The sequence below is a fragment of the Dysidea avara genome, chromosome 3 (assembly GCF_963678975.1).
Source record: "Dysidea avara chromosome 3, odDysAvar1.4, whole genome shotgun sequence".
Lineage (NCBI taxonomy): Eukaryota > Metazoa > Porifera > Demospongiae > Dictyoceratida > Dysideidae > Dysidea > Dysidea avara.
Genome location: NC_089274.1, coordinates 25,607,005 through 25,679,093, shown reverse-complemented (window position 1 = coordinate 25,679,093; position 72,089 = coordinate 25,607,005). Strand labels below are relative to the sequence as shown.

At 39.5% G+C, this 72,089-nt stretch overlaps 2 protein-coding genes and 1 long non-coding RNA gene across 4 annotated transcripts; all 3 read left to right on the top strand.

Moving 5' to 3' along the window:
• The first annotated feature begins 18,037 nt into the window (after positions 1-18,037).
• LOC136250470 (cell death-inducing p53-target protein 1 homolog) lies at positions 18,038-45,540 on the top strand. 2 transcript variants are annotated; one of them, XM_066042677.1, is made up of 4 exons: positions 18,038-18,170; positions 26,914-27,167; positions 27,497-27,667; positions 45,281-45,540. In XM_066042677.1, exons 1-4 carry the CDS (start codon positions 18,164-18,166, stop codon positions 45,416-45,418), a joined length of 570 nt encoding a protein of 189 aa, XP_065898749.1. In that variant the 5' UTR covers positions 18,038-18,163; the 3' UTR covers positions 45,419-45,540. The 2 variants fall into 2 exon arrangements, with proteins under 2 accessions (XP_065898749.1, XP_065898748.1); XM_066042676.1 differs by lacking the exon at positions 45,281-45,540 and adding an exon at positions 28,336-28,599.
• On the top strand, positions 40,749-42,708 carry LOC136250468 (uncharacterized). The gene is made up of 2 exons (XR_010698557.1): positions 40,749-41,982; positions 42,476-42,708. It is a non-coding gene; the product is annotated as an uncharacterized lncRNA (long non-coding RNA).
• A 7,930-nt stretch (positions 45,541-53,470) lies between the features above and the next one.
• LOC136250467 (cell death-inducing p53-target protein 1 homolog) lies at positions 53,471-64,727 on the top strand. The gene is made up of 4 exons (XM_066042674.1): positions 53,471-53,614; positions 63,048-63,301; positions 63,631-63,801; positions 64,460-64,727. The coding sequence occupies exons 1-4, from the start codon at positions 53,608-53,610 to the stop codon at positions 64,595-64,597; spliced, it is 570 nt and encodes a 189-aa protein (XP_065898746.1). The 5' UTR covers positions 53,471-53,607; the 3' UTR covers positions 64,598-64,727.
• Positions 64,728-72,089: the final 7,362 nt, after the last annotated feature.

Here is a 72,089-nt window from a genome sequence, read left to right as displayed (position 1 = left end):
CTTCGCATGCTGGGAAGTGTGCTTCGCTACCTCTACCCAAGAGATTAGTACCTTGAGTTAGCCCCCCCCTTTTATAAATCCTAGATCCGCTCCTGAACCTATACGTACGCACATAGGCAGCAGAAAGGGGGGGGGGGCTAGGGGGCTTAGCCCCCCCTCAGAATGATATCACACCAAAATTATCTTTCTTGGAGTGGGGCTGAAAACCGTGATAAAGATCGAGATACTCTAATAGAGCAGTCACTCTAATAAAGTAGTCAGTGTGTAGCGAGCTATGTAAGGATTTTTATGTAGTTTATCAGCTAGAAAAAATGGTAGCTGGTGAAGTGGAAAACTCTTGTCAGTTGGTTGTGATCTTTTTTTTTTTTTTGGTCTCACCTTACCAAACTACAGAAATAAGTCTGGGTCAGCCCAGCAGAGCTCCCCCTCATATCAACTACTTCCTCCGCCGCTGCGTACGCATCCTCCATTTTGGTGCACATACGTAATGCAAGCATGAGCAAATCAATAGAATCAGCACATTTGAAAGATGTGTAGAAGCATGATATCTAAGTATGCTGAAGGCTTAAAGAAGGAAGCAAAGAATCTATAGAGAGAATCTAACTGATAAACTGATGAAATTTACCTGTTTTTTCAGCCTACACTGCTTGAAGGTTCTTAATTTACTAATTTGTTAAGCTGCTTTACTGTAGTTGTACCCACACAGTAAAAACAAACTAGTGAATGTCACTACTATATGTAGTGAATGCCACTACTAATGTCTGCCACAATACTCACTATTGTTGTGTAGTGATGTTCACTACTAAATTTGTAGTGAACGTCACTACATTGACCACCAAGTAGTGACGTTCACTGCAAAAAGTAGTGACGTTCACTACAAAAAGTAGTGAACGTCACTACTTAAAAGTAGTGAGTATTGTGGCAGAGCAATTTTACAGTGCAGTTATACAGATAGTAAAATGTCAGTAACTTTAAGTATATGGAACATAATTGTTTTACTAAGTTTTAAACTCTCAGTAAAACATCAGTGAATGTGGGTTTACTGAAAAACTACAAAAATAACAAACAATTAACTGTTCCATATACTGCACAGTAAAAATGAACTGGTGAAGGTCACTACTAATTTCTGCCACAATACTCACTATTTTTGTGTAGTGACGTTCACTACTTTTGTAGTGACTTTCACTACTCTTTTGTAGCGACCCTCACTACAAAATTAGTGGTGAACGTCACTACACAATAATAGTGAGTATTGTGGAAGAAATTAGTAGTGACGTTCACTACATTTAGTAGTGACCTTCACTAGTTTGTTTTTACTGTGTGGGGATATACCACTCTAGTAAACTAAGAAACTTCAAGCAATGCTAGCACAAAGGGGAGTCTTTTAACTCGGAGTTCTGCCAGTGAAAGCAGGTGAAAGACTGTGTTTTTGTGTCATAAATTTGTTCTTAAGACTAGTTTTATTATTATGGCACAGCTTAAAGTTAGGAAGGCATACAGCCAATTAGTGTGGTTGGATATATCAAAGATGTAAATGGTACAAGAATGACTTATGTAACTATAATGATGCAATTGCTTCATAAGTTCATCATTCCCAGTGATGAAATAAGCAACCATTGGCTTTGCAAGCAGGCTAGGGTGAACTGGTGTCCATATTGAACTATATACAGTGTGATAGCATATGCTACTGCAAACTATATGTAACTATATAGATCCATATCAAATGCTTGAACTTTAAGATCTATTCCAAAGGAAAGTATAAGTGGTACTGTCCAAACTGCATAAAAGTTGGTATTATTATAGCAGAAGTTTTTAGTAGAAGGAAAAAGAAGTGAGGCTATATTATTCAGTGAATATTTCTTTATTTTTTAATTGTAATTGCATTATCATTGTAAATTTTAATTATTCATTCAATCAACCACATTACAATACAACAAATTATATGTACACTTCATTCAAATGGTACAACAGAGTCACAGATATTTGAAAGAGCATGACAAATAATGGAACATCTTCACTGGCTGTGCAATGGATATGGTGCTCTGAAGTACATATGGGATATTTTTGATGTACCAGTCCTATAACATGTTCAATGTGAATTCTTACTTCTATTTGGTGTTTCTTCCACTTCTATGGTGATAGCCGAGTTTCATTTCATTTTATTAATTAGCAAAGCCCCTAAAGGGGTAAAACGCTAATACAAAAGTTAAGTTAGTTATTAGTTTAAAATCTGCAAGGGATATAGGTTATTAATGTTATTGATTTGGAGACTGTTCCATTCAAGTATCGTTCTGGGGAAGAAAGAGAATTTGTAAGTATCACAAGAGGGTTGAACCATAGATTTTCGAGAACATGGTAAAATTTACACAAAGTTGCTAAACTGCCTGCAGAATTTTACTATAAAGTGTATTATGTAGTAGAGTTTCACAAGTTCTAGGGTTCTAGAGGTTCCAGGGTTCCAGAGGTTCCAGGGTTCCAGAGGTTCCAGGGTTCCAGAGGTTCCAGGGTTCCAGAGGTTCCAGGGTTCTACAGGTTCCAGGGTTCCAGAGGTTCCAGGGTTCCAGAGGTTCCAGAGGTTCCAGAGGTTCCAGGGCTCCAGAGGTTCCAGAGGTTCCAGGGTTCCACAGGTTCCAGGGCTAACCAGGTTACACGGTTCCAGAGGTTCCAGGGTTCCAGAGGTTCCAGGGTTCCAGAGGTTCCAGAGGTTCCAGGGTTCCAGAGGTTCCAGGGTTCCAGAGGTTCCAGGGTTCCAGAGGTTCCAGGGTTCTACAGGTTCCAGGGTTCCAGAGGTTCCAGGGTTCCAGAGGTTCCAGAGGTTCCAGAGGTTCCAGGGCTCCAGAGGTTCCAGAGGTTCCAGGGTTCCACAGGTTCCAGGGCTCTACAGGTTACACGGTTCCAGAGGTTCCAGGGTTCCAGAGGTTCCAGAGGTTCCAGGGTTCCAGAGGTTCCAGGATTCTACAGGTTCCAGGGTTCCAGAGGTTCCAGAGGTTCCAGGGTTTCAGAGGTTCCAGGGTTCCAGAGGTTCCAGAGGTTCCAGAGGTTCCAGGGCTCCAGAGGTTCCAGGGTTCCAGAGGTTCCAGGGTTCCAGAGGTTCCAGGGTTCCAGAGGTTCCAGGGTTCCAGAGGTTCCAGAGGTTCCAGAGGTTCCAGGGTTCCAGAGGTTCCAGAGGTTCCAGGGTTCCAGAGGTTCCAGGGTTCCAGAGGTTCCAGGATTCCAGAGGTTCCAGGGTTCCAGAGGTTCCAGAGGTTCCAGGGTTCCAGAGGTTCCAGGGTTCCAGAGCTTCCAGGGTTCCAGAGGTTCCGGGGTTCCAGAGGTTCCAGGGTTCCACAGGTTCCACAGGTTCAAGGGTTCCAGCGGTTCCACAGATTCCAGGGTTCCAGATGTTCCAGGGTTCCAGAGGTTCCAGAGGTTCCAGGGTTCCAGAGGTTCCAGGGTTCCAGAGGTTCCAGGATTCCAGAGGTTCCAGATTGAATTACTTTAATAGAGCAGTCATTCACGTAAATCATATGAAAATAACGAAACTTTTTATCATAAAAATTTTTGCACGAAAATAAAGCAAATTATAGTACACTTTGTATCATCTCAAAATATATTAAATTGTCAATCCAAGCAGACTGTGTTTATTAAGTAGGTAACCACAATACAGTTTGGTTGCTTGTGAGCAATCTAGATGAGTGTGTACATATAGGCTTGACTCAAGCCTATGTATGCACTCATGTAGATTGCTCAGCTGTAGTGACTTAGTTTTTGAATAACTAAGAAACTTTAAATTACTGGCATATTATATATCACTGAATCAATAAGCAGCTAGAGTATAATGCTTACCAAAGATGTTCACTTATGGATAGCATAAGCATACAGTGAATTAAGGAATCCAAGCGACAAAAACTTGTAAAACAAGTAGCTTTAAAAATATTTAAAAAAATTATTTATTGGAATTTTTGCTGAACAACTCAATAACTGTGTGGCTGATGCATTCAGACCAACGTAACTCAATAATGTATATCAAGACACACGGTAGTGTGTCGTGCGGCCCAAGAAGCCGGCGCGTAACACCCGTGAGTATATTGACAGGGAGAAAGAAAACGCAATTTTCGCACCTCCGTAGCTCTGTGCTTCCTTGATGAAACAAGACGATGTTTGCTGTGGACATGCCCTCCAACTGCAGCACTCCACATTCCAAATTTGAGCGAAATCGCGTTGCGCGTTCCCGAGATATGCGACTTCAAAAATTGGCTCAGTTTCTTCATTTTTTTTCTTCTTATTTTTCTTTTTCTTGTCGCACACTTACAAAAACTGCTATAGAACGCGAACGCCATATCCGATTGCCTTGAAATTTGGCACACAGAAGGGGGGTATAAATGCGCATCTCGGTACCAACTTTGGCTGGAATACGATAAACAGGCAAAGAGTTATGAGCGATTATTCACGAAAAATAACACCAATATGTTGTCACGCCTACAGGGTAAACCGCGTATGGGAAGAAGCTGAAAATCGGTGGGTGAATAGGTTAACTATTGAACCTCAAACCTTTTGTGGTTTGAAAGAAATTGAGGTAAAAAACAGGAAGATACAATGAAAAAACCAACAGTGTGTAACAATTACACAATCGAGATTAGCTAATAAAAAAAAATGACTGCTTGCCACACCTACCAGATAAACCACTTGGGGGAATGCTTTGAAAATCGTTGTACAGATGGAGTAATCATCTTAGAAAGGCTCATCAATGGTGTAGAAGAATCAGACTTAAAGCCACAGAGTTATAACATGAAATCCAACTTGGTGCAACAAGTGCGAGATACTTTAATAGAGCAGTCATCCTAATAGAGCAGTCACCCTGAAGAGAATTCAAGAGATCAGCTAGAAACAAGAAACCTGTATGGAGATCAGCTACACACAAGTCACCCTGTAGAGAGATCAGCTAGAAGAATTTACCTTGTAGGGAGTTCATGCAACTATGGAAAGAGATTGTTCAGCTAGAGGAAATCACCTTGTAGAGTTCAGCTACAAAGAAACCACCATGTAGAGAGTTCAGCTACAAACAAATCACCTATACAGAATTCAGCTACAAACAAATCACCCTGTAGAGAGATCAGCTAGAAGAAGTTATCTTGTAGATAGTTCAGCTACAAACAAATCACCCTGTAGAGAGATCAGCTAGAAGAAGTTAACTTGTAGAGAGTTCAGCTACAAAGAAACCATCATTTAGAGAGTTCAGCTTCAAACAAATCACCTGTAGAGAGTTCAGCTACAAACAAATCTCCCTGTTGAGAGATCAGCTAGAAAAAGTTACCTTGTAGAGAGTTCAGCTACAAACAAATCACCCTGTAGAAAGATCAGCTAGAAGAAGTCACCTATACAGAATTCAGCTACAAACAAATCACCCTGTAGAGAGATCAGCTAGAAGAAGTTATCTTGTAGATAGTTCAGCTACAAACAAATCACCCTGTAGAGAGATCAGCTAGAAGAAGTTAACTTGTAGAGAGTTCAGCTACAAAGAAACCATCATTTAGAGAGTTCAGCTTCAAACAAATCACCTGTAGAGAGTTCAGCTACAAACAAATCTCCCTGTTGAGAGATCAGCTAGAAGTAGTTACCTTGTAGAGAGTTCAGCTACAAACAAATCACCCTGTAGAAAGATCAGCTAGAAGAAGTCACCTTGTAGAAAGTTCAGTTACAAAGAAACCACCATGTAGAGAGTTCAGCTACAAACTAGTGACCTTGTAGAGACATCAGCTAGAAAAGTTACCTTGTAGAGAGTTCAGCTACAAAGAAACCATTCTGTAAAGAGCTCAGCTGCAAACAAATCACCTGTACAGAATTCAGCTACAAACAAATCACCCTGTAGAGAGATCAGCTAGAAGAAATTACCTTGTAGATAGTTCAGCTACAAACAAATCACCCTGTAGAAAGATCAGTTAGAAGAAGTTACCTTGTAGAGAGTTCAGCTACAAAGAAACCATTTTGTAAAGAGCTCAGCTGCAAACAAATCACTTGTACAGAATTCAGCTACGAACAAATCACCCTGTAGAGAGATCAGCTAGAAGAAGTTACCTTGTAGATAGTTCAGCTACAAACAAATCTCCCTGTAGAGAGATCAGCTAGAAGAAATTACCTTGTAGAGAGTTCAGCTACAAAGAGACCACCATGTAGAGAGTTCAGCTGCAAAGAAATCACCCTGTAGAAAATTCAGCCACAAACAAATTGCCCTGTAGAAAGATCAGTTAGAAGAAGTTACCTTGTAGAGAGTTCAGCTACAAAGAAACCATTCTGTAAAGAGCTCAGCTGCAAACAAATCACCTGTACAGAATTCAGCTACAAACAAATCACCCTGTAGAGAGATCAGCTAGAAGAAGTTACCTTGTAGAGAATTCAGCTACAAAGAAACCACCATGTAGAGAGTTCAGCTGCAAAGAAATCACCTTGTATAAAATTCTGCCACAAACAAATTGCCCTGTAGAAAGATCAGTTAAAAGAAGTTACCTTGTAGAGAGTTCAGCTACAAAGAAACCATTCTGTAAAGAGCTCAGCTGCAAACAAATCACCTGTACAGAATTCAGCTACAAACAAATCACCCTGTATAGAGATCAGCTAGAAGAAGTTACCTTGTAGATCGTTCAGCTACAAACAATTCACCCTGTAGAGAGAGCATCTAGAAGAAGTCACCTTGTAGAGTGTTCAGTTACAAAGAAACCACCATGGAGATTTCTGTAATAAATATATGTATTATATATATAATTTGTACATTTACTGATAAAATATTTAAAGTACATCTACTTCATCTTTTCTTCTTCCTGTGGTAAAGAAAAAAACATAGGTTAAAAAAGTCCCAAAGCCGGCCATAGGGTATACAAATACAAAAAGAAATGAAATCTAATCCAAAACAGCCAAGCTGTAAAAAAAGTGTGTGGCCCTCAAAAAGGCTATGGTGAAAAAAGATGTGAAATCCAAGGTGGCGGCCAAGAAATGGCTGTGATGGTAGGTTAATGGTAAAAATTTTAATAACGACAATTCAGATGAATTTTCTGCCAATTGACCAAGTGGCACCAAAATTCACCTGAATTGTCGTTGTTAAAATTTTTACCATTAACCTACCATCACAGCCATTTCTTGGCCGCCACCTTGGATTTCACATCTTTTTTCACCATAGCCTTTTTGAGGGCTGCACACTTTTTTTACAGCTTGGCTGTTTTGGATTAGATATATATATATAAGATCATGGGATCGATTTTTTTCACTGCTAGACGGTATACAAAACAAAATGCCCAATTCGCTGTTTATTATTTGATATTTGGGACATACGTGTTACAGTCCACTTTCTTTTGATGCTGTATGCTTAGATTCATCAGTTATAACAATGTTACTAAGCAAACAATTACAACAACAACAAAAAAAACATTATGAATCATATGTATGTACAAATATAAAGTAAGGAAGTGCCTACACCTGCAGATGTACTTGCAGATATTCAGTCCTTAAGGTTATGGGATACTGAGCAACTGTCAAACAAAAATTTTATTACGTAATTAAGGTGGGCTTGGTGTTGTGTTGTGTATCAGCTGGTAACAGGCTTAAATTGTTGGGAGAATCTTAGCTTGCTGACTGGACAGGTACAAGGTACAAGAAAACACATGTAACAGTACAAGATAACAAAAGTACAACACACTTAGCAACGGGCGTCTGGATTCAGTGGAATGGAATGGTGGACTGGAATGGTGGAATGGACTGGAATGGAATGGTGGACTGGAATGGAATGGTGGAATGGAATGGAACGGTACTTAGGTAATTTCAATTAGTGGTCACCTCTTTTAAAAGACCACCTTCTAACAAAGACCACCTCTTTACAAAGACCACTTTACTTTAATATCTGAATTGTTGTTTTAGAGCCCTATAAGACAGTCTTATTGATGAATTGTGTGCCACATGTTATGTCCCCTAGAAAAGCCAGTGATATCTGATTTATGATACAATACAGTAATAGCTATATACCCCATACAAAAAAACAGCTTGGCTATACAAAAAAATATGTGTCCACGAAACTAAAAGCAACTGGCAACTAAAGGAGCTAACATCTAGAAATGAATGTCAATATATACTGGCAACTAAGTATAATTTACAATAATCTTGGTCCTTTATCATTGACTTGTGCAGTCTGACTGTATTAATTCCCTGTAAATCTAATAGGCTAGTAAATTGGTACCTTTCTCAATAGTCCGGTGTTGTAGAGGAGAAAAAAGGTAGCTAGTTCTAAGTCCTTGAATTAGGTTAGGTAATCCTAAGGCTGCAGCACATGTTGCTGTCAGACCTTCAGTGCTGGTCACTGTAAAGTGCTGATAATAATAAATTACTAGCCAATTAGAGTTACAGGGAATTAATTAGGAATGCAGCTAGACTGTATGAGTGAATGATGATGGACCAAATTTTTATAAATTATAGCAAGTTATTTGTCAGTATTTCTTGGCTTCACCCAAATAATAGCTCCTTTAGTTGTCAGTTACTTTTAGTTTGATGGGGACGTCACTTCATACAGCCAAACTGTTTTTGCATGGGGTATATTGCTACATTACAAATCAGATATCACTCTAGGCATGTGGTGCACAACTGATCAATAAGACCATTCTATGGGGATACACTCTAAAACAACAAGATAGCAGCACTTAAACCGTTAAAGTAAAACGGTCTTTATAAAGAGGTGGTCTTTGTTAGAAGGTGGTCTTTATGAAGAGGTGACCACCAATTGAAATTACCAAAGTACTATTCCATTCCACCATTCCATTCCAGTCCACCATTCCAGTCCATTCCACCATTCCATTCCAGTCCATTCCACCATTCCAGTCCACCATTCCATTCCACTGAATCCAGACGCCCCTTAGCAACTGGCACACTTGTAAGTGCATGCATAGTTTTGCTGACTAATGGCGATATTTTCCTGAACCAAAAATCAGGACTGTCAAACTAGTTGTTAACATTTTGTATAAACAGACTGCTAGTTTGGCTTCTTGTCTAGGTCCTGACGGAGCCATTTGTTAGAAATAATGTTTCTAGTGCTTAACCACTGCATGTATTGAATGTACTTCATGAAGTGCTCGTCATTTAACTTCACCAAGCTTGTTAAACTGCTTCTAACTCCTGTTGTTTGTCATTTACAGCACGTTGAATGCAAGAGTGCTGCTAGAATTTTTGTGTAAACCACATGGTGAAAACCTATTAAAACAGTCATCTTATGCATGACTTTATAATTATGTTTACTCACCATCTAAACACCAGAGTTGTATAGCTCAGTTTTTACAATTATGGTGAGGTGATGAGTTTGAGCCCTGCCTGGATTGCATTACTTTACTTCGGGAATCTTTGGTTATAACATATTTTGGCATTTTTTGCATTCCTTGTTTCTCTTATTCTAAACCTTTTTGGTACAACATTATCATGTCACTACATATGTAACCTTTAATCTCACACTGTATATAGCTATGTTAACATTTTCACTAAGTGCATGTTTACATTTCCACTCAAAAGATACACTAATTTACAATAGAACAAATGGATAGTGCTATAGAAAGTTGTATGGTAGCACTTGGATTTAGTGCTACAGCCTGACATCGTTTCAATACTGTTGCTATAGATATGCTTTAATAAAAGCGTTAAAGCTTACAAGTATACTGAAATAAAAATCTAACTATAGGAAATGCAGGGCATGCACAGGTACCAATGACTTTCTATCACCTAGCTAACTTCAGTACGTAGTGTGCAAAACAAAAAAATATTGCAGGTACAAAAACAATAAAATGTGGTTGTGTTTGGTGCTTGCCCTACATTTCAGAACTGAGCAAGTTACTGGTTGTTTTTCTGCTTTGTGTTCTTTCACTGAGTGTGTCATCTTTTCCTCTCATTTTACATGCACCTTTTTCAACATCACATTTTATATTTGTGCTTTCACTACACCTAAATGTCACTGGCAACACCAATGTCCACCATGTAGCATGTGCACGCATGCAATATCTTACCAAACTTTTCAGTATGTGCATGCTTAACTTTAAGTGTATTATACTGAAAGGGTGTGGCTAACTAGGGTTAAAGCCATACACATAATTGGACAATGTTAAGCTTCTTTAATGTCAAAGTTCTCTCCACTGGGTGAATAATAGCTGTACCATATTCAAACATTACGTAATAATTACAGTGCACACTTGCAATGAGTATGCAATTGTGGCATAGAATAATGTAGCTTACCCATACCAATTTAGGTAATTACTAAATCTTTATACCATGATTTATTATAAAATACAACTAAATGCTTAGTGTTTTCTGTTATGTTACTAACTAAAATTGTTGGTTGGTAACAGGTAGTACTCAATGGTATGTAAAATACTATGTGCACATGCAATTCCCTTAGCTTTATACATGGATTTATGTGTTCACATACATGATTTTCAACAGGTATGAACAGCATTGCATTAAAATTTCCATTACATTAGTTGGTTTTTAATTTTTGCAGATATGATAAGTTAGCTAGGTACCTGTATCAATGCTAGTATAAATAATTTCAATAAAGTACATCTAATCTTATGTACAATAATAACAATTTTATGTAAGAGAGTTTTAGCATCTATAAAGGTATATAGTTATTATAGAGAACACCTACATTGGGAAGTCAGCATAGTGGCCAGTTATAAGATGGTAATTGCTAGAGTACACCTGAACCACATACACTCTCACAACCAGTCTTGTTCCTATATTATAGTAATTTGTCTGAAATGGTAACTTTACTACTCTACTCCAGCCATATGCTGACAAGGTTGCAGCACATGCAACAAGACAGAATATAAAGGTTTTGATTGGTAGGAAAAGGACACCAACGTGCCAAGTAACATTTCTTTTGTAATTGGGATAGTGCTCATCAAACCTGAAGAAATTATAATAGAAACCAGTGGGCTAAAGAATAATAATTATAATATGAGCCTCATCAGGGGCAAATAAATTTTAAATAGGTGAGGCAGATCTAGACCTTGCAGTGCTTATGTTTGACCATGAGATGATGCACGTATACTAGTGTATGAAACACATTCAGCATGAATAGCATGCTCCAGCTAGGGGATCTTGGGGAATGAAACTTGTGAAGATTAGGTGTTACAAGTTTGAATCTTAAGGAAATTTTAAGTCATACTTTTTAGCAATTGCAAAAAATGCACATAGTATCATAATTATGCTGTGTTTCAGGCCTATATATTTCAGGCCTATATATTTCAGGTTACGCTATTCAAGTTATCATTAAGGATTTATTACAGTGAAACCTCAGTTATGTAAACTTCACTTATCCAGACTAATCCAGATTATTGCTCTATTAGAGTGGTGACTATTTTATTAGGGTAAATGATAGTAATGGTATTTTTAGGTTATTAATTTTATACACAGTTTCAGAGATACAGACTTTTCATACTTATGGACTACCCCTGGCTTCAAGGTGTTCAGTTCCACTGTAATATACTCTCCTATCAATATAGAATAGTCATTTGGAATTTCCTTCTTGGATGTAGTGACTCAACATCAAATATAGAATAGTCATTTGGAATTTCCTTCTTGGATGTAGTGACTCAACATCAACAATGTCATCATAGCTAACACATGTATACACACACAAAATATTATCTCAATACCGGTTCAAAAACTTTACAATGTGCCAACTGCAACAGTATTTACTGCATGTTGTTACAAAATAGTGACCTTCCATGGATGGTATGGGCAACTACAGAAATTTTATAATTGGTAGGGTTTTCTTTTGTGATGGTAGGCCCTAACTTAAATTATGCATAGAAAGACATATCAGTGTAATCACACTTATATTATTAATTTATTATTGATATATTATAGTACATAAAACATGTAAATTTAGAGTGTATGGGGTATGTATCCTGGGTAAAAGTTTTGTAAGTTGAGGTAAAATTCTCGAGTGATCTCAGCAGTTTACAAACAAAATACATATTTTATTTATAAAGTACCTCTATAAAGAACTCTGTAACCTCTACACTATTACAAATGAAGAGTAACCACCACTCTAAAGACTTCCCAGGGTAGAAAGGATTTAATAACTCTGGAGAGTAAATAAACTCTGAAGAGAATAACCATTACTCTGAAGAATAAGTCACACCACCTTCTGAACATGTGTTACTCCTTTAGAGTAATGGTTACTTTACCTGGAGCCTCTGGAACCACTGGAACCTCTGCAACCCTGGAACCTCTGGAACTTCTGGAACCCTGGAACCTCTGAAACCTGTGGAACCCTGGAACCTCTGGAACCCTGGAACCGGTGGAACCCTGGAACCTGTGGAACCCTGGAACCTCTGGAATCCTGGAACCTCTGGAATCCTGGAACCTCTGGAACCCTGGAACCTCTGGAACCCTGGAACCCTGGAACCTCTGGAACCTCTGGAACCCTGGAACCTCTGGAATCCTGGAACCTCTGGAACCCTGGAGCCTCTGGAACCTTTGGAACCCTGGAACCCTGGAACCTCTGGAATCCTGGAACCTCTGGAATCCTGGAACCTCTGGAATCCTGGAACCTCTGGAACCTCTGGAACCTCTGGAACCCTGGAACCTGGAACCTCTGGAACCCTGGAACCTCTGGAACCCTGGAACCTCTGGAACCCTGGAACCTCTGGAACCCTGGAACCTTTGGAACCCTGGAGCCTCTGGAACCTTTGGAACCCTGGAACCCTGGAACCTCTGGGACCCTGGAACCTCTGGAACCCTGGAACCTCTGGAACCCTGGAACCTCTGGAACCCTGGAACCTCTGGAACCCTGGAACCTCTGGAATCCTGGAACCTCTGGAATCCTGGAACCTCTGGAACCCTGGAACCTCTGGAACCTCTGAAACCTCTGGAACCCTGGAACCTCTGGAACCTGTGGAACCCTGGAACCTCTGGAATCCTGGAACCTCTGGAATCCTGGAACCCTGGAACCTCTGGAACCCTGGAACCTCTGGAACCCTGGAACCTCTGGAACCTGTGGAACTCTGGAACCTCTGGAACCCTGGAACCTCTGAAACCTCTGGAACCCTGGAACCTCTGGAACCCTGGAACCTCTGGAACCCTGGAACCTTTGGAACCCTGGAGCCTCTGGAACCTTTGGAACCCTGGAACCCTGGAACCTCTGGGACCCTGGAACCTCTGGAACCCTGGAACCTCTGGAACCCTGGAACCTCTGGAATCCTGGAACCTCTGGAACCCTGGAACCTCTGGAACCTCTGGAACCTCTGAAACCTCTGGAACCCTGGAACCTCTGGAACCTGTGGAACCCTGGAACCTCTGGAATCCTGGAACCTCTGGAATCCTGGAACCCTGGAACCTCTGGAACCCTGGAACCTCTGGAACCCTGGAACCTCTGGAACCTGTGGAACTCTGGAACCTCTGGAACCCTGGAACCTCTGAAACCTCTGGAACCCTGGAACCTCTGGAACCCTGGAACCTCTGGAACCCTGGAACCTCTGGAACCCTGGAACCTCTGGAACCCTGGAACCTCTGGAACCCTGGAACCTATGGAACCCTGGAACCTCTGGAACCCTGGAACCTCTGGAACCTCTGGAACCTCTGGAACCCTGGAACCTCTGGAAACCTGGAACCTCTGGAACCCTGGAACCCTGGAACCTGTGGAACCCTGGAACCTGTGGAACCCTGGAACCTGTGGAACCCTGGAACCTGTGGAACCCTGGAACCTGTGGAACCTGTGGAACCCTGGAACCTGTGGAACCCTGGAACCTGTGGAACCCTGGAACCTCTGGAACCATGGAACCTCTAGAACCCTAGAACCTGTGGAACTCTACTACATAATACACTTTATAGTAAAATTCTGTAGGCAGTTTAGCAACTTTGAAATTTACAAGGATGATTTGATCTAATTGATGTCAGTCTTGTGGGGGAGGGTAAATATTGTTCAGGTATTAATTGAAGATGATTTACAACTTTAATAGTATAGGATCAATCTAAGATATTTGCGATGACTTTGGAGTGTTGGCCATTTCAAATCATTTAGCATTATACTGTCCAAATTATTATTCCATGGTTTGTTGAGAATAAATCTTGCTGCTCTGCATTGCACTGACTCTAGTTTTCTGATGTCTGTTTGATGGTGAGGGTCCCAAATAGGAGCACAATATTCAAGTAGTGGAAGCACTAGTTGTTTGCTTGTTCTTTCAAGTAAGTAGGGAGGTTCTTAGATTTCTTTGTAGGAATCCCAGTGTTCGATTTGCTTTGTTACAAGTATACGTGATGTGAGTTTGCCATGACAGTTTTTCATTGATCCACACTCCAAGATATTTATGTTCTTTCACCGACTTTAGTTGAGTTTCATACATTGTATAGGTGTAGTTACTTGTAGTGTGGAGATGTGATATTCGTAAAATGTTACATTTGGATATATTAAATTCCACTTGCCAGGTTGTAGCCCACTTGGATAGCTGATTTAAGTCTTGTCGTAATGTTGTATGGTCTTCGGGAGTGTTTATGGTTCTATATATTATACAATCATCTGCAAATAGATGAAGTTGGCTTTGTATACCATCAACTATGTCATTGATGTACACAAGGAAAATAGTTGGGCCAAGTACAGACCCTTGAGGTACTCCAGAATTGACCTTGCATGGGGAAGATAATGAGTTCTGGAATAATGTGTCATTGAAGCAACAAAATCAGCAATCTTGAAGCCATCACTATATTACCAGGGAGCCAGTGGTGTATCTAGGGGTATAATATGTAAAATATGATGTTATATGATGCATATGCATATGATGTTCAGTTAATATGTAGCTACCAACTCAGCCCAGTGGCGGATCTAGGATTTTTAAAAGGGGTTTCTGAAAGTTGGTAGATGACATTTCTTAGAAAATTTTGAGATGTTAGAAGTTCTGAGAGTAAATTTTAGGCTACTTTTAGTTAGCAATTACAATAAATGCAATGCTTAAACTGTAGCTAACTATGGGGCAAAGATGGTGACTATATAAGTTGTAGCTTTGATTGCTCTATTAGAGTAGTTACTTGACTGCTCTATTAGAGTATCTCGATCGTTTTTAATGCAGTGGGATGAAAAGTGAAGTGTTGCTGTGGGTTTAATAGTTATAAATGGTGTTAGGTAAGTGCAACTGCATGCATGCTACTGAAATACAGTGGTATATAGTTGTTTGCTATGACAAATTGTCAGTACAACAATGTTTATGTATTTAAACTGCCACTGAGCTAATTTTAAAAGGACCCATCTAGATCCGCCACTGCAGCCATTTAGCAAACTGTAGTCTTTTTGTAATTTAGTCACATAATTAGGCAGCTATATATGGCATATTTACCCACTTTTGTCTATGAATGCAGAATTTGCAACAGTTATCTTCTGATATGACCCATGCATGCTGTGGGTTATGGTGCTGGCATTTGTAGCTAGGTATAGATCAGTCTTTCTAACCTGGCAGATATAGAAATAAGTTGACTATCACAACAACAAATTCATGTAGAAAGAGCCCATGCATATATATGATGCAAGTATAATTGCACTTTGCTAAGTGGACTAGCTAGTACCCTTCATTGCATTTTGCTTTTCAGTACACTTTATTGGAGTTAAGGCTAACAAAGTTTATAGGCTAAGGAGCATGCATACTAATAATTTTGATTTTCAGCATCACTATACACTGTAAAAAATTAGTAGTGAATTTCACTACTAATTTCTGCCACAATACTCACTATGTGTAGTGACGTTCACTACTTTTGACGTTCACTACTCTTTTGTAGTGACCCTCATTACATGGTAGTGACGTTCACTACAAAATTAGTAGTGAACGCCACTACACAAAAATAGTGAGTATTGTGGCAGACATTAGTAGTGACCTTCACTAGTTAGTTTTTACTGTGTACTGTTTAGCTATACATGCTTCTGCCTCACAGATTTAGCTGATTGTGGCATAGCTAGGAGGAACTGACGCATTATGGTATATAGCTATAGCTATATCTAAAAGCTTGGTAGCTACAAATGTAAATATACTTTAGAGAAAATCCATCTCTCCTGGAGGAGACTGAGTGTGGCCCTGACTAGACATTGGGTGATCTGCAGTTTGAATCCTGGGGTTGGAGGACTTACTTTGGCCCCTTTTCTGTTACACCTTTTCAGCTATAAGTCACTAAGTCTAAGTCCTTGCATGCAATTATAGGTTAGGTAATCCTAAGGCTGCTGCACATGTTGCTTTCAGACATTCAGTGCTGGTCACTGTAAAGTGCTAATAACAATAACAATAACAACAGGTTATCATGCATGCATGATAGCTATATATATAATACATATTGCAATCAGTCTTGGTTTAATGGAAAAGTAAAATTACTTTTAATGATATAAAAGCCATTATTTTCCACTGAAAAACTGTTAAAAACACTCTCAGGTTTACCTTTGGTGGGCCTAATTTTCAAAAATTTCCTGGAAGGGGGGAAGGGGGGGGGTTGTCCCCAGACACCCCTAGGTTGGCATGCTTCGCATGCATACTAGTGTCTATATTCCCTGAAATAGCTAATTTGACCTTGGATACTATATGTATCTTACCACTAGGGCCTTGTGAGAAGGCTTGGTATCTTCTAATGTCTCCTATGTTCCTGTCAAGCTTACACAGTAAAAAAAAACAACAAACTAGTGAAGGTCACTACCAATTTCTACCACGATACTCACTACTTTTGTGCAGTGATCTTCAATACTCTTTTGTAGTGACCCTCACTACATAGTAGTGAATGTAGTGATGGTTACTACAAAAATTAGTAGTGAACGCCACTACACAAAAATAGTGAGTATTGTAGCAGACATTAGTAGTGTGCATGACCTTCACTACATTTAGTAGTGACCTTCACTAGTTTGTTTTTACTGTGTATAGCCCCCTTTTCAAAGAATCCTAGATCCGTCCCTGGTACCAACTCTAAAGCAGTGGATAAAAGGCTATAATTTACAACTAGCCCTAACCTGAGATCGGGGAGGTACATATACACAGTAAAAACAAATTAGTGAAGGTCACTACTAAATGTAGTGAACATCACTACCAATGTTTGCCACAATACTCACTATTTTTGTGTAGTGACGTTCACTACCAATTTTGTAGTGAAGGTCACTACAAAAGTAGTGAACGTCATTACAAAAGTAGTGAACGTCACTACACAAAAATAGTGAGCATTGCATGTGGCAGAAATTAGTAGTGGCCTTCACTAGTTCGTTTTTACTGCATGTGCATAGTGTTTACAGTAAGTACTTTTTGTGATGTATGTATTGCCATGCATGATTGCACAAACAGTTAAAGTAAAGAGAGGCCTTAATTGTGTGACAACTGACAAAGTGCCAGTGGATTATATAGGGGATTTCTGGCTATATAACTGCTGAGGTCTGAGGCATACTACCCCATGGAAAATGTTGAAATGTAAGTGTGCCAAGATTGAATCTGGAAGCAATTTTAGAGAAATGATTGAGATCTGGAAGTAATTAGCAGACTTGCAAATTTTAAAAATAAGCACTACATGCATGTATATATATAATATAATTATGCATGTACACGCAAGCCTTGTTTATTGGAGTTTAAGGCAATTTTATTTTATAGTGGACTAACTATACATGTAAGAAATTAAAACTAGCTGGATTATAAAGGCCAAAGAGTAGACCATGGAATAGAATTTTTTTTGAAAATGGCTATCTCTGACAAGATTGGATCTTGCGGTATACTTTTAGTCAAATTCCTGAAGTAAAAAAGAGTTAGTTATAAGATGTAGTCTATACAGCACATAAATATATAACTTTGAGTCTACACTTTTCTGTGGTGAAGCTGGTTGTTTTGCCTAAAATTTACAACTAGCCCAATCACTATTTACAACTATATGACTATAACCAAAAGTGATTTAGCTACAACTAGCCCCCTTTTTAGCCCCTGCTCTAAAATGTTTTTCAACATCAAAATAACAACAAAAAGTGCATTAATTAATTGAGCTCACCTCGGACTAGTGCAATCAGGGTGTGTAGCACTAATTTGTGTAAAACTTGTAAATGAGCAAGGGCGCGCCCGCAGGCATGAAGCGTTGAAAACAAATACAAAATCACGTGAGCTTAGCGCCGACGCCTAGGAGCGAAACTGATCCGAGAGTAACCCGCGTGATTCTGCGACCAAAGATGACAGGTCAGCAAAATATGGCATGTTGTTCTAGCCGGCCATCTATATACTCAGTTCCGAGTCTCATGCACGCACGGTGAAGCGCGACCAGACCCTTTTTCAGCGCTTCCCGAAACGGAAGCCAGTGAACTGACGGCCTGACTGCACGACATTATACTTGATATATGGCTAGCTACGGTGCTGGGGTTAACCATTTGTTGCCTATAGTCTGTTCGCCTGAGCCCTCGTTTTTTTGTTATTAAGTCTATAGTTACACGGGAATCCTCCCATACCGCTAGCTATAATCTGTATAGCTAGCTATACCCAAGGAACATTTAGCTAATAGCGCGCGGTGAAGCCTCAACTGTTTATCAAAAAAGCGCTTTGATACGGGTAAGAACAGATGATTTTTGAGGCTTTACAAGAATGATCCCATGCATTACAGACGCCCGCACTGATAGCTACGTATGTATAAAAACAAACAAAAAAAAACGTATGTATGTATGTATGTATGGCAACTAATGGCGGCTATAGCTACATAAGTCAAATTTATGTATGTAATTATGTGTATGTACTGAATAGCTGTATGTTTGTCAGGGTAAATAGCAGTATTTTTATACTGAGCAGTCTTCCCTTATTAAAAACAAAGCAACATGTTTACAAACAGGCAGTATACTGCACTTTCTCTCGTGGGTGGCTGACTTGTTTAGGGTATTACTGAAACAGCAAGAACTTCCTTTGATAAGTTACATCATTACCATGGATCATAAAATGTTATTTTCAATAACATGACCTGTATAAACCACAACCTTTATTTTTACAGCACCTGACAATTAGCTATTAAAATATTTTAGTGTCTATATGATATTATACACACACAACTTTTGTGATGTAGGAAGAGTATAGTACTAGCAGTTATATAATGGTCTCTCCAGCATTTGATTACTAATAGGCTTAAAGCGGCATGTCCAGTTTGTGAGCCCAGTCCATCCATGTTTGTCTTGTTTCTCTTTGTATGATTAATGATTTCATTAAGATTGATTGAACGCCGCATGCATATAGCTATGTAAGTTGCTAGTGATCAAACTATTTGAGCTCTCTCAGTATTTCTCACTGAACTTCAAGTAAGCGTTCATGGGTTTAGACAACATAACTAGGCTGGCATTTCTTAGTTGGCCATTCATGAATATGGCTGTCTTGAGCTCTGTGAGTATTGCACTTTTATGGCTACTTGTAAGCCACAAACCTAACGCTTTGTTGTCACATCAAAACTTCATGATATACTCTTCTATGTATATAGAGTAGGACACTCTCTTCAGTTGTATTACAAACTGTTGGTGTAGCAAAGCAAATCTATGTAAATAGCTAGTTGTACTGATATGCAATGTATAGTCTCGTCTGCACAATTGAAAGCGATGTACAATAAGGGGATAATTGTAGTGTCAATGACATTGTTATCTAAAACACAAAAAGCATTGTAGTTTCACTAGCTTAACAAGGTGAAAGTGTGGGTTGTGACATATGGGTATTATACAGTACAAGTACACAAAATAATTTAGAATTTTCAGCTGGAGTAGGGACCATAGCACATCGATAAAAAGTACTGAAACAAGCTGGAGTAGTCCATGATATTAAATCACAGTAAAAAAAAAAGAAGTGTTATATCCCTAGATACCATAACAGAAATGTACAGTAAGGATATAACACTTCTTTTTGTTTACGGTGATTTAATATCGTGCACTACTCCAGCTTGTTTCAGTACTTTTTATCGATGTGCTATGGTCCTTACTCTAGTTGAAAATTTCAATTTTTTGTGTACTTGTTTGTTAACTTTTTTGTAAATAATTATTATGACTGGTGAACCCACGCACATCGCATCTGAAATGGCACTGCATGCCCCAGCTATATCGTCTGAAAATTGAAGTATCCATTATGCTTCGTTGCAACCCTTACACAGCATTTTGAATTGAGAACTGTTCAAAAAGCACCTCTGTGATCCATGCATGCCGAAAAAAAGAAATGGTACCATGCGCCCCAGTTATATCAATTATCGTCTGAAAAGTGAAGTATCTATTACGCTTTGTTGTCGGATATGTTCAACATGTTACACAGTAGTACGAATCAAGAACTATTCGAAAAGCACCTTTGCAATCTAAGTAGCCACTTTGAAAAATACAAATGATTTCTGTTACGAAAGGAAGCCATCACGTGCTACCACCAAATCGACACTTTTCACTGTCAGCAAAGATAAATAGGACACAAAGGAGGACACTGGTAAGTCTAAGAAGAATGCATTGTATGTACTGCAGTATGCCAAAAGGCACCTCTTGGACTGAAATGACGTCGAAACAGTAAAAAAATCAAGCCCGTAGCCTTTGCTGTTATCGAGTTATGCTTGTCTGAAGGCATCAGTCAGTCAGGCAGTCAGTCAGTCAGTAGAAAATTTCGTTAAATAATTAATAATTAAAAAAAATTTTTCGTAGTAACTTGTTGAAAGCATTTCAGTTCAATCTGAAAGCTTGCTTGGGCTTAGTTTTTCATGGGCCACGCCTACTCCTTTGTGGTCCCTACTATACAGTTCTATCATACTGTATATGATACATATATTATGCAGGTAGGTACATACCAGTAACTAATATGTACTTTGGCATGACAAATTTGTTTGGGTGTCTCCCCTCAATAAGACTGCATACTACTTGTATAATGCACACCCAAAAAGCAGCGCATTATGGCAGAACCTTGATCATGTCTATGCCACTAGCCACACAAAACAGTTTGTTTCAACCCATGCGCTTAATGAGTTATTTTAGGGTGGCCTAATACTTTGCTACGACTTAATCTATGCTCAAAAACTTGTTGTGATAGTCTGTGATACTTTATTTAGCATACAAAGTTTCATGAAATATCATACCTTCATTTTACGGGAATATAACTCTAATGATTTTTTTTTAAAAAACTTGGCTTTGACAGTAGTGAAAACGCACACCTATGGAATAAATTATTGGCCAACATCCCGAATTGCGAAAATTCAAAGCCACTATTGTAGAATAAAGCTTACCCAATTCCTGTACCAAATTTTGACGGTCATAAACACAATTTACCACTGTAAATAAGGTTAACAGACAAGGAATCCTTGGGTATAGTTGGTAGTGAATCCCAGTTAATAGAACTGGTGTTAATACTCAATTCCATTGGACGTACAAACGGCGATCATGCAATCTTTACTCATGGCAGAAGGGGTGCTATTTTGAATTGCTCATACTGAATAAAGATTGAAGCTGCAGTAAACATGCCGAGAACAGTCACCCACCCACCTGTCCTTGAATAATCGCTGGCATCCACCTCAATGCAATTAAGCATGCTAGCACATTTGTATAAATACATTATTTCACATTTTGGGCACCCAGGGAATGGCGCAGTCAGACTGCTTGATATACCTAAGTACTGGCTATAGCAATAGAAATCCAGCAACTAAATTCCTCACTAGGGCAAATGTAGGTGTATTTAGCACCTAGCATCTAGCAATGTCCTGGGCTGCCCTGTTTTTCCCAAACTATGCATAGCTCTGATGCATGCCATAGAGTGCGGTAGTGCATACAGGCTGGCTGACATAGGATGTTAATTTTGAGGATATTAGTAGCACGCTCCATGTAACAGTAATCATGAGATTCCAGCTTGTGCTGTTGCTTGTGAATTAACCAGAGTTGTGACAACCAGAGTTGTGACAAGCTTATGCTTTTAAAAGCATGAATAATATTAGTTGTATCAACAACAGTAGCTAGGATAGCTTGTTCTGCTAGTCCACTGGGATGCTTCACTGTGGTCTATGGAGTTTTGTGTTTGTTCAAGGTAGCATCATAGATATACAGACAAGTACTTGGGATTGGAATATCTGGTTTTTCGTGCTGGATCATTGTTACCGGAAGTAGTAATACCTTCGAATTTCACACAAAAGACTAGTTCTACTCTCCTAAAACATTAAAATTAGTTGCTGTGTGCTATAACTCTGGTTCCTTTGATAATGGTGGCTATGTATTGGCCAGCTGCATTGAGAGACACACCTTCAAACCAAGTCCTATCGCTAATTAACCACCCCATTTTGCAAGGAAGTTTTACCGACAACTAAACAAACACTCTTTCATATTGACATTTTACAGAAACGTATTGTGAATGGCGTATTTTACTATCCCACCTTTTTTGAAGGTGGTAATAATGATCCAGTGAATACATTTTTATTGGCTCACATGAGATGATTCCAATCTCGGGTGCTAGTCTGTATATCTATGGTAACATAGAAATAACACACTTAGCAACTGGTGCACCTGTAATCACATGTGTGGTTTAGGTTTTGCCCACTCACTAATGGTGATAATTTCCTGAACCAACAATCAGGACTGTCAAACAAGTTGTTAAAAATTTTGTATAACAGACTACTAGTTTGGCTTCTTGTGTAGGTCCTGATGGAACCATTTGAAAGAAATAATGTTTCTAATGCTTGTGATATGAATTTAAAAATTAATGTTGTGAATGCAACATCATATTTTAGGCCATATTGTAACCATATTTCAGCAACTAGACACATAATTCACAAATCCTCTTGTCAGTTTCTCACAAGCGATGTTCTTCACACCTTAGAATTGTTAGTAAGTTTTCATGGTTCTTTATTGGTCTGATTTTAGCTATTTTATTTTTTGGTTCATGGTTTTTACTAATTGGCATTGGGGCAATCGTGTTTCCATGACAACATTTGAATTCCATGTCAATTAATGAGAAGTCAAGAATGCATAAATATATAAAAAAAAATAATGGATCAAGTAATATCAAAACCCTAAATCATGCAAAATGATTTATAGTGTACATGTGGGTTTGCAGTATCCTGTACCCTTAATAAATATAGTCTGTGCTGGATCATCAGGTGTATTTATGATCTCATAAATTGTGACCATACTCATGCATGCCTGATTAATGAGGTTACACCATACCACATCACGTTTTGAGTAAATGGGAAAAATATCTTTAATAGATGACCTTCTTAATCAAGTGGTAAAGTAAACTGCAATTTTTCTAAGACCACAATGGTCACTACAATACGGTGGTTTTAAAGTATAGCTTATAGCTATGTGGACAATATATGGTCACTATGTTGGCGATAATCTTATTAAAGGGGTGGTCATTGTAAAAAGTCAAGTGACCACTAGGCATAATTATTGTGTGAAGGTTTGATCTTCAACCCTTCAGTTTTGGTTTTCTATAGTTTCACTTTCAAATTTTCAGTTTCCACTGTTTCCAATTACCCTTTTGGGTTGTTCTCATTAGAACTCCAGGGAATGATTACCTATCATCACCTCTTCTAAGAGAAACTGTTATGTGACCCCGTTAAGTAAAACCCTGACTATTTCTGTTTTCTAAAGTAAACTGCATTGATCTACATCAGCTGAAAAATGTGTGCTATAGAAATAATTTGCGAAAGGTCATGACAATGGGGGCCCTATAATGCTTAATAAGAATCCACTAGAACAACAAAGCTGCTTGTTCATTGTAGGAGTAATTGTGAGTATATTTCTTTATAATGTCTAATACCACTACATACAGTGAGATATACAGTTAATCCCACATAGCCTGAATCAAGACGCTATTCTGGTAGTATTGCTGACAGTGCCAGACCCTTAGCATGGATTTACTTTATGTGAAAGGTTGGGTGCCACCAAACTACCAAGATATTGTGTGGTGCTTATCAGAGATTCATCACCTCAACATTGGATAGAACAATGACTTGACCTTCTCCAATTGATAAGTGCCATAACAAAAATTCCTCTGAACAGATGTGCATCTTTAAAATCATGTGATAATTAGTCAATGCCACATGCTGGTACCTTTTTACATGCAAGTAAAGAAATGAAGTACATTTTTAGCATCAAGTCCATGGTTCATGGTTATCACATATATCTATCAGGTGTTGCATCAGAATCATGCGTCTGGTGTCTGGTGGATGGCATTATTTATCAGATTTACCTCAAGTAGAGCTAGAGGTACTTTGTAGGTTAAAATTTCAAACAAAGAGTGAAGAAGATGCAGAGAAATTGATCTGAAATTCTATGACCAAGAGCATCAGTGACACTGTACATGTTTCTGTTGGCGCAAATTGTGACCAACAGCAAGTGGATCTGAAGTAGCTTCTGCTGCTAGTGGTGTACCTATCAGATGGGCTATCAGAATCGAAAGTGATGAAAACCCAGCTAAGAAATGGAAACATAGCAACAAAGAATTTGAAGGGGAAAAAATTAACCAATTATCAGATCTGCACATATAAATAACGCCCAGAACCTTTTAAAGGCTCAGTTTCTTCTGCTAATTGGGCTTAGATTTGTATGACCATATTGTTTGTGTCAAGCAATGTCAAGAGCTGTGATGCACACTGTCCCATGAAATTGCTGAAAATAGCCACTGCAGCTGGTTAACAGCAAGCTTGAGCTCTTTACGCTTACTACTAATCTATATATGGTAATATGATCTTGCTGATTTACTGATGCATTGTAGCTTCATTGCACTAGTGATTGCTGGTGTAAGTAACGTCCCAATCTACTGCAAAATTAAACTTCTGCAAACACATGGTGGTAATTACCCTGATATACCAATTGTATTGGAAAAAAGTTTTCAGGCATTGAACAAGCAAGCAAAGCAGTCAGTTGTCATTTATCATCTTGTAATTCCAGACTCTTTTTTATCCTTTCTTGCTCCATATTCCAAGTTCAGGTCCCAGCTGATTACTAATTGCTCAGGAAATTCATCCATTTCAACAGCATTCATAAATTCAAGTAGATAAAACTCCTTCAATCCATCAAACTATTCTACCAAAACTTTTACTTTGTGTTTGTTCTTCTTTTAACAAAACTCATTTTTGCAAGGAGATACGTATCTTGCCCAATGCTTTTGAGACTAATGTGGCTGCCATTTTCCACCAACAAATTCAAATCGTTTGTCGCAAGCCTCATTTCAATCACTGTCTCGCGTGAGCATTTATCACTGTTCGAAACTTTTGTAACTTGCGTCCAATTCTTCCCTTCCTCTTTTTTCAAAGCTAGTTCTTGAAAAACATCATCACTGTTTCTGCAGTTGTTTTCTGATTTCTTACTTCTGGATGGAGTAAATATGTTGTGAGGGCCCTTACTGTTACTGCCATCTGCATTATCAAGCAGCTGACTTACAAATGTGTCTGTAAGTTATTCCTGAAGAAGGAATAATTCAAGATAAATCTCTATTGGGGTAAGGAGGCGGCTGTCTTCAGCTCTTCAGTCAGGAGGTGGCTGTTTACGGCTCTTCAGTAGATAAAATCTTATATGCCTCACTTCATGCTATCACCTGTCACTTCATGTCAATATAGTTATATACTGCATAATCTCTACTTAGCTGACTCTGAGGATTGCAGAATTGGACAAGAAAGTTTTGGCAAATTGAAGCAGTCAATTTGCTAAATTTGTTAACAAAATTTCCCACCTAAATTTTGTGTTTTATGGTATTCCCTTTAATCCTTACTTCAGTCTGTAGATTTAATGTCCACTAGTGTATCTGCAGGCTGGGGCGGATCCAGGAGGGGGGTCTCCGAGCTGGGTGGAGGATTACCCCCTAAAGTTCACATAATCATTCAACTCAGCCTACAGCTGTATGTAGCATTCATACATAAAACGTGCCCTTAGGCAAACTTTAACAAGCACGATGTGTGTATCTATCTATCTATAACTAGCTGGAAACCTACACTGCTGTTTGTGCAGCTTATTGCTATATATACTATGCTATTGTAGACTTATAGCTTACTACATACACAACTTCCTGGCACACAGTAGTCATGATGAATGATGGAGCACTTGTTCATCATACCATAGATTTTCGATCACATTTCTTGCTTGCCGTCACCATCGCAGAAGTGGCACCAAAAGTGAACCTTGTGCAAGTGCGAGTGAAGTTGATCTTCCTGACCAAGTTGAAGAACTATGAAGTAGCTAACTCCTGTACCACTTTGTAATTCATACTGTCGAGTGCGGGGACCAGCATTCTGTGTCTTCTGCATGGGTGAGGTCACTAAGGTCTCAAGAACAGCCGAGTAATATCATGTGCCCAGATTGACCAAAGGCGGAGTCAGGTGTATTACCACAAAAGAAAAGTATCGGCAGTAAAATACTCCTTATTTACAAATCAGACGTACCTTTACAACAATATCAGTGATTACAAATGCCATTGCTCCCTTGCAGCTGCCGGCTCTTCTACGCACAATAAGCGTGTGTCTTCCGCCATTTGCTGAACTTTAAACAATCCATATCACGTAAGCTATCATCACATGATGCTATATCATAGTTAATCATAATAGTTCGGGACTGCTCTATTAGAGTATATCGATCTTTCACGATCTGTTGCTTTCCTCCGTGCACTTTCTGTCTTAGATTTCCTGTTTGAGGTTCAACCTGAAGGGGGGTCTCGAGACCCCAAAGACCCCCCTCTGGATCGCCCCTGTCTGCAGGTATAGGTAGTCTTGTTTCATAACTTTTTATTCCTATGATCCTTAATTGAACTTAATTTTTTTGTGATAGAAATATTAAGATGGTCTGTCCCCTTTCCTCCATTTCCTTCCAGTGTAGCAATACATCTTCCATGTAGAGCTATAGGAATAAGCTAAGGTAATTGCTAAGTCACTTTTTTGTCAGCAGTGGTATTTATAAGTGCTGTTTATTTCGCATGTATTTGACAAAGTTATGTATTTATTATGTTCATTATCCAGACCAGCAATATCCACCACCAGGACCAGGGTATCCCCCTCAAGGTACTGCATATCCTCCAGCTCAAGGAGGATATCCTCCACCAACTGGGGTATATCCCCCACCTCAGGCTGGATACCCTCCACCAGATGCAACAGGATATCCTCCAAAAGAAGGGTATTCTCCTGCTCCTCCGCAGGGATATCTCCCTGGGAATCAACCACCACCACCCCAAGGATATTCCCCACAACCTCCACAGCCACAGCAACAAACTACTGTGAGTTAGTGACGTACATAAAACAAAAGATAAGTGGTTAGCCACTCAATCATGTTGTGTGCAATTACTGTATATAATATATAAACTGTTTGCACACTACACACATACATACATATAGTGTGCTGCTAATTCACATTATGGAACTCATAATAGACTTAGCCTGCACATCCACATTGTGCCTTGGTGCATGCACACTCTATGCACACACTTATGCACATGTGATCGACAAGTAGCAAGATATGGAACTGAAACTATTTTATTCCTTGTGCATGGGACTTCATTGTATCTGTGTGATATCTTGTCATTGTATTGTCTCATCTTCTCATTAGAGCAATGTTGTTGTGGTGACTGGTCAGCCACAGGTGACCTCGACAGTTGTCCATGTCTCATCCAGTGTTCCTGACTACACTATCCTATCAATTGTGATGACCATACTGTGCATTTTCTTCAACTGTTTTGCCCTTGTGTGCACCATTCCTGCCATTTTCCTTGCTGTTCAGGTACGTTAGGGTATTTGTTTATATATAAACTTTTCTGTGTGAGTACTCATACAAGTACGTAGGAAATTCTGGCATTTTGCTGGTATCACAATGATGTGAGGTTAACTGGGATATCAGTTTTCTACACAGCTGATTACAAATTCAGTCTTGAGCTTGTTCAATTACTCCAACAGAACTTACATTGCAGAATGCATGCAGGCTATCTTTAACAGTCTTTTTTACATTTGATTTGGATTATCAAGTACCAGTGTAGTAGGATAATTTTTTAAATATGTGGATAAAATGTGAAACTTAAAAAAAATTAGGAATACTTTAGGGCAGAAGAATGGAAAAGAATTTTGTGCTACTTAAAAGCCAAACTTACAGTTAGAACTTTCAGTTAGTGCTAAAATAGAAAATTGATTTGCCCAAACTTTTGTTAGCATAGCACTCGTGTACGATTATGATGATGATAATTGTTGAGAAGTTATAACCAGTATTGGAGTAGAAAAAGAACTAATTATAGATAATGTCTGGTTGATGTAACATTAGAATCAAAAGTCATGACCATGAGAATGGCTTCAGTAACATGTATATTAATAATACCATGTGTACATGTGTGTAGTGTGAATATGCATAGTGTGTACTTAGCGTGGATTATTTTTATTTATTTTGTTATTTCTCTACAGGCTAAGGAGGAAGGAGCGCGTGGTGAACAGGAAATAGCTGTTAAGCATGCAAAGATAGCTCTCTACCTCAACATTGCTGCTATCGTTTTTTGGATCGTTATCTGGATAATATGGATTGCAGTTGTGGCAGCCTCATAACTTCTGCATGTGATACCAAACCTCTACAAACAAGATGGATGTTTAGGTTTAGGTTTGAACTTTAGCATATGCTGGTAGATATTAGCGTGTCAATTTTATTTTTAAAAGTATTATGGTTTAACAGTTCTTATATGCTCCTACAGTGGTGCATATTATGGTAGGTGTGTATTAATGGCAGCTAGTACATTAGTAAGTATATATCCCACTACATGATGGAAACACAGGGTGGTAGAGAAAAAACACTGATGATGTGCCATCAATAACTGTTTCCTACAGCACACCATGTACTATGACATGGTACCACAGAAATGTGCACTGGAAATGTAAAACTTTAATAAAACTCCTTGAAAATAGCATTTTCAGCACACCATACACTACCCCCTTCAACTTCCCAAGTCTGTAGATGGTGTATCCAGCAAGAGATGCCACTTGTTTCTGCTGCAACCGAAGAGGCCACTTCAGTGCCCAGTGCCTGTCAACCACAACCACTGAATGCCCACAAGTCTTGAATGAGTTTACAACAGAGGAACCTTTAAAACCCACACAAGACTGATACCTTGATACTGTTAATGCTACAGAGTAGGGTTGAGACAAATAGTTCGAAGCTTCATTCGGTTTCATAATATTCGGATGCTGCTTTACTACACCAAAACTTCATTACCATGGATACTAACAAGTTGAACCAGTCGCACAAACATTGTCACTCCTAGTGGAATCTGCCATTTATGTATTTTTGGTGTAGTTATAGTTTAAACAATTAATGGTTGTACTGGATCTATAACAAAGTGTAGGAATTTGTACTACGCTGTACACCCTAATGACCATCACATGTGTTCATTACTTGTTGACATGACATTCTTCAAAGCTTCGGTAATATTTTCAAAAGAAGCTTCGGAGGATGTATTTGTACATTTGTTCCAACCCTATTACAGAGAACAACACATGGGAAATTGCTATTGAGATTCAGGGCAAGCCAATCATCTTCAAAGTAGACACAGGGACAGAGGTTACAGCATTATCAGCTTCAACCTGGAAATCCCTAAACCTTGGTACAACACTGAGGAAACCAGACATTTATTTGTATGGGCTGGATCATGCCCATTATGGATCTTCTCTAATGTCATTTGTCTCATTGCTGTTGGCACCACAATTCTGGACTGAAATAACCACAGGTTACCACTCATAGTCAGCTCTCCTCAAAACCTCCATCTCTCTAGGTAGTTGATTGTGTGCTGGCCATCCTGACTTGCAGTACTGAATTAGTTTCAAACAAACAATCTGCTAGCATTGAGAGCAAAGGTATACGCAGAGTTACAATGCATGCAGACCCTGGGAGTTATATCATCAGTGGAAGAACCAACCCCTTGGTGTGCAGCATTGGTAGTTGTTCCCAAAGAAGGGAGAGCTGTGCACATATATATGTGTTGATCTTAAACCACTTAATGAAGGTGTATTAAGGGAAGTGCATCCTATGCCAAAAGTATAGACACAACATTAGTACAGCTTTCTGGGGCTACAGTTTTCAGTAAACTTGATGCCAACAACAGATTTTGGCAGATCCACTAGCAGCTGAATTAAGGCTGTTGACTACTTTCATTACCTTGTTTGGGAGATTTTCCTTTAACAAACTCCCATTTGGAATTTCTAGTGCACTGGAAATATTTCAATGTAGAATGAATGAAGTTCTTTCAGGCATTCCAGGGGTACTCTGTCAAGTTGATGATGTACTTGTTTATGGCAAGGACACAGCAGAGCACAATGCCAGACTACATGCTACTCTCAAGACAGCTGGAATCACACTGAACAAAATAAGTGTCACTTCAACCAGTCATGTCTAACGGTTGTTAGGTCATGTTACTGATCTCACCTGATCCATAGAAGACAACTGCCATTAGTGCAATACAAAAGACGGCTGCTCCCACGTTTGTCACTGAAATTAGATGGTTCATGGGGATGGTGAACCAGACGAACAAATTTTCCCCAAACATCGCATAGAACTTGAAACCATTAAGAGAGCTTTTGAGTTTCAAAGTGACTTGAACATGGACACCTGTTCAGGATAATTCTTTCCACAAACTGAAGGAGACAATCTCCTCAGTCCTCACCACATATGCTGACTTTGTACGACATAGAGGCAAAAACAAAAGTATGTGCAGATGCTTCATCCCATGGACTAAAAGCTGTCTTACTGCAGCAACAAAATTCCTGGTGGCCAGTTGCATTTGCCTCACAGGCTCTGTCAGAAACAGAGACACTATGCACAGATAGAGAAGGAAGCCTTGGAATTGACATGGGCTGTGGAGAAATTTTCAGAATACATTCTGGGGAAATGCACTATACTGGAAACTGACCACAAACCTATGGTACCAATTTAGGAAGACACACTGCCCCCTCGTGTTTTTAGATTCAGACTCAAATTAATGAAGTTTCAGTATAAAATCCATCATGTAACAGGGAAAACTCTCAGTACAGCAGATACACTATTTAGAGCCCCTAAATTGATGAATTATCTGGTGACACTGTCAGACCTTCCAACTCACCCGCATTGCGCGGGTGACACCCGAATTGCACGGGTGACACCCGCATTGCACGGGTGACACCCGCATTGCACGGGTGACACCCGCATTGCACGGGTGACACCCGCATTGCACGGGTGACACCCGCATTGCACGGGTGACACCCGCATTGCACGGTAGTCTGGCGCCGCCCGCCCTTCGCATAAGTAAGGGTCTGGTGAAATACAGATACTAAATCATTTCTAGCGCCCAGATTCGGCGCTAGCCAATTAGTGCATGCCAATGACGTTCACACAGAAATCGCCTTGGCAACACAATGCTTTTGTTCGAATTGAAGTGCAATCATCTGACGTAACTAGTACCCATCCAAAAACAGCCTATAGCTGTAAAAAAAGTGCGCGTCCAAGTAAAGCAGAGTTAGCACATATTTATCGAATCACTTATAGTTGTGGTTGTTGGTGGTATTAAGTATTCATCGAATTACATTTAGTAGATGCTGGTAGTATCACTATTAACTATATTTTTTGGCAGGTGGTCAGGTTGTTTAATCACGTGATCAGGTGCACGTGATCCCCTCTCAACGCAGGTCGGTGACAAGCACGTAGCTGCTATTGCGTTTTCGAGCCTTTGTTGTAATCTGTATGGCTCGATGTAGGATTTTTGGCCCCTGCAGCTAACTCGAGCCTATCTGGACGAGAGTTCCATAGCCCAAAGAAAGCCCATAATGGGGTAGCAGGGGGTTCTAAGTGGCTAGTTGGAGTAGTTTAAACCTTGTCAAAAATGATCATCTTGTTTGAGCTTGGTTTTCCTATCGCCCAGATGAGGTCTTGTCGCCTTTGATAGGCACTGTTAAGCGTTAGCGCCATAGGGTTAGCACGTGTGTCTGCCTATTCATGGTTACCTGGCCACCTCTGTAAACCGTGCCAGCAGCGCAGTTTAGGAGCTGCAAATTGCTATTGGTTGTTGATACTGGCCGGTATAGAAAGGAATATATTTCAAAACGTTAAGTGAGTGATGTTGTATCAGTGCCATGCCCTGGTCTGGCGAGCAATCCGCTGTAAGCGGACTACCCCAGCTTCATCGATACTTAGCTGCGTGACACTACAGCCTTTGTTTGATTGAAGTTTAATGGTCATAGTTATGACTTATGCTAAGACTGCTTGCTATAGGTGTGTCACCAGCGTGGTGCAAAGTTGGCAGTATCAGTAGCCGTAGCTATAGCTTGTTATTAATCTATGATGTACGTGTGTATGCAAGTGCGTTTTAGTGGCTGCATGGCCTGTTGGATTTTAGCACTGTAGTCATGTGATGACCTAGCTGATGTGCAGTTGCGCTCTGTCCCCAGCTCGCAGTGCAGTCATAGTGAGTAATATTGGCTCACCTATTTGTGCACTTTTGACACAATCATAATTGACGTGTTCCCCGTATCCGGAGAATTGAGGCACAGCCCAGTCTGATGTGTCTATGTGTCCCTAATCTGATACTGCTTAGGGCAATCTCACATCTCTATTTAAAGTGTAAGTATGTGTGTTAACCATGCCTGGTGTGATTTCAATAAACTGGTGCATGATACCGCTGGCATGTGGTAATGATCAAATACCTTAGTACAACTTTGTCTTGTTGCCTGAAGTAGTGCTACTAGATCTAGACTCAGTTGGTTGCTTTGTTCGGTGGTCACCATAGCTGTTATAGTGTGCTGCTTATCTGTCACATCCTGACTAGCTGGATATAGAATATTCTAGTCTGTTTTTTGTTTGTTTTTCTTTTTTTGATTGCTAGGAGTTCTAGTCAAGGTGTTCCCAGCAAGTGAGCTGTACTAGTCGCAGCTGGTCATCTTGATTATTGGTTATTGATTTAGCTGATATGTGTGTACTGTACATGTGCTACTGAACATCGCTGCCACATCTAGCTACAGCAAATAATATAGTCTGGTGCTAACGCTCAAGTTGATGACTGACTACACTGTGCTGGTCACTTAGCAGGTATAGTCATATGCTCTCGGTGTAGCTGAAGCGTGCTTAAACTGTGGCCACAGCTGCTGCAAGTCCTGCCATTTAGTGGTAGTGACTAGCTGATGTGTCACTGTACCATGCTACAAATGTAGCTGTCCTGTCGTTCAGTTAAGTGCAGTAACTGATATGCTACTGTATAGGCAACTGAGTAGCCATTTTGTTTACTGCCATCAATGTTGTCATGTATAGCTGATACATATCTGTAGTGAACTGTGCTATACCACTGTATAACTGTCAAATATACTGCAAATGACACTGTCAGGTGCTATCGTTATAGCTGATGCAGGAACTAGGCCTTTATGATCAGTGTGGGTGAAGAGGAGTCTTTGAGCACATGGTTGGACATGCTAAGTATGTAAGATTTTGCAGAGACCAAAGCCCAACCTCATGCGATTGCTATGGCTACTGTACTGCATTACTGACATAGTTGTCTCACCCACTGTGACTGATACTGAGTGATAGTGATGCAGTCAGGTGAGAAAGCTCATAGCTGCCCTGTGCTGTTACTATCTGTAAAATCTGTCGATGGTGCAGGTACAAATAACGCAACTAATGTGTAGCCGCAATCGTGATGTGGTCAGGATTATCTATCCTGGCATGGTTGTTACGTCTGCAACTAATGCGTCAGGTGTTTTCAGTATGCAGTTGAAATTCCTGACACTTCTGCTGTACATTATTCGTAGCAATCTATCTGATGTGTGGATGTAGGATCATGACAAAGCCAGATGTCACATCTATTACAATTGATGCAGTCAGATGTAACCATATACCTGATATATGTGACTGCACAGTGCTACTGATGTAGCTGTCATGTCCACTGAAGCTGCAAATTGATGAAGTGAGCGTGTGTGGCTACACTGGTGATATTTCTGCTACCTCCATTGTAATTGATATGGTCTGATGCTAACAGTATAGACTGTACAGTGCTACTGGTGTAGCTGTCCTGATCATGATGCAGTCAGGTGATGATATAGCTGATATGTAGCTGCCCTGCTGAAGTTTCTACCACCTCGGCTGTGACATGTTCCTATGTAACAATATAGTTGATGTGTGGCTGTTGCTACAGTGCATGGTAATAATGTATAGCAGTACTATGGCTGTCCCATTTTTCATTTTATTATTTATTTTTATTTATTTTTTTACCACTGATGTAGTCAGAAGCTAGCAATATAATGACTGTACAGTGTTGTTGACGTAGCAACTACAGCTGATGCATGCAGTATAGCTGTCGTGTAAATGTGTGATGACAAGAGGTCGTGTTCACTGTGATTGATAGTCAGGTAGCTGATGTATGCATGATTGTACTGTGATACCAACATAGTTATCACATTAATTTTACTAGAATTGATGTTGCATCATTCCTGTTTGAGAGCTACCAATGTAGCCCATGTTTGAGTACTATGGATGTAGCCCACGTTTACTGATGTAGCTCATGGTTGAGTGCTATCGACATAGCTCACGTTTGAGTGTTACTGGCGTAGCTCATGTGTGCTTGCTACTGACATCACTCATGTTTGAGAGCTGCCAACTTACCTCATCTGAGTGCTACTGACATAGCTCATGTATGGCTGCAACTAATGTAGTTCATGTCTGGTGCAGCTTGTGTTTGAGTGCTACCAGCTTACCTCATTTGAGTGCTACAGACTTACATAGCTCATGTCTGGGAGCTCCTGTCTGGGTACTATCAATATAGCTCATGTCTGAGTGTTACCAATGTAGTTTCTGTTTGAGCATCAGCGATGTAGCTCATGTAAGCATGTTTGAGTACTACCAACATGGCTCATGATCATGTCCGCATAATGCTAATGATATAGCTCATGTTTGAGTGTTACTGACATAGCCCATGTTTGAGTGTTACATGGACGTAGATCATGTTTGAGTGCTACCAACACAACTCATGTCTGAGTGCTACTGATGTAGCTCATGTTACCAGCTTACCTCTTTTGAGTGCTATGTACCAAGTAGCTCATGTATGAGTGCTACTGATATAGCTCATGTTTGCGTGCTACCAAACATAGCTCATGTCTGAAATTGAGTGCTACTGATGTTCGTAGCTCATGTTTGCATGCTACTGATGTAGCTCATGTTTGAGTACTGCTGATGTAGCTCATGTTTGTGTTTGAGTGCTACCAACATAGCTCATGTCTGAGTTTAGTAGCCCGTGTTACCGACTTGTATAATTACCTCTTTTGAGTGCTACTGACATAGCTCCTGTCTGAGTGCTATTGATATAGCTAATGTTTGAGTACTACTGACTGCTCGTGTTTATGTGCTACCAAGATAGCTCATGTCTGATACTGAGTGCTACTGATGTTTGTAGCTCATGTTTGCTTGCTACTGACATAGCTCGTGTTTGAATGCTACCAGCGTACCTCTTTTGAGTGCTACTGATGTAGCTCATAATTGAGTGCTACTCACTCTTGACTGTTTGCAATGTAGCTCATGTTTTGAGTGCTACTGATGTAGTTCATGCTTGAGTGCTACCAATATGTTTAAGGTGGAGTTCTACTGTTGTAACTCATGTTTGAGTGGTACCGACATAGCTCATGTGTGAAAGCTTTTAACTTACCACATTAATTATGGGTGCTACCGATGTAGCTCGTGTATGGGTGCTACCGATGTAGCTCATGTCTGGGCACTACCAGTGTAGCTCATGCCTGAGTGCTACCGACGTATAGTAGTTCGTGTTTACGTGCTACCGACATAGCTTGTATTGTGAGATGTAGACTCATGTTTGAGTACCAACTTACCTCATTTGGGTGCAAGCAACATAGCTCATTTCTGGTTGTTATAGCTGCTCATGTCTGGCTACTAGTGATGTAGCTCATGTCTGAGTGCGACTGACAGCTCATTTTGGGTGTTGAGTGCTACCGATGTAACTCAGATTTGGGTACTACCAATGTAGCTCATGATCATGTTTGAGAACTGCTGACATAGCTCATTTGAGTGCTATACCGTCTTAACTCATGTTTCGGTGCTGCTGACATAGCTTATGTGTGAGTGCTACCAATGTAGCTCATGTTTGAGTGCTACCGGCGTAGCTTATGCTGTGTGAGTGCTACCGACATGGCTCATGTTGTGAGATGTAGCTCCTGTTTGAGTACCAACTTGAGTGCTACCAACATAGCTCATGTCTGGCTACAGCTACTGATGTAGCTCATGTCTGGGTGCTACTGACAGCTCATGTCTGGGTGTTACTGACATATTGAGTGCTACCGATGTCACTCAGGTTATTACCGACGTACCTCATGTTGAGTGCTACCAATGTAGTTCATATGTGACTGCAACCAATGTATTTTTCTACAGTTGTGACTCATGTTTGAGTGCTACCGACATAGCTCATGTGTAAATGCTTTTAACTTACCACATTTGAGTGCTACCAATGTAGCTCATGTATGGGTGCTACCGACGTAGCTCCTGTCTGGGTATTACCAATGTAGCTTATGTCTGAGTGCTACTGATGTATAGTAGTTCAGTTTGAGTGCTACTGACATAGCACATGTTTAAGTGCTACTGACATAGCTCATACTGTGAGATGTAGCTCATGTTTGAGTACCAACTTACCTCATTAGAGTGCTACCAACATAGCTCATCTCTGAGTGCTATACGTGTCTGGCTACTAGTGATGTAGTTCATGTCTGGGTGTTACTGACATATTGAGTGCTGTTGATGTAACTCAGGTTTGGGTACTACCGATGTAGCTCATGTTTGACTGCTACTGACATAGCTCATGTTTGCAACATAGCTAGTGTTTGACTGAGTGCTACCAATGTAGCTCATGTTTGAGTGTTACCGTTGTAACTCATGTGTGAGTGCTACCAACATGGCTCACATTGTGAGATGTAGCTGATGTTTGAGTACCAACTTACCTCATTTGAGCGCTACCGACATAGTTCATGTCTGAGTGCTACTGACAGATGGTGTCTGGGTGTTAATAACAAATTGAATGCTACTGACAGCTCAAGTCTAGGTGTTAATGAGATATTGAGTGCTACTGATGTAGCTCCGGTTTGAGTACTACTGATGTAGCTCATGTTCGAGTACTATTGACATAGCTCATGTGTAAGTCCTACCGATGTAGCTCGTGTGTGAGTGCTGCCAACGTAGCTGATGTTTGAGTGCTACTACCATTGCAGCTGATGTTTGAGTGCTACTACCGTTGTAGTTGATGTTTGAGTGCTACTACCAATTAGTGTAGCTGATGTTTGAGTGCTACTACCAATTAGTGTAGCTGATGTTTGAGTGCTACCAACGTAGCTGGTGTTTGAGTGCTACCGACGTAGCTGGTGTTTGAGTGCTGCCAACGTAGCTGATGTTTGAGTGCTACCGACGTAGCTGATGTTTGAGTGCTACCGACGTAGCTGGTGTTTGAGTGCTACCGATGTAGCTGATGTTTGAGTGCTACTGACGTAGCTGATGTGAGTACTACTGAAGTAGCTGATGTTTGAGTGCTACCAACGTAGCTGATGTGAGTGCTACCGACGTAGCTGATGTTTGAGTGCTACTGATGTAGCTGATGTGAGTGCTACTAAAGTAGCTGATGTTTGAGTGCTACCAACGTAGCTGATGTGAGTGCCACCGACGTAGCTGATGTGAGTGCTACTGATGTTTGAGTGCTACCGACGTAGCTGGTGTTTGAGTGCTACCGACGTAGCTGATGTTTGAGTGCTACCGACGTAGCTGGTGTTTGAGTGCTACCGACGTAGCTGATGTGAGTGCTACCGACGTAGCTGATGTGAGTGCTACCGACGTAGCTGATGTGAGTGCTACCGAAGTAGCTGATGTGAGTGCTACCAAAGTAGCTGATGTGACTGCTACTGACGTAGCTGATGTTTGAGTGCTACCGATGTAGCTGCCAATCCGTCTGTCCCCAACTGAACCAGGCCTAGCTATCATTCCCCTTTTCCCTCCCTCCTAGGGGCTATACTTTAAAATGTGGGATCCAACCAGCTTAATTTGCAGTCAACCAATCCATAAATTCCTTTCAAAAGAAAATTCCAGCAACCTTACCCTAAAAAGGCCAGGTACCCTCTACGCCTACCTCCAGGATGTACTATATTTCACTCCCTTCCTGTGTGAAGGGAGGAGAATGAGTATAAAATCGATGACTGGTTAGTGGGGACTTCCGGTGGTAGGTGATAACTCACTCGGCGAGACGATACTGGAGCATCTACCGATACAATCAGTTGTGATCTGTGTGTGCCACCGCGGCTAGAGCACTATTGATCAAACTAGTGCCGGAAACTTTCTTGAGAATCTTCCTGGTCACATTCTGACGGTTATCACTGTGGTTCGCGGGGTAAAAGTAGAAGTTGATACCCTATTATTCATCACGATATCACTCCGTTTGAGGTAGAGATGAGATATCATTGCTCTCCGTCTCGCACTTTTACGCACGACGAGTTGAAGTTCGATCACACGAGCCAACAAATGGCGCCTTCTGCATCACGTGCGTAACTGGCTGGAGGCATGCGTGATTCTTTTTGTGCTAACCACAGTTAAGCTATTAACCTCCATTTAACTGCGACAAAAAGTAATGATATCATAATGCGGCCATGTGCGAGGTGTGCAAGTTGTAAAATTAATATTAGCTAATCAGATAATACAATGTTATTGTTAAAGTGTTAATGAGAACTATGTGATGCTGCTAGTTTTTAAGTGTGTGAGCATCTTCATAAATGCCACATAAAATAAAGCAATGTGTATAGATTCTCTGATAGTAATAAATAGTTTGAGTTTGGCCGCCTTTCCTGTATACAGCAATGCTACGAACAAAGGAAAGGTGGCCAAACTCAAACTATTTATTACTATCAGAGAATCTATACACATTGCTTTATTGAGAATTAAATTTATGTGACATTTATGAAGATGCTCACACACTTAAAAACTAGCAGCATCACATAGTTCTCATTAACACTTTAACAATAACATTGTATTATCTGATTAGCTAATATTAATTTTACAACTTGCACACCTCGCACATGGCCGCATTATGATATCATTACTTTTTGTCGCAGTTAACTCTGCTTTACTTGGACGCGCACTTTTTTTACAGCTATAAGCTGTTTTTGGATGGGATTTCAATACTTTTTGTTAGAATAAGCAATGTACTGTTGATAACAGTAGGTGAGTTTCCATGGTTTTGACAGAAACCCCAGATTACAGTGACAGAATATTAAAATATAACTGTAATTTTAGTGGCCAGGGCCGCCCACATTGGGGGTAACTGGGGTATTTTGCCCCCTACCACAGCCCGAAAGGGGCCACTTGAATACCTGTTTAAAGAAAGATCGATATACTCTAATAGAGCAGTCAGGATCTAGACCCTTCCTTGCCCCTGGGCCCCTCTTTAACTCTTTTCCCCGGGCCCTCTAATTTCTCAGGGCGGCCCTGTTAGTGGCATGCAACTGCAGTCAACTAACACCCATTTTAACTATTAAACCCTTAACAACGCTTTGCCTTTCATCTTGTACTGCATTGAAACGATCAAAATACTCTATTAGAGCAGTCACAAAACAGCTGTAACACAGCAATCAATATTTAGCATAGTTACAACTTTTGCTTAGCATCGGATTGTATAGTTTAAATTACTAGCTACTTACAGACTTTACAATATAAAAATATGGCACTTGTAGAAATGTGACTGTTCTATTAGAGTATCTCGATCTACTTCAAGCATTGACTAATTCAAGTGAAGAAGCTACGCCCCTGCCAAGAGATCTTGTGAAATGAAATGAGAATAGTAAAGAAAAGGCAAGTATGTACAGAGACAATAGAGGGGCGCGTAATTATGTCCTGTTGTAAATAAACGCCTTTAAAATTTATATTACTACTAAATAAACGCACCAGAATAGGCTTGTGTGGCTGTTGTCTCCAAGGTTGTCTCATTACTTGTCTTTTCGTGTTGAAGGGATTTAGTCGCAATTGGTGAGTTTAACTATACATGTATTTGTGTTGTAAAACTTAATTGTAAAAAGGCGATTAGCACATATCATGATAAACATGTATTTGTCACAGTAGAGCAGGGCCGGAGCCCAGAGATTTTGAGTGGTCCGGCCATCCATGGACTAGGTCATATAGTCATGCACAATTGCACACTACTTTTTATTGATTTGATGTAATTTTTAGATTATCTGCTTTCATGATACTCAATTGTGTGTGCTAAGCAAACATAGTATGCCAAGCTAGGGGGGTCTGGGGTCATGCTCCCTCAGGGAAATTTTTGAAAATAGATGCTTTGAAGTGGCATCTGGAAGCTATTTAACATGCAAAGCCTCTTTCTCCTTAATTGTTAACATCAAGGATATATTCTGGCAATTTTGTACTACAGTACCAATTAATTCAACTTTTTATTTTCAAAATTTCAGTGAAAGCTTAGTTCTTTGAGATACAGATGCCATTGGGATTGTGGCAAATGCATGCATGGCATGCATGACCAATTAGCCAATGCAGTGCCATGCAGATAGCTCACTGGAGCTTTTCAGTGATTTGAAGACAATAATAGCATAGATGTAATGGCTTAGACTAAGAAGAACAGTGGCTATATTCTATACTGAATGCTCTATTACAGTATTTCAATGACTGTTCTATTAGGGTATATTATGATGACTGCTCTATTAGAGTATCTCGATCTTTTTACAGATTCAAGTAGCTGAAAAGTGGTCCGGCCAATGCCGGACCGGCCGGACCGTGGGCTCCGGCCCTGTAGAGTCTCTCACGAAGTCACGATTATTACGAGACATTGGACCAGGGTAAAAATTTACTGCTATATTTAGAGGTTGTAGCGTTTGTATATCTTAGTATCTTAATAAATAATCCTCCATGATCACTAATCACTAATAGTACAGTGAAAACTGGTCATTATTCAGGCCGTAGGGACAAAATTTTCTGACCTTGCCTTTTAAAGAGGTGGCTGCATTAAGCGGCCTTAAAAAAAGGTAAGAAGCATGCTGTTCTAACTGGCTATAGAGATGGATTTAGTGTATGACAGCGTATGAGACAGTGAGTGCTGGTAGCAAGGGGGCAGCCAATCTGTTAGAGTACCAAAAGCACTGCTTCAGACATAGGCAGTTGACTGTCAGCCCCAAGTGTAAAAAGTTTCACTATTGGTCCTTATAAGCTCCTGATGAAGAAAGTGATGAAGTCATTATCCATAGGATATATTTTTCAGAGTATCCTTTTCAGTTCTGCAATATAGTAGCCAAGCATAAGATGAACATAACACAGCATTCCAGTAGTTTAGTGGTGACCACAACACTGCCTGAGTTAAACTGTGGTGAGATTTGAGACTACCAGAAGCCCTGGAATGTCTTCAACACATGAAATACCAAATATCTAATGCCTGGCTTTCATCCACAGTGGACCTGTCTTGGTGGCCACTTGTACAGAGGGGAAACAGCTGCCACACAGTCTTGCGAGCGAAACAGCTAGTTGCCACACCCCTTAATTATCAATTTGTAAAATCTTTAGCAAAATTGTGTGTGCGAGCAAGTGCGATGTGGCAGTGCCGTGTATATGGTTGCTGCCTAGCAGTGACACATCACGAGTATTGAAGTCACAATGCATTACTGTATCATCCATCTAAATACAATCTCTGAATGTGTCATTTTGTGTAGAGAGCAATCTTCCACAAGAAGTGACCTGCAGGTTTCAGTGTATATTGTTAACCATTAATATTGTTCACAATATTGTGAACTATATGTACAGTGAAACCTCACTTAGTAGCCACCTCTTTAATAAGACCACCTCATTATATTGGCCACCTCTAGTAGGTCCCAAATATAGCTAAGCATTACTTATGACCTCATTAATAAGGCCACCTTGTTATTCAGGCCAAATTTTTTGGTCCCACAGCCTGCCATATTAATGAGGTTTCATTGTACTTATGTGAATTTTTATTTTTCGTAACTTTTCTTCAGGTTTACTGATGAAGCATTGTTGACTGGTACGTGTATAATGTGGTGACTTGAAATTCTAAAACAGTACGTAGCATGTCTTGTATGCACGCATCCACACATCTTAGAAATAAATATAATTGTATTCTCTATAAATAGTCAGTTCCATTGTGCCACTGGGTCATAAGTTGGTTGAGTATGGATCATCCAGGGCACTTGAGTCACATTTTGTCCTGGCCAAGTGGATCTCATCCACTGACAGAATATACAGGATCAGATCACGTGTATAAATTACGGTGGAACTTGTTTATTGCCACCTTCACTCATTCAGCTGGTAACAGTGTATAAATTCTCAATTGGAATTGGCTTTTCAAGAGTGGTTGTCTTTCTATACTAGTGGCCATTAAGACAGGTTGTACTGATAGATAGAGTGTACATACTAGAGATGCAACAATATCCTCCACTTAGTGTCGTTTGATAGTGATGCAATGGAGACTATGTATTATTGCATTTAAATACTATACTATTATATTGCAACTCTAGCACGTATTTATAACAGGAATGTTTGTTAACCGTTTAGACATGCTGGAGCCACACCCACTCATCTGGATTCTACAAATGAAGTCATACCAACTTGTTGTCATCATACTTACTCGTTACTCCCTTGGATGAATATACATGCCGTCATGTGAGACTTGCTACCATGGCGGGCCACTGGAAAACATTTGCATAGCAGTTATATTACAGTCATTATTGTACAATTCTTACATTATTGTTGTGAAAAGTGTTTGGTATTCATGTGTCTCCTCTGTATGTTGTAATTACATGTGTAATTTTGTGTGGGGGTGCTATAAAATGCAATAATGCATGGTGACAATTGTATTAGGCGATTTTGCACACTTCCTAGCTACATGTGCTAATTACTCACAGCTTGTGTCAACAACTGGTAACCGCAGTTGTACTCTTGTGTCATTCTTTAAGCCGCGCCCTTAGAGGGACAAATTATGTGGGGGCGACTAATTTCAAAACGAAGGATGGTATGCAGCACCATAGATTATATCTATGGACTATAATCTATGGCAGCACACTTCTTGGTGGCTATATGTACTGATTAACTACATAGAGCGCCAGTTCATCAATACCCAGTGACCGCAGTTGTGCTCTGCGTCATTCTTTAAATTCCGAGTAAAATTCTTAGAGAGCAAATGACGTGGGGGCGACTAAATTCAAATTTCAAACTAGCCATTCTCGAAAACAAATGTTTCAATCTGAACGAAACTTTTAGAACAGTTTAAAGACACATTGCCCTACATGCCAAGCGAGTATTGCGGAAAACAACAATCTGGGATTTGTATTTGGCCTCTAGGTCGACTGAGGACGACTGAAACTTCGTTTGGTGCTGAAATCACGACTGTAGGGTAATCATGTATGGTGAAATCGATGATGTGAATCTTGAGGTGATTGAGTGAATACTGAAGCGATAACAGGGCGATCAATGTTCGGAATGCACAAAGGAACGCAAGGCATACACCTGCGGTTGCGTCTAACCGCATGCGATAAAAAAAAAAAAAATGAAACTTCACTTTTGATGTCGGCAACCTCGATCACGAAACAATCGGCATGGATTTGCTTCACTGCTTGTGTGGTAGTTACTATAGTGACACGATGAGTTCAACTCCAGAGTTTCAGAGGGATAGCGTAAGTGACGGGTGGATTACAGGAAGGCCGAATTTGACAACGTTCGTTCTTGTAAAATCCTCACGTAGTGGTCGCGTCATTTATTGTCTGCGGCGCGCGTTTCTGCTTTACTGGCCGCGCGACTCACTACCGTGAGTCTTGATACGTACGCTGTCTAATTGAATTCCTTTTGAAATGATTAGGTATTTGTATTTCACCAGACCTTTACTTTTTGCGAAGGGGAGGGCGGCGCCAGACTAATTGCACGGGTGACACCCGCATTGCACGGGTGACACCCGCATTGCACGGGTGACACCCACATTTAAGGCTTTTCACCCGCTCACCCGCATAAAAATAATTTCTAGCCAGAAATCGCTAATGCTTTCACTTACACAATCAGGATCTGAATTGGCATCACGTGAGACACAATTAATATGATTGTGGGTTTAAATTAAATCACGTGAGAGGATTTTAAATAGTATGCTGATGGCGGGAGTTTATTGGCGATGATATTCAACCATTTCATTGGATCAACGTTAGTTCACAGATGATTATTCTGAGTTGATATAATGATATTGTAACGTATGAGCACTAAATTTGGGAGGCATTGATTGAGAAAGTACAGTTGTGAGTCTTAACAGAGTCTCCAGAGTGCATTGCATAAAAGGATTACTACCTGTTGAGGAGTTAAAAGCCGATTCATTGTGTAAAGCATAAAATGACTGCTACCTGTTGAGTTAAAAGACGATTCGGACTTTTGCATCACGTGATATGGAACGGGACCGTCGCCGAGGATAGCAGATGGGTAAAATGATTATAGCTCAGTCATGCAGTAGTAAATAAGCTGCAGGTAACAGCAGCGTATAGGTTTAGCTAGGGGCAATGCACTTTGACAACCAATTTGTGTATGAATACTTGTTTTCAGCCCTCATGAATGTGGGCTCTGCATACACTTGGCTAGTTACAGGTAGCTGAGGGTTGATTCACCCGCACAAAACTTTTCCAAGGTTGGAAAGTCTGCATTGTTGGTTTCCTACTCACCAGAAGAAATAGACAAAAAGTCACAGCTACATTGCCAGCAGGCTCAGAGCTGGTGTTTGAACAGCTATTGTAATTCCCAGGCAGAAGACAGCATTTGCTCGAAGCTAATTCAGTACTGCAAGTCAGGATGACCAGCACAAAATTAACTACCTAGAGAGATGAAGGAGTCAGCGTTGACCCACTGACCCGGATTAATTAAAGCGAGGCGTGCGATAAGCTATGTTTCGGCTCTCTCTTGCTAGTCAAAGGGCGTGACACCCATTTCGCTTATGAGTATTCATCCTGTTTCATTTGAGATGAAGATTTGTGAGTGAAATGGGTGCCATACCCATTAATTAACAAGTTTTTTAGTTGCTTACACTCTTGCGAGACGACGTTGCATTTGAGCGGTATTGTATTTTAGTCTTTGTCATACAAATGTGATATGTTGCTGACTCGGGAATGTAAAGTCTCCATCTGAGACTGTTATGCTAGAGTTGTGCTCAATACTATTGTGCCCAGAATTTGGTTGCAGGGCACTTATGATGATGATAATTGTATTAAAGTTGTGTGAAAATTCAAGATAAGAGAATGGTGTATTATCATAATTCTGCATGTGTGGAGTAGAGTGTGTGTGACGTAAAGTGTGCTTTCTATCTGGATTATTTATGATTTCTTTTCTCTACAGGCTAAGGAGGAAGCAGCACGTGGTGAACAGGACATAGCTCTTCAACACGCAAGGATAGCTCTCTACCTCAACATTGGTGCTATCGTTTCTTGGGTTGTCATCTGGATAATATGGATTGCGATAGCGGCAGCCACATAACTTTTACATGTAATATCTAAACTTCTACATACAAACTGTAGTGTGTGTATGAATAGTTTTCTTTAGTTTATGTAAGTACATTCATTTGTATGCAGAAAAATTATGGTAGTGAATAGACTTTATGTGCTCTCATACTGTGGTAGTTGTGTAAGAAGAAGTTACCAGAGGAAGTGAGACAGCAATTATTAATGGCGCTAGTGAAATTTAAAAATGGAAGTAGGGTTCTAGCGATAAATAGTAGTGAAACAAAAGATAATCTATACACATTACTTTTTTAAGATTCCCAGTCCCTGTATTCACAGCCACTAGTGGGACAAATGATGTAACGTCGAATATTTATACTGTGGCATATTTCACTTCATCATTATGTATCTCACTGTTTGTTTACAGAAAACAAAAGAGGTTGATGGTTTGGCTTACTGTATATACTCTTTATTAATTGTTATGGTTACCATCTTCATTGTTATGCTACTGTCTTTCTTCATTGTCAAGCTTAAGCCAACATTTTTATGCATGGTTATTCTATTGAACATCCATACTCTGAGAAGAGTTCAAATCCCCAAATATAGCTTTATATTGTAGCAGGAAATATATATTATTGTTATATCTATGTAGTGGCCAGTTCTTAGGCTTGAAATAGTGTGCTGGTCCATATAGAAAGCTGGTTATCAAATTCAACATTACAGCTCTCAGCTATTAGCAAAGCTCACTAGGGTTAATATGCTAATGTGCATTACAAATCACAATTGTTTAGCTGTATAATGTTTCTAAAAAAATTGTATCAATGTTACCAAAAATTTAGGTTATTCCAATCAATGATTGTTCTTGGCAAAAAAAGAGTATGTAAATGTCAATTGATTTCAGCTGTGCAAATTTGAGGGGATGTTTAGCATGAGTGTATGATACAGGAGTTGGCTGACAGTTTGGTAGTACAGGTAAGTTTCTCACAATCTTGAATAATAAAGCAAGTCTAGTAGTCTTTCTTCTACTTTGTAAACTTGGCCATTGAAGGTAATTCAACATATCTGTAACACTGTTTTTTGTTGCTGACTATACCATGGTTTATTAAAACAAATCTGGCTCCACGATAGTTAAGAATAGCATGGGAACAAGTGCGGAACACCAGATGTCACTTCACATATAGATGAATTCGAGCCTTCTAACACAACCTGCTGAGTGTAACCACGAACAAAGGACTCTAATACTATAGTAATTCAATTTTGTAAAGAAGCCTGTATGTAAACAGCATATATATTTAACTTTTAGTAACCTTCATGTACATGTTATACACATTCCATAATGTAGCTATATAATGTGAAATAATCCTGTATTACGTGATCCAGGTTATGTACTTCTTGTAAAAACCTACGTACGCATCCTCCATTTTGGTGCACATACGTAATGCAAGCATGAGCAAATCAATAGAATCAGCACATTTGAAAGATGTGTAGAAGCATGATATCTAAGTATGCTGAAGGCTTAAAGAAGGAAGCAAAGAATCTATAGAGAGAATCTAACTGATAAACTGATGAAATTTACCTGTTTTGCCAGCCTACACTGCTTGAAGGTTCTTAATTTACTAATTTGTTAAGCTGCTTTACTGTAGTTATACCCACACAGTAAAAACAAACTAGTGAACATCACTACTATATGTAGTGAACGTCACTACTAATGTCTGCCACAATACTCACTATTGTTGTGTAGTGATGTTCACTACTAAATTTGTAGTGAACGTCACTACATTGACCACCAAGTAGTGACGTTCACTGCAAAAAGTAGTGACGTTCACTACAAAAAGTAGTGACGTTCACTACAAAAAGTAGTGAAAGTCACTACTTAAAAGTAGTGAGTATTGTGGCAGAGCAATTTTTACAGTGCAGTTATACAGATAGTAAAATGTCAGTAACTTTAAGTATATGGAACATAATTGTTTTACTAAGTTTTAAACTCTCAGTAAAACATCAGTGAATGTGGGTTTACTGAAAAACTACAAAAATAACAAACAATTAACTGTTCCATATACTGCACAGTAAAAATGAACTGGTGAAGGTCACTACTAATTTCTGCCACAATATTCACTATTTTTGTGTAGTGATGTTCACTACTTTTGTAGTGACGTTCACTACTCTTTTGTAGTGACCCTCACTACATGGTAGTGACGTTCACTACAAAATTAGTAGTGAACGCCACTACACAAAAATAGTGAGTATTGTGGCAGACATTAGTAGTGACCTTCACTAGTTAGTTTTTAATGTGTACTGTTTAGCTATACATGCTTCTGCCTCACAGATTTAGCTGATTGTAGCATAGCTAGGAGGAACTGATGCATTATGGTATATGGCTATATAGCTATATCTAAAAGCTTGGTAGCTACAAATGTAAATATACTTTAGAGAAAATCCATCTCTCCTGGAGGAGACTGAGTGTGGCCCTGACTAGACATTGGGTGACCTGCAGTTTGAATCCTGGGGTTGGAGGACTTACTTTGGCCCCTTTTCTGTTACACCTTTTCAGCTATAAGTCACTAAGTCTAAGTCCTTGCAATTAGGTTAGGTAATCCTAAGGCTGCAGCACATGTTACTTTCAGACCTTCAGTGCTGGTCACTGTAAAGTGCTAATAACAATAACAATAACAAGAGGTTATCATGTATGCATGATAGCTATCATATTGCAATCAGTCTTGGTTTAATGGAAAAGTAAAATTACTTTTAATGATATAAAAACCATTATTTTCCACTGAAAAACTGCTAAAAACACTCTCAAGTTTACCTTTGGTGGGCCTAATGTTCAAAAATTTCCTGGGGGGGGGGGGGGGGGCTTGTCCCCAGACCCCCCCAGGTTGGCATGCTTCGCATGCATGCTAGTGCCTAATCTAGTCAATATTCCCTGAAATAGCTAATTTTACCTTGGATACTACATGAATCTTACCACCAGGGCCTTGTGAGAAGGCTTGGTATCTTCTAATGTCTCCTATGTTCCTGTCCAGCTTACACAGTAAAAACAACAACAAAAAACTAGCGAAGGTCACTACCAATTTCTACCATGATACTCACTACTTTTGTGTAGTGACCTTCACTACTCTTTTGTAGTGACCTTCACTACTCTTTTGTAGTGACCCTCACTACATAGTAGTGAACGTCACTACATGGTAGTGATGGTTACTATAAAATTAGTAGTGAACGTCACTACACAAAAATAGTGAGTATTGTAGCAGACATTAGTAGTGTGACCTTCACTACATTTAGTAGTGACCTTCACTAGTTTGTTTTTACTGTGTATAGCCCCCCTTTCAAAGAATCCTAGATCCGTCCCTGGTACCAACTCTAAAGCAGTGGATAAAAGGCTATAATTTACAACTAGCCCTAACCTGAGATCGGGGAGGTACATATACACAGTAAAAACAAACTAGTGAAGGTCTCTACTAAATGTAGTGAACATCACTACCAATGTCTGCCACAATACTCACTATTTTTGTGTAGTGATGTTCACTACTAATTTTGTAGTGAAGGTCACTACAAAAATAGTGAAAGTGACAAAGTGCCAGTGGATTATATAGGGGATTTCTGGCTATATAACTGCTGAGGTCTGAGGCATACTACCCCATGGAAAATTTTGAAATGTAAGTGTGCCAAGATTGAATCTGGAAGCAATTTTAGAGAAATGATTGAGATTTGGAAATAATTAGCAGACTTGCAAATTTTAAAAATAAGCACTACATGCATAATATAATTATGTACACGCAAGCCTTGTTTATTGGAGTTTAAGGCAATTTTATTTTATAGTGGACTAGCTACATGTAAGAAATTAAAACTAGCTGGATTATAAAGGCCAAAGAGTAGACCATGGAATAGCATTTTTTTTTGAAAATGGCTATCTCTGACAAGATTGGATCTTGAGGTATACTTTTAGTCAAATTCCTGAAGTAAAAAAGAGTTAGTTATAAGATGCAGCCTATACAGCACATAAATATATAACTTTGAGTCTATACTTTTCTGTGGTGAAGCTGGTTGTTTTGTCTAAAATTTACAACTAGCCCAATCACTATTTACAACTATATTGCTATAACCAAAAGTGATTTAGCTACAACTAGTATTTTGGCCACAACTATAGCCCCCTTTTTAGCCCCTGCTCTAAAATGTTTTTCAACATCAAAATAACAACAAAGAGTGCATTAATTAATTGAGCTCACCTCGGACTAGTGCAATCAGCTAGGAAATTCAATGTTGTTCTGTTTGGTGTCGATAAGTGTTCCAAAGGTACCAAAAAGATGGAGAGAGAAAAGTTAAACCATGCTACTGAAGTTCTTACAGACCTTGACAACACTGTTCAGCCTCACTCAATCAGAGATACTATAAGGCTTGGAAAATACAATCCCTCCTTAGGGCGTCCTAGACCCCTACTGGTGACTCTGAACAGGTCATCTGATGTCAATTCCATCTTATCCAAGCGATCTCAGTTAAAGTCACCTTTTGTCATCAAACCTGACCTCTCACGTGATGCAAGGGTCACGGAGTCTCATTTGTTAAAAGTTCGTTGGTCATTAATACAAGACAATACCCCAAAGTCTGATATAAAAATTCGAGGCAATAAAATTTATGTCAAAGGTAAATTACATGGCCAAGCAGACAGCGCAGGATTCAGACCTAATGAGCCATCAAATACAGATAGCACTTCACCACCCCACAACAACATGGAGACTTCAACTGCTGCCTCCACCTCTTCAGCATGACTCGGCCCTACTGGGCCCAAAGTCTGCATCCAAAATTGCAGGAGCTTGGCAAAAAACTTACCCCTTTTCCAGAGTTTTGTATATGCATCTGATTTTCAAATTATTGGCCTGTCTGAAACTTGGTTGCACGAAGCCATTGCAGATCTTGAAATCTTACCCCAGGGTTACACAATGTTTAGAAAGGACAGAGGCTCACGTGGTGGGGGCATTATGATGGCAATCAGTGACAATCTACCTAGTAAACAAATCCCAAGTCCCAGAAACCTTGAAGTGGTAAACGTTTCTGTCTCTTTTAATGATTCTGATGTCATTTTTTGCATGGTATATGCACCTCCAAATGCCACTGCTGATTATCACAAGGACCTATCCGACTACCTAGCCACCACTACCACCCTGTCCAACCCTGTATTTATTCTTGGCGATTTCAATCTACCAGACATAAACTGGGCAACTTTCACTGGCAGAACACCGATCTACTGGCAGAACACCGATCTCCAACAACTTCTGTGATAGTATATTTGAATCTAACTTCACGCAACTTGTGGAATCCCCAACCCATACATGTGGTAACATACTAGACCTTGTGTTAACAAATAGTCCTGAACACGTTTTACATTTATCTGTTCATTCTCCAGAATACCAATGTATTACATCTGACCATTATTTAATCACATTTTCAATTAATTTTAAGTTCTCAACACATTCTACATCTACTAAGGAGTTCTTCAATTTTTCTAGAGGTGACTACAATGGATTAACAGAGTACCTATCGAACTGCGACCTCTCTATAATCTACAATTCTTCTGATGTTGAAGAAATTTGGTACATTTTAAGAAGTAACATACTGGCTGGCATTGAACTGTTTATCCCAAAGGTCAAACTGCACTGTAGACAATTCCCTAACTGGTTCACTCCCCAACTATGTCATTCCCACAAGTGTCTTCGTACACTTCAGCATAAATACAACAGGAATCCTACACCAAACAATTTCCAACGACTAACCAAAGCTCAAGTCTCTTTTCAAGCTTCTAGTATTGCAGCAAAGTCTGCATTTGAGCAGACCTTAATATATAACTTCACTACAAATAAGGACACAAAAATATTCCGATACATTAAAGAGTTCTCGAAATCTCACAACCTACTGCCTGAGCTACACAATGACTCCATCACAGCGAACACAGACCTCGGTAAGGCTGAGTTATTCAACCAGTACTTCCATTCAATATTCTCTCAGAGTAACTTTAATCTACCCGACTCTTCGAATCTACCAGTCCCTGGTAAATGCTTGGACTCGATCCACTTCACAGTACAAGAAGTCCTAGAGGCCTTAAATAACCTGGATCCCAACAAGGCCAGTGGTATAGACAACATTCCTCCAACTGTTTTAAAACATTGTGCATTTGCTCTTGCCATACCTATTCACCACCTTTTCATGGCTAGCATTACCAGTGGAACCATACCATCTGAATGGAAGTTGCACAAAATTACAGCTGTACCAAAGTCTGGTGACAAAACCTCAGTTAAAAACTATCATCCCATTTCACTTCTTTGCATTACATCCAAAGTTTTAGAAAGACTAATTTATGATAAGATAATTAACTCAGTTTCTAATTGTATCACACAATATCAATTTGGGTTCCAAAAGAATTCTTCAACCTTGCACCAACTACTTATCTATTTTAACCAGCTAATAACATCAAAAGATGAAATAGATACTATATACATTGATTTTCGAAAAGCTTTCGATAGTGTGCCGCATAATGAACTCCTAGTTAAACTTTGGAACATGGGAATCACTGGCACCCTATGGAATTGGTTTAGTTTCTATCTACACAACAGAACCCAGTGTGTTTCTGTGGGCAACCACCTATCCGGCACTTTACTTGTTATCTCCGGCGTGCCACAGGGGAGTATTCTGGGTTCTTTGCTCTTTTTAATATTTATCAATGACCTCCCATCAATTGTCACATCAGATCTATTTGAGTTTGCTGACGATACAAAATTATTCAGACAAATAGTACATCAACATTAGACATTGAGCATCTCCAAGAAGACATCAATTCATTATTCAACTGGTCCATCAACAACTTTCTCTTATTTAATCTTTCAAAGTTTGTGTTTATGAGCTGCCATCACAAATTCAACTCTACATATGTGACCGGATTTGTGAAAAGGTACCTTTTCCACACATTTGACATATCAGCAAACAAAATTATGTAACACTTGACTCCTTTTACTGATTAACTTGCTCTTAGTATCAAAATGTAGCCAGATACTGTAGCTACATTCATTGAAAATTTCAAGCAATTATATACCATGATCAAAAAGTCATGAAGCCTTAAAGTTAAAAAATGGGTCAAATTTTGTGTGTGAAAAAGGTACCTTTTTGCAAATCTGGTCACATATCATGTCAACGGTCATTCAATTGATGAATCCTCCAGCTGCAAAGACCTTGGGATTATTTTTACTAATTCGCTAACATGGCAAGCACACTATGAAATGATTTCTTCTAATGCCTATAAATCTCTTGGCTTATTGCGTAGGGTCTTCAAGGACTCCAATTGTCCCCAGGCCAGAAAATCTTTGTATATCACTCTAGTTAGATCAAAACTACTGTATTGTTCCCCACTGTGGAGGCCATACCTGTTAAAAGACATTGAATCACTTGAGAAAGTCCAACGAAGAGCCACTAAATTCATATTATCAAACTATCAATCAGACTATAAAACAAGGCTAATACAAACTGGTATGTTGCCACTAATGTACATTTACGAAATTGCCGACATATTATTCTTCATCAAATCCATCAAAAATCCATCAGACAAATTTGACATCTTGAACTATACCAACTTTACTACAGGTTCAACAAGATCTGCTGGCACAAAGTTATACCCCAAGACAGCTCATATCAACCCTATCATGAACTCATATTTTTATCGTTTACCAAGATTATGGAACTCTTTACCAATAATTGACCTATCTCAATCACTAGATGTAATCAAACCAAAGTTGAAAGCATTTTTATGGAATCATTTTTTAGCTAACTTTGATAATACCCCCTGTACTTTTCATTACCTGTGTCCTTGTACCCGCTGCTCCAAGACTCCTGCACCAACCAATTATAATTATTTGTAATTATATATGTATGCATGTATAGTTTTTGTAGTTAAGTAATTAGTGCTCTAGGCTACCAGTGCAGGACACTGGTAGTCCTTCAGAATTTTATGTCTCTGTAATCACTATAGCCTCTACTGTATGTAATTCCAATTCTGTAAAGCAATTATTAAATTAAATTAAATCAGGGTGTGTAGCACTAATTTGTGTAAAACTTGTAAATGAGCAAGGGCGCGCCCGCAGGCATGAAGCGTTGAAAACAAATACAAAATCACGTGAGCTTATAGCGCCAACGCCCAGGAGCGAAACTGATCCGAGAATAACCCGCGTGATTCTGCGACCAAAGATGACAGGTCAGCAAAATATGGCATGTTGTTCTAGCCGGCCATCTATATACTCAGTTCCGAGTCTCATGCATGCACGCACGGTGAAGCGACCAGACCCTTTTTCAGCGCTTCCCGAAACGGAAGCCAGTGAACTGACGGCCTGACTGCACGACATTATACTTGATATATGGCTAGCTACGGTGCTGGGGTTAACTATTTGTTGCCTATAGTCTGTTCGCCTGAGCCGGCCTCGTTTTTTTGTTATTAAGTCTACACTGTAAAAACTGAATTAGCTAGTAGTGAATTGCTCTGCCACAATACTCACTACTTTTGTAGTGAACGTCACTACTTTTTGCAGTGAACGTCATTACTTGGTGGTCAATGTAGCTAGTGACGTTCACTACAAAATTAGTAGTGAACGTCACTACACAAAAATAGTGAGTATTGTGGCAGACATTATGCACTTGTCAATTTCATGCCCCACCCCCCCCACCCCCGGGGGTGGTGGGGGAATACAGGGGATTTGACAAATCGTGGTGTCAAATTCCCCACTACTGGGGCAAAATCGGCTGTCAAATCCCCACTATGTCCCCACCCCCTAATAGGGGATTTGACAACACCTCAAGGATAAGTGCATATTTCATGCATGCAACTAATAATTAACCTGGTATACACCTGTAGCTAGTAAAATTATAGTGAGTACGATTTAATTGTTTAGAAATGCAACTACCGAAAAACCAGTCAGTGAATTGGAGAACTGTCAATTGCCCCAGGGGTGGGGACAAGAAGCAATGTCAAATCCTCACTTGGGGTGTGGGGGGTGGGGCATGAAATTGACAAGTGCATTAGTAGTGACGAAGTTCACTACATTTAGTAGTGACGTTCACTAGTTTGTTTTTACTGTGTATAGTTACACGGGAATCCTCCCATACCGCTAGCTATAATCTGTATAGCTAACTATATCCAAGGAACATTTAGCTAATAGCGTGCGGTGAAGCCTGAACTGTTTATCAAAAAAGCGCTTTGATACGGGCAAGAACAGATGATTTTTGAGGCTTTACAAGAATGATCCCATGCATTACAGACGCCCGCACTGATAGCTACGTATGTATAAAAACAAACAAAAAAAAACGTATGTATGTATGTATGTATGTATGGCAACTAATGGCGGCTATAGCTACATAAGTCAAATTTATGTATGTAATTATGTGTATATACTGAATAGCTGTATGTTTGTTAGGGCACTGCTAAATAGCAGTATTTTTATACTGAGCAGTCTTCCCTTATTAAAAACAAAGCAACATGTTTACAACAGGCAGTATACTGCACTTTCTCTCGTGGGTGGCTGACTTGTTTAGGGTATTACTGAAACAGCAAGAACTTCCTTTGATAAGTTACATCATTACCATGGATCATAAAATGTTATTTTCAATAACATGACCTGTATAAACCACATGCAACCTGTATTTCTACAGCACCTTACAATTAGCTACTGAAACAGCAAGAACTTCCTTTGATAAGTTACATCATTACCATGGATCATAAAATGTTATTTTCAATAACATGACCTGTATAAACCACAACCTTTATTTTTACAGCACCTGACAATTAGCTATTAAAATATTTTAGTGTCTATGTGATATTATACACACACAACTTTTGTGATGTAGGAAGAGTATAGTACTAGCAGTTATATAATGGTGTCTCCAGCATTTGATTACTAATAGGCTTAAAGCGGCATGTCCAGTTTGTGAGCCCAGTCCATCCATGTTTGTCTTGTTTCTCTTTGTATGATTAATGATTTCATTAAGATTGATTGAACGCATGCATATAGCTACGTAAGTTGCTAGTGATCAAACTATTTGAGCTCTCTCAGTATTTCTCACTGAACTACAAGTAAGCGTTCATGGGTTTAGACAATATAACTAGGCTGGCATTTCTTAGTTGGCCATTCATGAATATGGCTATCTTGAGCTCTGTGAGTATTGCACTTTTATGGCTACTTGCAAGCCACAAACCTAACGCTTTGTTGTCACATCAAAACTTCATGATATACCCTTCTATGTATATAAGAGTAGGACACTCTCTTCAGTTGTATTACAAACTGTTGGTGTAGCAAAGCAAATCTATGTAAATAACTAGTTGTACTGATATGCAATGTATAGTCTTGTCTGCACAATTGAAAGCGATGTACAATAAGGGGATAATTGTAGTGTCAATGACATTGTTATCTAAAACACAAAAAGCATTGTAGTTTTCACTAGCTTAACAAGGTGAAAGTGTGGGTTGTGACACATGGGTATTATACAGTACAAGTACACAAAATAATTTAGAATTTTCAGCTGGAGTAGGGACCATAGCACATCGATAAAAAGTACTGAAACAAGCTGGAGTAGTGTACGATATTAAATCACAGTAAAAAAGAAGAAGTGTTATATCCCTAGATACCATAACGGAAATGTACAGTAAGGATATAACACTTCTTTTTGTTTACTGTGATTTAATATTGTGCACTACTCCAGCTTGTTTCAGTACTTTTTATCGATGTGCTATGGTCCTTACTCTAGTTGAAAATTTCAATTTTTTGTGTACTTGTTTGTTAACTTTTTTGTAAATAATTATTATGGCTGGTGAACCCACGCATATCGTATCTGAAATGGCGCTGCATGCCCCAGCTATATCGTCTGAAAAGTGAAGTATCCATTATGCTTCGTTGCAACCCTTACACAGCATTTCGAATTGAGAACTGTTCAAAAAGCACCTCTGTGATCCATGCATACTGAAAAAAAGAAATGGTACCATGCGCCCCAGTTATATCAATTATCGTCTGAAAAGTGAAGTATCCATTATGCTTTGTTGTCGGCTATGTTCAACACGTTACACAGCAGTACGAATCAACAACTATTCGAAAAGCACCTTTGCAATCAAAGTAGCCACTATGAAAAATACAGACGATTTCTGTTACGAAAGGAAGCCATCATGTGCTACCGCCAAATCGACACTTTTCACTGTCAGCAAAGATGAATAGGACGCAAAGGAGTACACTGGTAAGTCTAAGAAGAATGCATTGTATGTACTGCAGTATGCCAAAAGGCACCTCTTGGGCTGAAACGACGTCGAAACAGTAAAAAAATCAAGCCCGTAGCCTTTGCTGTTATTGAGTTATGCTTGTCTGAAGGCATCAGTCAGTCAGGCAGTCAGTCAGTCAGTAGAAAATTTCGTTAAATAATTAAAAAAAATTTTTTCGTAGTAACTTGTTGAAAGTGTTTCAGTTCAATCTGAAAACTTGCTTGGACTTAGTTTTACCTAACCAATACTGCCTCATTGTTGTCAGGGAAAATTGAGGCTGGTTTTTGGGTGATGTTATTTCATGGGCCACGCCTACTCCTTTGTGGTCCCTACTATACAGTTCTATCATACTGTATATGATACATATATTATGCAGGTAGGTACATACCAGTAACTAATATGTACTTTGGCATGACAAATTTGTTTGGGTGTCTCCCCTCAATAAGACTGCATACTACTTGTATAATGTACACCCAAAAAGCAGCGCATTATGGCAGAACCTTGATCATGTCTATGCCACTAGCCACACAAAACAGTTTGTTTCAACCCATGCACTTAATGAGTTATTTTAGGGTGGCCTAATACTTTGCTACAACTTAATCTATGCTCACAAACTTGTTGTGATAGTCTGTGATACTTTATTTAGCATACAAAGTTTCATGAAATATCATACCTTCATTTTACGGGAATATAACTCTAATGATTTAAAAAAAAAACAACTTGGCTTTGACAGTAGTGAAAATGCACACCTATAGAATAAAACATTGGCCAACATCCTGAATTGCAAAAATTCAAAGCCACTATTATAGAATAAAGCTTACCCAATTCCTGTACCAAATTTTGACGGTCATAAACACAATTTACCTCTGTAAATAAGGTTAACAGACAAGGAATCTTTGGGTATAGTTGGTAGTGAATCCCAGTAAATAGAACTGGTGTTAATACTCAATGCCATTGGATGTACAAACGGCAATCATGCAATCTTTACTCATGGTAGAAAGGGTGCTATTTTGAATTGCTCATACTGAATAAAGATTGAAGCTGAAGTAAACATGCCGAGAACAGTCACCCACCCACCTGTCCTTGAATAATCACTGGCATCCACCTCAATGCAATCATGCATGCTAGCACATTTGTATAAATACATTATTTCACATTTTGGGCACCCAGGGAATGGCGCAGTCAGACTGCTTGATATAACTAAGTACTGGCTATAGCAATAGAAATCCAGCAGCTAAATTCCTCACTAGGGCAAATGCAGGTGTATTTAGCACCTAGCATCTAGCAATGTCCTGGGCTGCCCTGTTTTTCCCAAACTATGCATAGCTCTAATGTATGCCATAGAGTGCGGTAGTGCATGCAGGCTGGCTGACGTAGGATGTTAATTTTGAGGTTATTAGTAGCACGCTCCATATAACAGTAATCATGAGATTCCAGCTTGTGCTGTTGCTTGTGAATTAACCAGAGTTGTGACAACCAGAGTTGTGACAAGCTTATGCTTTTAAAAGCATGAATAATATTAGTTGTATCAACAACAGTAGCTAGGATAGCTTGTTCTGCTAGTCCACTGAGATGCTTCACTGTAGTCTATGGAGTTTTGTGTTTGTTCAAGGTTGCGTCATAGATATACAGACAAGTACTTGGGATTGGAATATCTGGTTTTTCGTGCTGGATCATTGTTACCGGAAGTAGTAATATCTTCGAATTTCACACAAAAGACTAGTTCTACTCTCCTAAAACATTAAAATTAGTTGCTGTGTGCTATAACTCTGGTTCCTTTGATAATGGTGGCCATGTATTGGCCAGCCGCATTGAGAGACACACCTTCAAACCAAGTCCTACCGCTAATTAACGACCCCATTTTGCAAGGAAGTTTTACTGACAACTAAACAAACACTCTCACATATTGACATTTTACGGAAACGTATTGTGAATGGCGTATTTCACTATCCCACCTTTTTTGAAGGTGGTAATAATGATCCAGTGACTGCATTTTTATTGGCTCACATGAGATGATTCCAATCTCGGGTGCTAGTCTGTATATCTACGGTAACATAGAAATAACACACTTAGCAACTGGTGCACCTGTAATCACATGTGTGGTTTAGGTTTTGCCCACTCACTAATGGTGATAATTTCCTGAACCAACAATCAGGACTGTCAAACAAGTTGTTAACATTTTGTATAAACAGACTACTAGTTAGGCTTCTTGTCTAGGTCCTGATGGAACCATTTGAAAGAAATAATGTTTCTAGTGCTTGTGATATGAATTTAAAAATTAATGTTGTGAATGCAACATCATGTTTTAGGCCATATTGTAACCACATTTCAGCAACTAGACACATAATTCACAAATCCTCTTGTCAGTTTCTCACAAGCGATGTTCTTCACACCTTAGAATTGTTAGTAAGTTTTCATGGTTCTTTATTGGTCTGATTTTAGCTATTTTATTTTTTGGTTCATGGTTTTTACTAATTGGCATTGGGGCAATCGTGTTTCCATGACAACATTTGAATTCCATGTCAATTAATGAGAAGTCAAGAATGCATAAATATATAATAATGGATCAAGTAATATCAAAACCCTAAATCATGCAAAATGATTTATAGTGTACATGTGGGTTTGCAGTATCCTGTACCCTTAATAAATAGTCTGTGCTGGATCATCAGGTGTATTTATGATCTCATAAATTGTGACCATACTCACGCATGCCTGATTAATGAGGTTACACCATACCACATCACTTTTGAGTAAATGGGAAAAATATCTTTAATAGATGACCTTCTTAATCAAGTGGTAAAGTAAACTACAACTTTTCTACGACCACAATGGTCACTACGATACGGTAGTTTTAAAGTATAGCTTATAGCTATGTGGACAATATATGGTCACTATGTTGGCGATAATCTTATTAAAGGGGTGGTCATTGTAAAAAGTCAAGTGACCACTAGTAGCATAATTATTGTGTGAAGGTTTGATCTTCAACCCTTCAGTTTTGGTTTTCTATAGTTTCACTTTCAAATTTTCAGTTTCCACTGTTTCCAATTACCCTTTTGGGTTGTTCTCATTAGAACTCCAGGGGATGATTACCTATCATCACCTCTTCTAAGAGAAACTGTTATGTGACCCCGTTAAGTAAAACCCTGACTAATTCTGTTTTCTAAAGTAAACTGCATTGATCTACATTGGCTGAAAAATGTGTGCTATAGAAATAATTTGCGAAAGGTCATGACAATGGGAGCCCTATGATGCTTAATAAGAATCCACTAGAACAACAAAGCTGCTTGTTCATTGTAGGAGTAGTTGTGAGTATATTTCTTTATAATGTCTAATACCACTACATACAGTGAGATATACAGTTAATCCCACATAGCCTGAATCAAGACACTATTCTGGTAGTATTGCTGACAGTGCCAGACCCTTAGCATGGATTTACTTTATGTGAAAGGTTGGGTGCCACCAAACTACCAAGATATTGTGTGGTGCTTATCAGAGATTCATCACCTCAACATTGGATAGAACAATGACTTGACCTTCTCCAATTGATAAGTGCCATAACAAAAATTCCTCTGAACAGATGTGCATCTTTCAGGTGTTGCATCAGAATCATGCGTCTGGTGTCTGGTGGACGGCATTATTTATCAGATTTACCTCAAGTAGAGCTAGAGGTACTTTGTAGGTTAAAATTTCAAACAAAGAGTGCAGAGAAATTGATCTGAAATTCTATGACCAAGAGCATCAGTGACACTGTACATGTTTCTGTTGGCGCAAATTGTGACCAACAGCAAGTGGATCTGAAGTAGCTTCTGCTGCTAGTGGTGTACCTATCAGATGGGCTATCAGAATCGAAAGTGATGAAAACCCAGCTAAGAAATGGAAACATAGCAACAAAGAATTTGAAGGGGAAAAAATTAACCAATTATCAGATCTGCATATATAAATAACGCCCAGAACCTTTTAAAGGCTCAATTTCTTCTGCTAATTGGGCTTAGATTTGTATAACCATATTGTTTGTGTCAAGCAATGTCAAGAGCTGTGATGCACACTGTCCCATGAAATTGCTGAAAATAGCCACTGCAGCTGGTTAACAGCAAACTTGAGCTCTTTACGCTTACTACTAATCTATGGTAATATGATCTTGCTGATGTACTGATGCATTGTAGCTTCATTGCACTAGTGATTGCTGGTGTAAGTAACGTCCCAATCTACTGCAAAATTAAACTTCTGCAAACACATGGTGGTTTTACCCTGATATACCAATTGTATTGGAAAAACGTTTTCAGGCATTGAACAAGCAAGCAAAACAGTCAGTTGTCATTTATCATCTTGTAATTCCAGACTCTTTGTCCTTTCTTGCTCCATATTCCAGGTTCAGGTCCCAGCTGATCACTAATTGCTCAGGAACTTCATCCATTTCAACAGCATTCATAAATTCAAGTAGATAAAACTCCTTCAATCCATCAAACTATTCTACCAAAACTTTTACTTTGTGTTTGTTCTTCTTTTAACAAAATTCATTTTTGCAAGGAGATACGTATCTTGCCCAATGCTTTTGAGACTAATGTGGCTGCCATTTTCCACCAACAAATTCAAATCGTTTGTCGCAAGCCTCATTTCAATCACTATCTCGCGTGAGCATTTATCACTGTTTGAAACTTTTGTAACTTGCGTCCAATTCTTCCTTTTCTCTTTTTTCAAAACTAGTTCTTGAAAAACATCATCACTGTTTCTGCAGTTGTTTTCTGATTTCTTACTTCTGGATGGAGTAAATATGTTGTGAGGGCCCTTACTGTTATTGCCATCTGCATTATCAAGCAGCTGACTTACAAATGCATCTGTAAGTTATTCCTGAAGAAGGAATAATTTGAGATAAATTTCTATTGGGGTAAGGAGGCGGCTGTCTTCAGCTCTTCAGTCAGGAGGTGGCTGTTTACGGCTCTTCAGTGGATAAAATCTTATATGCCTCACTTCATGCTATCACCTGTCACTTCATGTCAATATAGTTATATACTGCATACTCTCTACTTAGCTGACTCTGAGGATTGCAGAATTGGACAAGAAAGTTTTGGCAAATTGAAGCAGTCAATTTGCCAAATTTGTTAACAAAATTTCCCACCTAAATTTTGTGTTTTATGGTATTCCCTTTAATCCTTACTTCAGTCCGTAGATTTAATGTCCACTAGTGTATCTGCAGGCTGGGGTGGATCCAGGATTTTTTAAGAGGGGGGTCTCCGAGCTGGGTGGAGGATTACCCCCTAAAGTTCACATAATCATTCAACTCAGCCTACGGCTGTATGTAGCATTCATACATAAAACGTGCCCTTAGGCAAACTTTAACAAGCACGATGTGTGTATCTATCTATCTATAACTAGCTGGAAACCTACACTGCTGTTTGTGCAGCTTATTGCTATATACTATGCTATTGTAGACTTATAGCTTACTACATATCCAACTTCCTGGCACACAGTAGTCATGACGAATGATGGAGCACTTGTTTATCACACCATAGATTTTCGATCACATTTCTTGCTTGCCATCACCATCGCAGAAGTGGCACCAAAAGTGAACCTTGTGCAAGTGCGAGTGAAGTTGATCTTCCTGACCAAGTTGAAGAACTATGAAGTAGCTAACTCCTGTATCACTTTGTAATTCATACTGTCGAGTGCGGGGACCAGCATTCTGTGTCTTCTGCATGGGTGAGGTCTCAAGAACAGCCAAGTAATATTATGTGCCCAGATTGACCAAAGGCGGAGTCAGGTGTATTACCACAAAAGAAAAGTACCGGCAGTAAAATACTCCTTATTTACAAATCAGATGTACCTTTACAACAATATCAGTGATTACAAATGCCATTGCTCCCTTGCAGCTGCCGGCTCTTCTACGCACAATAAGCGTGTGTCTTCTGCCATTTGCTGAACTTTAAACAATCCATATCACGTGAGCTATCATCACATGATGCTATATCATAGTTAATCATAATAGTTCGGGACTGCTCTATTAGAGTATATCGATCTTTCACGATCTGTTGCTTTCCTCCGTGCACTTTCTGACTTAGATTTCCTGTTTGAGGTTCAACCTGAAGGGGGGTCTTGAGACCCCAAAGACCCCCCTCTGGATCCGCCCCTGTCTGCAGGTATAGGTAGTCTTGTTTCATAACTTTTTATTCCTATGATCCTTAGTTGAACTTAATTTTTTGTGATAGAAATATTAAGATGGTCTGTCCCCTTTCTTCCATTTCCTTCCAGTGTAGCAATACATCTTCCATGTAGAGCTATAGGAATAAGCTAAGGTAATTGCTAAGTCACTTTTTTGTCAGCAGTGGTATTTATAAGTGCTGTTTATTTCGCATGTATTTGACAAAGTTATGTATTTATTATGTTCATTATCCAGACCAGCAATATCCACCACCAGGACCAGGGTATCCCCCTCAAGGTACTGCATATCCTCCAGCTCAAGGAGGATATCCTCCACCAACTGGGGTATATCCCCCACCTCAGGCTGGATACCCTCCACCAGATGCAACAGGATATCCTCCAAAAGAAGGGTATTCTCCTGCTCCTCCGCAGGGATATCTCCCTGGGAATCAGCCACCACCACCCCCAGGATATTCCCCACAACCTCCACAGCCACAGCAACAAACTACTGTGAGTTAGTGACGTACATAAAACAAAAGATAAGTGGTTAGCCACTCAATCATGTTGTGTGCAATTACTGTATATAATATATAAACTGTTTGCACACTACACACATACATACATATAGTGTGCTGCTAATTCACATTATGGAACTCATAATAGACTTAGCCTGCACATCCACATTGTGCCTTGGTGCATGCACACTCTATGCACACACTTATGCACATGTGATCGACAAGTAGTAAGATATGGAACTGAAACTATTTTATTCCTTGTGCATGGGACTTCATTGTATCTGTGTGATATCTTGTCATTGTATTGTCTCATCTTCTCATTAGAGCAATGTTGTTGTGGTGACTGGTCAGCCTCAGGTGACCTCGACAGTTGTCCATGTCTCATCCAGTGTTCCTGACTACACTATCCTATCAATTGTGATGACCATACTGTGCATTTTCTTCAACTGTTTTGCCCTCGTATGCACCATTCCTGCCATTTTCCTTGCTGTTCAGGTACGTTAGGGTATTTGTTTATATATAAACTTTTCTGTGTGAGTACTCATACAAGTATGTAGGAAATTCTGGTATTTTGCTGGTATCACAATGATGTGAGGTTAACTGGGATATCAATTTTCTACACAGCTGATTACAAATTCAGTCTTGAGCTTGTTCAATTACTCCAACAGAACGTACATTGCAGAATGCATGCAGGCTATCTTTAACAGTCTTTTTTACATTTGATTTGGATTATCAAGTACCAGTGTAGTAGGATAATTTTTTAAATATGTGGATAAAATGTGAAACATAAAAATATTAGGAATACTTTAGGGCAGAAGAATGGAAAAGAATTTTGTACTACTTAAAAGCCAAACTTACAGTTAGAACTTTCAGTTAGTGCTAAAATAGAAAATTGATTTGCCCAACTTTTGTTAGCATAGCACTTGTGTATGATTATGATGATGATAATTGTTGAGAAGTTATAACCAGTATTGGAGTAGAAAAAGAACTAATTATAGATAATGATGTAACATTAGAATCAAAGGTCATGACCATGAGAATGGCTTCAGTAACATGTATATTAATAATACCATGTGTACATGTGTGTAGTGTGAATATGCATAGTGTTTACTTAGTGTGGATTATTTTTATTTATTTTGTTATTTCTCTACAGGCTAAGGAGGAAGGAGCACGTGGTGAACAGGAAATAGCTGTTAAGCATGCAAAGATAGCTCTCTACCTCAACATTGCTGCTATCGTTTTTTGGATCGTTATCTGGATAATATGGATTGCAGTTGTGGCAGCCTCATAACTTCTGCATGTGATACCAAACTGCTACAAACAAGATGGATGTTTAGGTTTAGGTTTGAACTTTAGCATATACTGGTAGGTATTAACGTGTCAATTTTATTTTTAAAAGTATTATGGTTTAACAGTTCTTATATGCTCCTACAGTGGTGCATACTATGGTAGGTGTGTATTAATGGCAGCTAGTACATTAGTAAGTATATATCCCACTACATGATGGAAACACAGGGTGGTAGAGAAAAAACACTGATGATGTGCCATCAATAACTGTTTCCTACAACACACCATGTACTATGACATGGTACCACAGAAATGTGCACTGGAAATGAATAAAACTCCTTGAAAATAGCATTTTCAGCACACCATACACTACCCCCTTCAACTTCCCAAGTCTGTAGATGGTGTATCCAGCAAGAGATGCCACTTGTTTCTGCTGCAACCGAAGAGGCCACTTCAGTGCCCAGTGCCTGTCAACCACAACCACTGAATGCCCACAAGTCTTGAATGAATTTACAACAGAGGAACCTTTAAACCCCACACATGACCGATACCTTGATACTGTTAATGCTACAGAGTAGGGTTGAGACAAATAGTTCGAAGCTTCGTTCGGTTTCATAATATTCGGATGCTGCTTTACTACACCAAAACTTCATTACCATGGATACTAACAAGTTGAACCAGTCGCACAAACATTGTCACTCCTAGTGGAATCTGCCATTTATGTATTTTTTGGTGTAGTTATAATTTAAACAATTAATGGTTGTACTGGATCTATAACAAAGTGTAGGAATTTGTACTACGCTGTACACTCTAATGACCATCAATTGTGTTCATTACTTGTTGACATGACATTCTTCGAAGCTTCGGTAATATTTTCAAAAGAAGCTTCGGAGGATGTATTTGTACATTTGTTCCAACCCTACTACAGAGAACAGCACATGGGAAATTGCAATTGAGATTCAGGGCAAGCCAATCACCTTCAAAGTAGACACAGGGACAGAGGTTACAGCATTATCAGCTTCAACCTGGAAATCTCTAAACCTTGGCACAACACTGAGGAAACCAGACATTTATTTGTATGGGCTGGATCATGCCCATTATGGATCTTCTCTAATGTCATTTGTCTCATTGCTGTTGGCACCACAATTCTGGACTGAAATAACCACAGGTTACCACTCATAGTCAGCTCTCCTCAAAACCTCCATCTCTCTAGGTAGTTGATTGTGTGCTGGCCATCCTGACTTGCAGTACTGAATTAGTTTCGAACAAACATTCTGCTAGCATTGAGAGCAAAGGTACAAGCAGAGTTACAATGCATGCAGACCCTGGGAGTTATATCATCAGTGGAAGAACCAACCCCTTGGTGTGCAGCATTGGTAGTTGTTCCCAAAGAAGGGAGAGCTGTGCACATATGTGTTGATCTTAAACCACTTAATGAAGGTGTATTAAGGGAAGTGCATCCTATGCCAAAAGTAGACACAACATTAGTACAGCTTTCTGGGGCTACAGTTTTCAGTAAACTTGATGCCAACAACAGATTTTGGCAGATCCACTAGCAGCTGAATTAAGACTGTTGACTACTTTCATTACCTTGTTTGGGAGATTTTCCTTTAACAAACTCCCATTTGGAATTTCTAGTGCACCGGAAATATTTCAATGTAGAATGAATGAAGTTCTTTCAGGCATTCCAGGGGTACTCTGTCAAGTTGATGATGTACTTGTTTATGGCAAGGACACAGCAGAGCACAATGCCAGACTACATGCTACTCTCAAGACAGCTGGAATCACACTGAACAAAAATAAGTGTCACTTCAACCAGTCATGTCTAACGGTTATTAGGTCATGTTACTGATCTCACCTGATCCATAGAAGACAACTGCCATTAGTGCCACACAAAAGATGGCTGCTCCCACGTTTGTCACTGAAATTAGATGGTTCATGGGGATGGTGAACCAGACGAACAAATTTTCCCCAAACATCGCATAGAACTTGAAACCATTAAGAGAGCTTTTGAGTTTCAAAGTGACATGAACATGGACACCTGTTCAGGATAATTCTTTCCACAAACTGAAGGAGACAATCTCCTCAGTTCTCACCACATATGCTGACTTTGTACGACACAGAGGCAAAACAAAAGTATGTGCAGATGCTTCATCCCATGGACTAAAAGCTGTCTTACTGCAGCAACAAAATTCCTGGTGGCCAGTTGCATTTGCCTCACAGGCTCTGTCAGAAACAGAGACACTATGCACAGATAGAGAAGGAAGCCTTGGCATTGACATGGGCTGTGGAGAAATTTTCAGAATACATTCTGGGGAAATGCATTATACTGGAAACTGACCACAAACCCATGGTACCAATTTTAGGAAGACACACTGCCCCCTCGTGTTTTCAGATTCAGACTCAAATTAATGAAGTTTCACTATAAAATCCATCATGTAACAGGGAAAACTCTCAATACAGCAGATACACTATCTAGAGCCCCTATATTGATGAATTATCTGGTGACACTGTCAGACCTTCCAACTCACCCGCATTTAAGGCTTTTCACCCGCTCACCCGCATAAATGTATTCATCACCCGCATAAAAATAATTTCCAGCCAGAAATCGCTAATGCTGATCTGAATTGGCATCACGTGAGACACAAATAATATGATTGTGGGTTTAAATTAAATCACGTGAGAGGATTTTAAATAGTATGCTGATGGCGGGAGTTTATTGGCGATGATATTCAACCATTTCATTGGATCAACGTTAGTTCACAGATGATTATTCTGAGTTGATATAATGATATTGTAACGTATGAGCACTAAATTTGGGAGGCATTGATTGAGAAAGTACAGTTGTGAGTCTTAACAGAGTCTCCAGAGTGCATTGCATAAAAGGATTACTACCTGTTGAGGAGTTAAAAGCCGATTCATTGTGTAAAGCATAAAATGATTGCTACCTGTTGAGTTAAAAGACGATTCGGACTTTTGCACCACGTGATATGGAACGGGACCGTCGCCGAGGATAGCAGATGGGTAAAATGATTATAGCTCAGTCATGCAGTAGTAAATAAGCTGCAGATAACAGCAGCGTATAGGTTTAGCTAGGGGCAATGCACTTTGACAACCAATTTGTGTATGAATACTTGTTTTCAGCCCTCATGAATGTGGGCTCTGCATACACTTGGCTAGTTACAGGTAGCTGAGGGTTGATTCACCCGCACAAAACTTTTCCAAGGTTGGAAAGTCTGCACTGTTTCCTACTCACCAGAAGAAATAGACAAAAAGTCACAGCTACATTGCCAGCAGGCTCAGAGCTGGTGTTTGAACAGCTATTGTAATTCCCAGGCAGAAGACAGCATTTGCTCGAAGCTAATTCAGTACTGCAAGTCAGGATGACCAGCACAAAATTAACTACCTAGAAAAATAGAGTCAGCGTTGAAACCGGGTCACTACTGCTGACCCGGATTAATTAAAGCCGAGGCGTGCGATAAGAGCTATGTTTCGGCTGTCGCGAGCGAGCGAGACTACGTTTTGAGCGTTCTATTCGTGTCGAGTAAATATAAATATTGCTACTTCAGCCTAGCTGTAGGTTAAAGACCAAAAGGAACGGTCATCACCTAAAAAAAATAGCTGCCCCCCTCAGGCTGAGCGTATGTCGGTAGCGCGATAAGTGGGCGTGGCTCACGAAAGAGGTACGCGATAGCGTTTATAAGTTTCCACGTCAAACGAACAATTTCGTGTCTCACGTGATCCAATCCAGGTCAGACCCGGATAATTTGTAAACCGGGTCAGACCGGATGACCCGGAGAAAATGTGACCCGACCCGATTTCAACGCTGGAGGTTTGGAGGAGAGCTGACGTTGAGTGGTAACCTGTTGTTATTTCAGTCTAGAATTGTAGTGCCAACAGCAATGAGACAAATGAAGATCCATGATAGGAACCAGGGAATTCAACATTGTCGAATGTAAGCTTCATACTCAGTCTGGTAGCTGGTGTGTCCAAAAAGTTTGTACAATCATGTTCTGTATGTCAGAAAACTACGATTTATGCTAAGGAGCCACTCCTCACTGCACCTTTGCCCTCATCCGTATAGCAGCCAATTTATTTGAACTAAATGGTTCTACTTACCTATTAGTAGTGGACTATTATTCTCAATTTATAGTATACAGATGCTGAACTTCATTGCGTTGATAGTGTAATCACCCACCTCAAGGCTACCGTTGCAAGATTTGGTATCCCAGCTGAAGTGATATCAGATAATGGACCATAATTTGCTTCTGAGGAGGTCCTTAAATTCTCACATACTTATGGCTTCAGACATATCACAACAAGTCCCTATACCCCCAAGCAAACGGGTGGGCTAAAAAGACAGTAAGAACTGTAAAGGGGTTACTACAACATTCCACAGACTAATACAAAGCTCTCCTTAACTATAGAGCAACCCTAATGCCCTGGTGTTTACTTAGCCCAGCTGAACTGTGATGGGGAGGAGGATAAAGACGGAAGTTCCACAGTTGACACAGAAAATTTTCCCTAGATGGTACTTCAGAATTCTAAATGAACTGTACAAGAATCCCAAAAGGACCTGCATGACAAACATCACAGAACAAGAACATTACCAACTCTGCCTGATAACCGGTCACTATGTAGTTGGGACAAGAGGACAGTGCAGTCCAGGGACAGTCCTAGATTCAGCTAGCACCTCTAGATCATATGTGGTTGAAACCCTCAGTGCGGAGAAATCACACCCATTTGAGAATCAAAACTGATCACGATACTTCAGATAATCGGAGTGAGCCCTTTGGTTGATGAAAGACCATCTACAGTCTTCCATAGGCCTGTCACACACTTTCAGACTGTAACTGCCATATATCAGTTCCATAGCCAGGGGGTTCTGAAGAACTACCCTCTTGGAAAAAAGGTCCACAATTTCAGTAAAAGGCCCACAATTTTCAGTTAGCAAAAGATCCGGCACAATTTTACCAAAAAGGTCCACAATTTTAGTATACAAGTTTGGGGAGCAAAAGTCCATTAGCTACAGTTTACTAGATACCACTAATAAGAAGCTAAATTAAGTACTCTGAGTAGCTCATTCAGTGCTTGTATTAAATGCAATGCTGACCAGGACGGGTCAAAATGAACCGTGAGGCACTACATTATCTCTGGCCCGGGTTCGATAAGGTGAGACCAAAAAAAACGTCACAGCCAGCTGACAATATAAGGGGGTATCACGTAGGTACACGCTGTAGGTAGATCTGCGACCGCGGTCAAAGTCTTGACCAGCCTAAATTTCACTTTGACCTGTGACTAAGAGCCTTTTTCGACCTTTGACCGGTGACTTAGCAACGATATTTCAGCAGTTTTCGATTGTGGGTTGGAAGCTTTTACCCTTGACCGTTGAATTGGCACGATTTTGGTGGCCTTGGCCTTTGACTTAGACTTTGACCGCGGTCGCAGATCTACCTACAGTGAGTGCCTGTGTGTCACCCCCTTGCAATAGCTACCCACCTCACCAGCTACGCATTTATAGCGAATAAACTACATAAAAATCCTTACACACTGCTATAATACTATGACTCCTTTATTAGAGTATCTCGATCTTTATCACGGTGTTCAGCCCCACTCCAAGAAGGACAATTTCGGCGTGATATCATTCTGAGGGGGCGAGGAAGGGCTTCAGCCCCCTAGCCCCCCCCTTTCCGCCGCCTATGCAAGAAGTTTGATATAGTGATGCCACGATAGTCGATAGTCGTGACATACGACATGCCATGTCGTGACATAAACCTCTATGACATGTGACAAAAATTTCTATGTAGTGGCATCCTTACTATGATATTCATAATAGTTACTGGTCCAAGTTGACTAGTTGTGAAATGTTGGGTGGGCCATGGCCTACTCGGCCCCCCTTCAGTGCCAACCTTGACTGTACGGCTTCAAATATCATATGTCATGCTTGCTTACACTTGTATATGTGTTTAAACATCAGTCACGTCAACATGCTGGTGCATGCCAACATCAGTTGCGTCAACATGCTCGTGTCAACATGCATCAGTCTGCGTCAACATGCTGTCAATCATGTCAACATGCTCATGTCAACATCACTTGGCCCTGGTACCGACAAACAGTCAACATCAAATTTATTGAATATTAACCCTTGCAAAGTTAAATTTTGTTTAATACCATGTTGTTTCTGGTACGGACAGGTACTTGACCCTGTTGTGGACACCTAGAGTATTAACTAAAATTGCCTATCGCTGGGTGTAAAAAGTTTGTGTATATCTTGTTCTAAATGAGAATCCTGTAGGTTGGCATATAACCTGGCCGATAATTGATTGCTTAGCTACGCTAGTGCTGTGTAATATCAAGCACCACCAGTCAAATTGCCAGCAGTACCTCTTACCATCATGTTAGTTATCCATTAATGCATGGGTTTATAAAAGGTAAACAAACTAGTGTAAAATAATTTAAAAATTATAACATGGACCGTTGAAAAAAGTAAACTGAGAAACAATTGAGAGTCAAACAAGCCAGCATGTTAAACACACAGAGATCTTTATTTGGACTCAAATAAACATTTAGAAACTATACTGTTCGATTTTTCCTTAGTTTCTATATACCAAATCCATTGAGTCCAAATAGAGATCTCTGTGTGTTTAACATGCTGGTTTGTTTGACTCTCATTTCTTTACTTTTTTTCAGCAATCTCTATTCCCATGTTTTAATTTTAAAAGTATCTTTACACTAGTATATAAATGAATCATGAATGGGTTTTGATTATCCAATTATCTGAATATGTCTTGGTCCCAAGACATGTTCAGATAATAGTGTACAGTTCAAAGCAGCACCCTTCATGACTATACTGTGTCTAGAAGCTTAACTATTCTGGTAGTTTAAGTCGTGTAAATCGTCATCTTCATTTTTGCATTCCCACTGATATCCACAACTGCATGTTCTCTTACTATCATTCATGGTTAAGTTATCAGTCATAAGTCACAGTAACCAGGAGTAAACACCAACTTATATGGTATAACAAAAACATACATGTTTGCTAAGAAGGAATGTTGTATAAAGAAAACATTGATGGACAATATAAGTAAATTTCAATAAGTTTACTCACAGTCTATACCATTTGTACTACATAATTATAGTGTGTGGGAGGATCAAAGGCTGCTGCTGCTACAAGTATTACAAATCAGTTGTTAAGGCATCATTACAAGTTAATAGTCAAAGGTATAAAAGCAACCACACACCACATTACTACTCAGTGCAGACAATCCACTGCTTTGTATTCTTACAGTACATGTCTGAATGGGAAAACAGAACAGTGGATGAGCTACACTAGTAATGATACACACCAATGTATTAGCTTATAAAGACCGCAAGGTACCAAAATTGATTGTGATTAAACTACTGGGATAGTTATAGTCATAGTATCACAGAGGGATGCTGAAAGGCTTTGATCTCTATATGTATGTCCACAAAACAGTTGATAACATACCCATTTA

Coding starts and splice junctions, on each gene's coding strand:
- LOC136250467 (XM_066042674.1), top strand. Junction 63,302..63,630: donor AGCCACAGCAACAAACTACT/GTGAGTTAGTGA, acceptor TCTTCTCATTAG/AGCAATGTTGTTGTGGTGAC. Junction 63,802..64,459: donor CCATTTTCCTTGCTGTTCAG/GTACGTTAGGGT, acceptor ATTTCTCTACAG/GCTAAGGAGGAAGGAGCACG.
- LOC136250470 (XM_066042677.1), top strand. Junction 27,168..27,496: donor AGCCACAGCAACAAACTACT/GTGAGTTAGTGA, acceptor TCTTCTCATTAG/AGCAATGTTGTTGTGGTGAC. Junction 27,668..45,280: donor CCATTTTCCTTGCTGTTCAG/GTACGTTAGGGT, acceptor TTTTCTCTACAG/GCTAAGGAGGAAGCAGCACG.